General features: G+C 50.4%; 1 protein-coding gene across 1 annotated transcript; it reads right to left on the bottom strand.

Moving 5' to 3' along the window:
- Nucleotides 1-3,679: 3,679 nt before the first annotated feature.
- Nucleotides 3,680-52,713, bottom strand: arvcfb (ARVCF delta catenin family member b; the record flags this gene model as incomplete). The annotated part of the gene is given in 16 exon segments (XM_067227737.1): nucleotides 3,680-5,222; nucleotides 6,622-6,728; nucleotides 7,662-7,753; nucleotides 8,324-8,377; nucleotides 8,940-9,027; nucleotides 9,407-9,518; nucleotides 10,756-10,948; nucleotides 11,112-11,262; nucleotides 12,784-12,911; nucleotides 27,077-27,148; nucleotides 28,902-29,079; nucleotides 29,422-29,539; nucleotides 34,081-34,264; nucleotides 40,578-41,080; nucleotides 46,985-47,610; nucleotides 52,555-52,713. Coding segments are annotated over 15 exon segments (2,754 nt in total), but the record flags the coding sequence as incomplete, so codon positions are not given.
- Between the last annotated feature and the right edge of the window lie 2,076 nt (nucleotides 52,714-54,789).

The following is a 54,789-nucleotide window of genomic DNA, read 5'->3' as shown; positions in this document are numbered from 1 at the left end:
GACAGCGACACATTTGATAAATTGCTCAATATTACGGTTTGACGTAGGGGTGGGCGGATCGATCTAACGTATTGATAGTATCGATACCAACGTTGGTTTCAGTAGGCTATCGATCGATACTCGCGTGATGAGATCGATACTTAAGTTTCAATTTCTCTTCTCTACATTCAGTACAACTCCCTTAATGGTTGTACAAACACCGCTGCTCTCACTTCGCTTAAGCTCACTTTGCTCCTACCCCAACTCCCCTGCTATGATGTGAGTTGTTGCTGATGTCGTGACAAGGCACTGTCCCCGCCAGGATTTGCATCCCCTGGCCGCGGGAGCGCGCGTGCACTCAGAGAAGCACTTCGAATTCACCTCTTAAATGGAACAAATAGCGACGTGGAAGATTCAACAGGGTTTTCCATAGTAACAAGGGACTCATTTATCTACATTATACGTTTATTTGTGGAGATGTCGGCTCTTTTCTAGCAAAAGTTACAGAGGGGAATCAGGGAATATACATTATATCAGTCCGTTTTTTCACCTGATATAATGTGTACCCCCTCCCCTAACATGCAACGGGTCTGTCCTGCCATCATTTTCTGTTCTCTTTTGGTCACAATGAACAACCTGAGATAATATGGAGATGTCTGCTCTTTCCTAGCAAAGGTTACAGAGGGGATACACATTATATCAGGTGAAAAAACGGACTGATATAATGTATATTCCCTGATTCCCCTCTGTAACCTTTGCTAGAAAAGAGCCGACATCTCCACAAATAAACGTATAATGTAGATAAATGAGTCCCTTGTTTACCCCTGTTGAGTCTTCCACGTCGCTATTTGTTCCATTTAAGAGGTGAATTCGAAGTGCAGCAGTTAAACTCTGCTTCTCTGAGTGCACGCGTGCTCCCGGCCAGGGGATGCAAATCCTGGTGGGGATAAGTGTCTTGGCACAACACCCGTGTGCACGTGCAGTAACATGACCCAGCAGCACACTATACTAACGGTATTTATGACACAATTCTTTGTCCTGTGTTTTATTATGATCATAATCATGATCAACTAATCACAAAATCATGCAATGATCATGAACATTCAAATTAGCATATTGATGATGCATTCACTTCATAAATTATGAGGCATTGCTTTCCCCGACATGAAAGTAGATAAGCTGCTTTTCTAATTAAATAGTATCGGTGTTGGTATTGGTAATACTGGCCCTGTATTAACTTGGTATCGGATCTATACCAAATGTTGCAGTATAGCACATCCCTAGTCTGACGCCCTGTTTAATGACACGGATTGATATAGATCGATCATCAATTGGAGTTTTGGAGTCTTCTCTATTCGATTGCCAGTCTAAGCCATAATACAACACAATTTTAGAAACAGAATTGATTTGCAGAAATGTGTACTGCAAATGCTCTAACACTGAGCTCTTCTCACAAGTCACAACATTCATTACAAAATCTTTCTTTTGAAAGCTTTCCCAACTATTGAAATTGTGTGAGTGTATCTACCACATCAGTGTCTTGGGATCCTTTGATCTAGCCCATTATGTTATGAGGTGGATAATTTCCTGATCCCTTATTACAGTCAGTGTTGAAATTTGTGGACTACTAATCTAGTCTTATTCCTAACATAAACAAAAAGACAGACAATAACATATTTCCAGGCATGATTTATTGAAAACACACCAAATGTACACTCTACAAATCAGTATTTTTCTGTTATTTTCACACGCGTAATACTTGCCTCTGGGCATTAGTAAAATTAACATAATACATTCTGTCACTGTGGCATCGCTTCTGCGCTACGAAAGCATTAACAACTTACTTTGCTAGGAATTCAAACCATTTTGAGTGTCTCTATCTTTTAAAGTTTATAATACAATGTAATACAAGGCATAACCCCACCAACAGTCTAGACTACACTGAGGACAGAGTGAGTGGATGTTTGACGGTGGGTCATGAGAGGAAAAGGAAGGACACCGTAAAGGGAAGGGTAGGAACCTTTTCGTGGAGGACAATGTCAAGAATGGTAAAATGGACTGCATTTATATAGCACTTTTCTACCTTAGCGGCACTCAAAGCGCTTTACAATGTTTGCCTCTCATTCACCCATTCATACTCGCACACCGACGGCAGCGAGCTACCATGCAAGGCGCCGGCCTGCTCATCGGGAGCAACTTGGGGTTCATAGTTTTGCTCAAGGATACTTCAGCACATGACCTAGGAGGAGTCGGGGATCGAACCGCCAACCTTGCGATTAACAGACAACCCTCTCTACCCCCTGAGCCACAGCCGCCCCAAAAGAAAGAAGGGATGTAGAGGAGATAGGATGGAGAGGAGACGAGAGACAACAGGAGGGATACCGTTATATAAAACACACTTTGTTATTTATTCTACCATGGAAAAGGTTAAGGCACATGATAGTTACAAACACATTTGCTACTGAGTATTACAGTTACTTTATTTTGAAGGTCTTGAACCAGTGATATCTACACGGGTACGTCTTGCTTCCGTTTTCCGTCCATCTTTTCATGTGGCTTTTCACAGAACAATTAGACATGTTGTTTTGTAAATGTACAAGAAGGAGTACATCCATAAAACAAGCCCCCTTCACTCAGCTCTTGCTCTTTTACAAAGATTCAACACCAGGTCCTTTGGTTGTGATACTGCAAATTGCAGCCAGGAACAGACAGTCTTATGCACATGTATGGTTCTTTGTTGCAAGGGTTAAATTGGCCAATGAAAGCACACACTTCAGAGGACAATTACAGGACGGAATGCTGGGGCCTATAACAATATTATTCTCTGAAAATCAAAGTTCATACATGTAGGTTTATTCTTTATTTCAAATCACAATTTGTAAACACTGTGTAAAATATGCAAGCTTTATAAAGTCACGTCACGAAGAAAATCAGACTTTAACGCAGGCACATGCCATTTCGCCTACTGGAGCTGATGTATGAGTGAAGCTGTCAGGGAGGCCCCCTTCCTTTCCCCCGTCAGACCCTTATAGGGGTGGAGGAAATGGGTGGGGTGGGAGTATTGGGTGGGGGTTGGGGGTTGGGGGGGAGAGCATAGGGGGTCGGGGGGGGGGGCTGTCCACTTGGACCTAGACCTTTAAAACTACAAACACATCTTTTAAACTTGGGTGAAGTTAAGTTTCCCTCTCCTAGTCCCTTTTCAGACAGTGGCAACTACACAGTGTCAGTTTACTGCCTCTCAACTGTCACTATATGAGCATTTGAATTCAAGAATCAAACTTATATTGTATTGTTTGAACTGTACAAATTTAGCCTTGAACCGTAAATAAGTAAACTGTCTCTTTGCTCTCTCTGTAAATGTGAATGAACTCAATATCCAATTACACCACAAAAATAAACTGGCACTTCGAAAGAACAAGGATATAAACATCTGTACATCTTTTTCATGCTCGCTTCAAATATTTCTGAAAGATGCATTAGCAAAAGCAAAGCACATTTTAGGCTGTCAGCAACAGCACGCATCTGCGGTGGAAAGGAAGGGAATCGTAACACTGCCTTCAATCTGCTGTTGATCCCTGTCGTTTGCATCCCTCCTTCCGTTCATTTGTGACCTTTTGTTGATTTGAACCCATCCTGTGTTCTCTCTCTCTCTCTCTCTCTCTCTCTCTCTCTCTCTCTCTCTCTCTCTCTCTCTCTCTCTCTCTCTCTCTCTCTATCTGTCTCTCTGTCTCTCTCCCTCTCTAATCTCATATAACACCAGATCATCGGTTCAATGTGTATTTATCATCTTTAGAAAGAAAGCTGAAGATATTTTTTTAACTCTTGACAGTACAAAATATAAATAGGTGATCATCAGCATGACTCTACAGATTTGATACACACTTCAGTTATGTGGTTATTTCTGTTTACAAAGACCGCAATTTTTTTTTATCAAACGAATGTGCTTTGCAAACAACCCGTTATGAATACACAACTAGTTTGTACATTGTATTTCTTTTTTTCTTATTTTTTTCCTCTTTATGAACCTAATATACATTTGTATAAAACCAACAAAAATATAAAATGCTTTTTATCTAGCCTTTACCACGTAACCCATTGACTTTCTCTAAGAGCATCATTTATAAACAACATGTCTTATATCCTTTTGACCTTTAATACATATCCATGAAAAACAGCAACCAACAGGAACACTCACATATCTTCATCAAACAGGATCCACCTTGGAATATCTACTCGGTTAATATCTCTTCTTAATGGTTTTCTTTTCTTTGTTCAACCTTGCTTGGAAATGTGTTGTGACCAACCACACTGTAACCACATGACCAGTACTCTCTGTACCTCTCCTGACCTCAGACACAACTTGCACGTGTCATGCTTCAGTCGCTTGGCGTATTGAAGTGGATAGCACCCAACGAGAAACCGATACTTTGAACAAACACAACTTCAGTGCACTTTATGAAACACAGTGAAACATTGTATTCAAAATAGGTTCATGAGAGCAACCGTGTGTTAACAGATTTGCCCACTCTGACGGTTCAAATCTCTCTTTTTTTCCTGTCTTTCTCGCTCCAGTCTCCTTGTTCTTTCCCATTTCCTACACTCAAACCAAACCAACCTTCAGAAACCTTTCACCACACCAGTCCACACTCCTTCAACCCCGGTAGAAAAGAAAAAAACGATGAAAAATGATGTCGTCAACCGAAACAGAATCTCAACACGCCCAATAACAACCCAACAAACAAAAAAGAACATTGAAAAACCATCTAAGCGCATTTGGGAAAAATAAAGTTAAAATGAAATTAATTTAGTCTGTTACCCTCCCCCCATCTTCTTTCCAAAGACACATCCTTTCCCTCTCTCCATCACCTTCTGTTCTCCAGCTTAACGCACACACAGTTTCTTCCGGAACTATCTCCATTGCTTCACACCCCAGAGCTCTACGAGAGTCCATGTTGTCAGGTTACACATTATGTCCTGTGGGAATGTAGATATGATAAGTAGTACTTGAAGTAGTCCCCTTTTGTTTGTTTTTTGTTGTTTTTTGTTGTGCGAATGTCACTTTTCTTTTCATCATTTTCTTTTAGCTGAAAAGCAAGAAACGTCGGCCTGCTGGATGGTTGTGTATTTCGTTTAGCTTGTTTTTCTCTCTGCTCTTTACAAAGTCTGCTGACGAGCCGACATGTGTGATGGCAGTGGTGAGATCCTGGTCTGGGTGAGATGTCGGGACGCTGTTGGGATTAATCCTGGAACACAGTTGGGACCTTCGTTAGTAGAACTGGGACAAACGGCACACTTGCGCGATGGCGTCGCACATGGAGCTTAACATAAAGCTTTAGGATTTACGCTCCGTGACCACACAGGAACAATGCGATGATTGTACAAATACACAAACAAATGATGTATTGTCACGTGCGGTACAGTTGATTTGTCAGATGTGAGATGGAAGGTTATGAGGCTTTGATGAGCTAGTTTGTATGATAGTGGGAATGACGGCTGCAGATCGCCAGCTTGGTTAGCACAGTCAAATGAGTTACATTTCAATACCTTGATCAATAATTATTCTATAGTACTCACCTTATGTGCCACCTGATCAGGTTAAGATAAGTCAAAAATGACAGATGCACCATTTTAATGTACAGCCGCCCCCTTTTCGTTAAGCACCAAATGATCACAGTTTTGTGAGTGCAGGGCGAGGCCCCGCACGTCCCAAAGCCTACTGAGGGACCACGACTCGTGCGACTCGATCAGAGATGTCACGAGGATGAGGCGAAGATGATCACGTGACACAGATGGGAGCCGGTGGCCCCGGGCAGACCTGACAGAGCTGGAGGTGGACGATCACAGTGTGTGCTGACAGACTCGCGAGCCACGGGAGGGGATGAGTGGAGAGAAAAGGGGGAAGGAGAGATGGAAAGCTAAAGAGAAACGAGAGCGCGGGGAGGCTAACCCAGAGTAGCTAGCTTAGAGGTGTGCGTGCGTGCGTGCGTGTGCGGCCTGGCGTGTGCGTGTGTGCGGCCTGGCGTGTGCGTGTGTGCGGCCTGGCGTGTGCGTGTGTTCTCCCAGACATACATTATTTATCGGGTTGAGATTTGCTCTGCTTCGTCCCAGGGAACAGAGTGTGTGGTGAATACAGAGCAGACCAAGATAGGGAACACACTGTGATCTCTATTCCTTTTCATTAAGCCTGCATCTGTGTGTGTGTGTGTGCGGGGTCCGGACGTGCGTGTGTTTGAATATGAACCCCCCGTTCCCCCATCTCAAGTGCTTTGACGTCCACTCCCCTTTCATCATTTACAACAATTTGGCGTAAAGAGCGCCGGGGGAGTCTGGGCAGACTGCCGGCGCATTCCTATTAAACGAGAGCTTGCGGAGAAGCAGCCCTGCTATGTCCTGATGTCCTCTCGTTCTGTCGCAAGTTAAGTACTCCGGGGCGGCGGGAGGAGCCAGGGGTACGCACAGGAGCAACACGGGTGAGGAATAAACAAGACATGAGTGCGGAACAGTACAAACAAACGGAGGACTGTGATGGGGAGGGGTGGGGGGGAGGAGTGGGGGGGGGGGGAGGAGTGGGGGGGAGGGGGAGGGGAGGAGTGGGGGGGAGGGGGGACAACAGAAACACAAACCAAAACATTCCAGACCTACCATGCATGCATTTAGACCCAGGAGTCAACAGGCTGGGGTTTAACATCGTCCACCAGACTGACCGTAGGTCTGTTACTCCTTATATAGTGTGTCCTATTTGTGTCATTCTGCAGCAACGGGAGGAGGGAAGGGGTTAAAGGGCAAAACAACGAGGTCAATATAGTTGTCACACAGAGCCGAGGCAATAAAAGATTAAAAGAAGAGTGTTAGTTGTTCGTAGGTCATAAAAGAGTCATGTCGAGTAGAATAAAAACAGCAAACAATACATGCAAAGAAAAGGGGAGGGGGACAAAAGCAGTTTTCAACAGCCAGTTGCACTCTGGGTAGAAGGTCCTGTTTCAGGGGTCTTTTCGGAAATGGGGAAGCTGGTTGCTTACTGAGGATTACATCGAAACAGACAGAGGAGAGATGTGTGACCTCCTGGGAAATTGACTGTCACTTGTCCGAGCTGGATTGTGCGAGTTCTGAGTTAAGGGACTGTGTCCAAGCCGTGACTTCAGGCACCGATTACATCTGAGCTCTAATGAACACCATTCATGAGTCATAAAAGGATAGAAGCATAGAATAAGGGAGCTTCGTCAGAGGACGTCCTCTTGAAACACACGTTAGATTTTCTCCTCGAGCTAAAATGTAAGAGAGACTCTCTGCTCTGGGAGCTGAACATATAGCCGGCAGCCCAGCCCTCCCCCCCTCAGCCAGACAGAACCACCTCCTGGAGGGGACTACACGGAGATGTGTTCATTACTTTACAATCTTCAAAGCTTCAATGTAATTATCTAGCAGGGTGTCATCTTCGGACAGCTCAGTGGGGCTGCCCGTGATGAGCGGCAACAATTAGATAGAATGAAAACATCTCCTCGAGGAATCGATTAGAGCTGTTTCTCAAATGGGAAATTGGGTTTTGAGAGAGAGAAGGAGAGAAAGAGAGAGGTATTATAGAGATAAACTGTTTCTAGAATCCATAATTGCCCTTAGGACAGTTGCAGGTGAGTGTGTGTGTGTGTGTTTGTGCGTGCGTGTGTGTGACAGGTCAAGTCTACCTTTAATGGCTCCCGTTCTGTCAGGTCCACTGAACCATCTCCAGGCTTATACTTGCAGTCCTTGTCTCTCTGGTCAATGGTGGAGTAACCATCTAAAGGGGGTGGGTTGGGGGGAGGGGGGGGTCAAAGGTCAGACTGAGCCCTCACACACGGGGCTATCAGCACCCCAATTAGTCCCAGGTATCAGATGCGGTTGGCTGAAGAACGGGCGAAAGAGACAGGAAGTGCTCCGCACACCACGCCATGTGACAGGATGCTACAATCACAACCGAACACACCCTGGTGCAGAATCTCCTCAGCTAGCAGGACGGATATCAGCAAACTTGTCTCACCAAAACCTTTCATAGTTCTGTTCTGATAAATGGCCATTAATACAAAAACATCTTATGAAGAGAGGGGTCTTACAGCATCAATAAAGCAGCACCAAAACATCTGTCATGTACAGTATTCACTTTTTTTTTTGAGTGTCAAAAATCCAATTAGTGATTTCGTTTTTCCCCGCCACTAAATTCATGACAGGGGATTACCACAGTTCTACGAACTGGATTTTTTTATATTTTTGGTTAAGAATGTTCATGTAGAAATGTGGCATTCTGTTTGACAGAAGACAGCAGACAGCTTTGCTCTGTCTTAGTTTAGAGGACATGGAAACTCAGTCTTACCTGGACCAAGTTCGTCCATAGGTACCACATCACCACTGCCACATTTCTGCGTGCCTGAAAAGCATTTATCATATCGTGTTTGTACGAGGAACAGCACACACACTGTTCTGTGGTTCTCCGCCACTGCATCCCAGCCAGGAAAGCTGACAATACAAGGAAAACGCCGAGCGCACTTGATGTGGATATGGTACACATGGCTGGAGAAAATAAAGTCGAGAAAATGCTGTTGGGACTCCTGACTCCTCTGTCAATGAGATGTTTGGTCTTTGTGGGCCACCGTAGCACTTCTGTCTTTGAAAGAATCTTACTCAACAAGCGATTACAACAAACCTTTTAAAGCACACCGCGCATTTCGAAAATATCGAACATCAACTTTGGTAGAAATGGGTGGTTTTCCAAAGCACACCAGGCCAATGTCAGGAGCATGAATCACATGACCAGACACGGCAGCGTTTGGCGTGGGGAGGGAGCTGTCGTGATCGAGAGCGAGTGAGAGCGCACACCGAGCACAGAAGGAGGAGCACCTCGAGAACCAGAACACTAAACAGGAAGCACAGTGATCCTTCCTGGGTAGGCCCCTGGGGACCCCCAGCCTTGCCTGCCGTGCGGCACTGACCTTGGTTCTTCTCCATCAGGGGCAGGGTGGTGTCGTCGTAGCCCGGCTTGCCGTTCTTGGCTGCTTTGGGGACCGCAGCAGCTGTGGGCTAATGTGGGGAGGAAAGTAGGGAGTCAGATGGCTGAGCGGTGAGGGAGTCGGGCTAGTAATCTGAAGGTTGCCAGTTCGATTCCTGGCTGTGTCAATTGATGTTGTGTCCTTGGGCAAGGCACTTCACCCTACTTGCTTCGGGGGGGTGTCCCTGTACTTACTGTAAGTCTCTCTGGATAAGAGCGTCTGCTAAATGACTAAATGTAAATGTAAAGTAGGAGTACACCATAAAAGGTTTGAGTGAGAAGGATCAACGACACGACACGGTTTATGAAGTACAAGCTGACGCCTGACTAAGGAAAGATTGTAAATGAAGGTTAGGGGAATTTAGAGAGACATGTTTGAGGGTTTAGGTTGATGATAGGCACTGGCCCTACCTGGAAGTGACTCTTGTTCCAGCCGTCCTTGGTCAGGGCGTTCCGGAGGTCCTTGTAACTCCACACTGTCTGGAGCACGTGCGATGCTGCCTTCGTCTCCCGTGGTGATTGGCTGAAGGAAAGAAGGAAGGAAGGAAGGGAGGTGGAAAATAACCAAGGAAGAATGACGTAAGGGTAAAAGGTAGAAAGGAGGAAAGGGGGAAGAAAGGAATAAAAGAAGCAAGGAGGGGAGGCAGGGAGGAAGAAGGTGAGGAAAGGAGCAAAATAAGAACCACAAGTAATGGAGACTGGGGAACGAGAGCCACCAGCATAGCTAGTGGGGTCCTAACACAATTAATCTGACATACTAAGCCATCTATTCCCAGGCGGAGCTCAAAGGGATAGCCTTTAACACGTACTTTGAGAGCTGCACACTTCCTTTCATTAGCTTCTCCCGAGTTGCAGTGTTAATTAATTTATGGGGGGTTTAGCACTTCAAAGTCAATCTCAGTCTGCATCTGAAGGGTCGAGGAACACACATCTACTTGGTATTAAATAAAGCAGGCTTGTTCAGACCCACGGGAAGCCAGTCTTATAGGACCAGTGGTTTTGGGCCAGCTTTCAAAACAGATCCTGTATCATTTCCCTGGGTGGTTTTGAACCTCCTCTGCACCGATGTTTTGAATGTCAATAAATAATTCCACAAAATCGTTGACTGAACTTCTGCCTGTGCAATACAGTGTAACCGTGAGCAACAGCCGTGCGCTTGGCCTCAAAGAGTCAAGACAGCCTTCGGTTGACAGCCCCATGACACTACAGAGAGGCTGAGATTGACATATATTACTGCAGTGTAGTCAGGCACTAGCTGGCTGGTAATCATAGTCTTTCAGTGACACATCTGAACCTCCACCATGAAATATAATTTCATGCTAATAGACATTCAAGGTCAAGCTAATAAAATGGCTTTGTGATGAGTAGAGGCTTTAGGCTGGCACACATGCAGGTAAGCATCCACACACTGCTAATGGCATCCCTTTCCATCAATGAACTCGGTTAAGGAACAACTATAAGACTTGAAAATGTATTTGAATCAATTGAATAAATGTATGGCTTTAATATGAAACAACTGAACTCAATGGTCTGTATGTGACAAGATGACACATTTCAGTGGTGCACCACAATAGTCAAAGCTACAGTAAAGCAATTTTATGGGTACAATTTGTACGTCGCTCTGGATGAAAAGCTGCTAAATAATTCAAGTTTAAAGGCAAACGCATGCAGAACTCTGACAAGTTACGCTGCGTCCCCCCCACCCTCCCCCTCCCCCTCCCCTCCCTCTGCCCCCCCCCCCCCTCCCTTTCATCCTCTACCTGGTCCTGTTGATGGCCACCAGCTTCTCGATGGCCTGGGCCTGGATGAGCGAGCGGGCGTTCTCCGAGCTGTCGGTCACGATCTCGTGGATGGTGTTGAGGATGGCCACCACGGTGTCCTCCTCCAGGTTCTTGGCAGGTCTCTGCTGCCCGCTGGGCAGGTTGCTGACCAGGTCCCTCATGGCATAGCTTCCTGCCAGGGCAGAGCAGGGCATCGGGAACAGGTTAGAAGGGACAACCATCTCATCACCAGTCACAACTGTGTGTCTGTCCGTGTAGCAGTGATTTTGTGAGTGTGTGTGAGTTGGAGTGAGCGTGCGTGTCTGTGTGTAGGTGCGTGCGTGTCTGTGTCGTACCGATTAGGTCTTTGTTGCGTCGGTCGATGGAGAGGTTGCGCAGAGCGATGGCAACGGCGCGGACCACCTTGTCGGAGTCAGAGCGCAGCAGCTCCACCAGGATGGGCAGGCCCTTCTCCTTACGCACCGTAGCACGGATGTAGTTGGACCACTGTGGGGAGAGAAACCCCAGACATCTCAGTAAACAAATGAACAATAACAATAAACATAGCTGCAAGCCGCAAAGGCGGATTGCTCCTAAAAATGGCTAAATATTGTAAAATTCACACGTTTGAGGGTTAGACCTAACTGCCGACAAACGAACCATAAAAGCACATTTCACAAATAAATGGCTAGTGTCCAGAAGGCTGACATTTTGTCCAGGTATAATATCAATATCATACAGGCAGGATTTCAACTTCCAATCTCTTGATCGGCAGTTAAATGCTGTTCAACTGGGATATATCCATCCCCTAAAATAAACACACTTTCTCCAAAAAGGCTGGTCCTCATCTCCCTTCTGAGGTACTACATTTACATTTACATTTACATTTAGTCATTTAGCAGACGCTCTTATCCAGAGCGACTTACAGTAAGTACAGGGACATTCCCCCGAGGCAAGTAGGGTGAAGTGCCTTGCCCAAGGACACAACGTCAGTTGGCATGACCGGGAATCGAACTGGCAACCTTCGGATTACTAGTCCGACTCCCTCACCGCTCAGCCACCTGACTCCCTACTACGTGGATGAATATTCATTAGATATTAATACAGTATGTGCTGCTCACATGCCATAGTATAGTAAATAAACTGTTGACAAGAGATGGCACAGCAGGGTTTTGAACCGTCATGTGATGCAATTTGCTACGACTTAAAACATCAGTGAGTTATCCCTCTCGTTCTGCCGTTGCAGAAATCTTGAAACATGAAAGAGTTTTGTTGCCGAGCAGTTTCAATACCCCCTGAGATGTCATTAAAGAGATGAGGAGATACCATAACCACGCCACATGGGGGCGGTAGCAAGTCTTAAATAAAACGACTCTGCCTAAAAATTAAAAAAAGAACTAGGGGAAGACAGGATAAAGAGGACTGAAGGTAAAAAGGGCAGAAATATTCTCATAGGGAGCAGGGACCAGTTATGTTCGTCTTGCAGAGGCGGCGGTCTGATGTGTGTTAGCAGCTCCACCCACCCAAGCCCCCCAAGCCCCCCAAGCCCTAGTGTGCGTCCTAGAATTCCGATCAAGGTGGGCTCAAACCACCATGGCAGAAAAAGAGGGTTTCTCTCAAACATGGCAACCACCACAAAGATATTCCACTGAAAAATAGTAGGCATTGGAGATAAGAGTGAGTGATAGGATTCTCAGGGTTCTGTGTATACACTTAGAAAGGGAAAAGGTTTCAAAGAATATAAGCCTGTGATGGGGGTGTTTTTATTTGTGAATGTCCCATCTGCTGAACAGGAAGGTGGGAAAGAGGGTGGTGGCAGTAGTGGTGATGACGACAACTATGTTTTCACTCTGATACTTGAGTGATAAAACTGAACCAAAACACCAGACACCAGGAGCATGAATTAGAGCTCTGCATGTCTGGACAACAGAGGAATATGATTGGCACTTCCTTCTGGGGACTCAAATGGATCATTTCCTCACATGTAAGTATATGTGTGTGTGTTTGTGTGTGTGTGTGTGTCCTCACGGTCCATTGTCCAGCGCTGAGGTTCTGCAAGGCCCCTGCTGCAGCTTCCAGAGTGTTGTAGTTCTGACTCTCCGTCAGCAGAGACAAGTACAGCCTCACCACCTCAGGCTGGTACAACAGCTCAAAGCCTGCAGAGGAGACAGGGAGGGGAGATAGGGGGGGGGGGGGGAGGGGAGGGATAGAGAGAGAGGGAGAGAGAAAGGACGGAGAGAGGGAGGGAGGGGGAGAGGCGGTGGAGTTAGACACACACAGCGTAGAAAAACTGCCGATCGACCACCAGAGCCGATTAGGTAATTTTACTCAAAGGGAAGTGTAATTCCTCCCATCATTCAATCTCTCATACACTGAAAAATACCTACATTCTCCCTGTGACTATCCTAATGTCACACATTCTGCGGCTACTAAGGTGCTGTCAGGCCTGCCTACATAGTCTGTCTCCTCAGACTAACCCTAACCCACATCCAGCCTGGTACTGCTATACTCAGACCGACCACCTGAAAATAGCAGAAACTTCTAGAAGTTTTCAGTCACATACCACATGTATGTAGGTGTATTTTAGTGGCAGAGCATCTGGCAGCAGATTAAGAGGTTGTCGGTTCAACCCCCATGTTACCTTGGATAAAAGTGTCTGCTAATAATGTTTGTTATGTAGCAGAGACAACAAGATTCTGAAGAAACATTTAACCTCTCCACATCTTAATGAGATTTATTGTATTTATTTTGGGTCCCGTGTTAGATTCCTCACTGTTTTCATTGGGAGGGTCAGGGAAACACAGAGATCTCCCCCCCCCCCCCCCCCCCTACAGGAAGTAGGGGGAGGTTTTATCTCCCTGTCCGTTTAACACATTGCAGCAGTCAATTACATTATCAGCTATCAGATAACAGAGAGAGGAAGAGGGGAGGGGGGGGGCAGAAAGAGGATGGGGAGAAAGAACAAGAGGGAGAAAGAGAGAGAAAATGTGCGAGAGACTGACAGAGAGAGCGTGAGAGAGAGGGAGAAACGGATAAAAGGAGAATGACACAAAGACAGAGAGAAAGAGAGAGAGAGAGAGAGAGAGAGAGAGAGAGAGAGAGAGAGAGAGAGAGAGAGAGAGAGAGAGAGAGAGAGATGGACAGAGTATTGAATCATCTTCACCCTCCAAGGTCGTCACAGACTGTGTTCTACATCTCTGGGGAGTATGGCTTCTCTCTCACTCACAGTTCAGTGCAAACCCCACTCAGAAGAACCTTACTGTCCAGCGCTCCCATCCCTCTGACAGGAAACCTAATGATGCACAATGTTCTATAAAGTTTTATAAAACTGGCTGCAGACAAAGTTTGAAAAGACAGCTTCCTAGGTCTGGAAAGAGCACATTTGAAGCTTAAAATATTTCTTCATATCCACTGGGGTCAAAGTATAGAAAATATCCCACAGTCCTTTCCATGTTATCTGAGGCATTCAATTCCAGAGTTTTATTTGAAAGCCCTGTATTATGCAGAAAATAACATTTACTCTGTGACTTGTGTGATTGATGGTTGGTTGGTGGGCCCTGAAATGAAAACTGATGGCATTCTTTAGCAATAAAATACTTTTTTTCTTGTTTGTACCACCTAGTGTGTGATTATGATACTCTATATAACTAGCTGAATGTCTGAAATGGTTTCTTAAGGGTCCTATTATTCCACAGTAATAAGAGAGTTCAGGGGGAAATAATTAAATGCTAGTTCTGGGCTGAAAGGGTAACAGGCACTAACAGTCAATGTTGGGTTAGTGGTTAGGAAATTAGTATGTCTAATGCCTGGTCATGTTCAAGGTTTTCCTTGATAACGGGAATTAGGCCAAGGTATGTGTATGTGTGTGTGCGTGTGTGTACATGTATATTGTATGAGAGAGGAGACATTATGAGTCACTGCAAGAGCAGTCTGAAGTGCTGGTGCAGCTTGGTATAGAGACGGTAAACATACAAGGTTGCTCTGAGAGAGCAGCAGGTCTGTACAAAGTCATCCAGCTAAAGACCAGGTACACAGTCAGCACGCTGTATTAGAAAACATCCATCTTTGAAATCCATTGACACTGACTTCCTCGCAGAATTAAATAAACAATTTCGTATTATCAGCCATGTTCAAATCTTGGTGGGCGAGTCTACATCCAATCCAAGGATTAGCGGCCAGAAATCCAACATTTCCCTCCCCTTCTTGCAATTCCTGGGGCTTGGACTCACTTCCAGTGCGACAGAGTTAAGAAATCACCATTCCTAAGCCAAGGACTTAGATAAAAGAATAGTGTGGCTGAGTGGACCTCCTAGGAGAGGGATGAAGAGAGGGATGAAGAGAGGGATGAAGAGAGAGAGAGATTCACTGGGACCTGCAACTCATTCCTCGAGGCCTCGATGGCTCCCCTCGTTCTCAGTCACTGTGAAACTCTCCTTCCAGTCACCTCACTCTTTCTCTCACTTCCTCACTCTTTCTCTCACTTCCTCACTCTTTCTCTCACTCTCCGCCCCCTTTCCTCAATGTCTAGCGTGAGGGTTTATAGCAGGCGTGGGCCTCACACGCACATACCGTAGACACACACGTGCTCATGCACACACACACACATACTGTATAATCATGCTCATGCACACACATTTACAGTCCCACACACACTAGTGAGAGGAGGAGTGTTAAGTCGAGAATGCCTCTGTCGTCTGTCTACTGTGTCAACAGTGTTGTGGTAATCAGTGCTAGCATGGGGTTAGCGTGCTAGCCGCCAGGTAGACAGGAGGGAATTGGGATTCACGAGGAGTTCCCTCCAATCCATGTCATGTGACCTCTCTGAGGCGAGGGGGTTGCGAGCTGCACGGCTACTGCCACTCTCTGCAGACATCTGCTGCATGCATAGATGACAAACCGCCTCGGACGCTAACATGCACAGCCACGCACACACGCTAACGCAGCTCTACACGAAACCTCAGCCATACGAACACAGAGCCTGACAGACATACACAAGCTAACAGAGCGTCACATGATACGTCACATCCACAAAAACACACTGACAACACATCCTATTCAGGTACACACAAACACACGCATGCACAGTCAAACATACACCCCTGCCACTGCACACATACCCCGCATACAAAAGCACAATTCCAGAGATCATCGAACATTATAACAAGTCCCAGAGGTACAAGCTAGCATGCATGTTTTCTTTTCGTGAGTGATGGACGAGCAGATATCAGCTGGGGCCTCGCCTCACACACACACACACACACACACACAAACACTCATACCTTTGAACACATGCGTGAACACACGCACACACCCACCGCAGTCCCGCACTGAGGGACACACTTAATCAGCATACTGGAAACCCTGAGATGCCTTCTTCTTCTCTCCTCTAAACGAGGTGATAGGGGAGGAGCTTGGGAGTTATTTATCAAAGCAATGTTCGCCGGCGACAAAATCCAGCCTTGGCAGCTCAATTAGTGAGCCGGAGAGAACAGAAGGCTTACTCGCGGCCCTGGGAAGTAGGCTAGAACAAAGTAAAGTTGCGGTGATTGAGTGATGCGCCGTGCAGAGCGAGTGGCTCATCAATCCACTATTAGATTAATTGGGTTCAAGTGGCTTCGCTATTGGCTGCAATTAAAGAGAAGGTGTGCCGGCCTCGACAAGTGACGAGACCGTAATAGATGCAGTGACGCCGGCTGTGAGTGCATCAACGCGCACGCACGGTCCCAGAGTGTCCACGCGCTCCCTGCAGTCCCTCACACACACACAAATACACACACACGCACGCATACACACACCCTTCACGCCATCCCTCTTCAGGCAGAGAGTGGTGGTCGTCATCATAACCATGTACAGTAGGAGGCCTAGCTTCAGTTTCCCCCTCCTCTCAACCCACTCCTGCTCCCCACACACGAGTGAAGGTGCCACTTAAAACGCCATCATCAAGCACGAGGGGAGAGCGACGGGAGAGCATAGCACTCCATGCAATCGATATGCACATACAGATTGCACTGGGAGAGGTGGAGAGAGAGAGGGAGAGAATGGAGGGAGGGAGCGAAAGAGAGAGATTGGAAGATGGAAAGAAACAGAGAGAGAGAGAGAGACAGAGAATCACCACCTCAGGCTGATACAACAGCTTGAGGCCTGAAGGGAGGGAGAGCGGGGGGGGGAGGGAAGGGGGGAGAGCGGGGGGGGGGGGGGGGTGAGAGCGGGGGGGGGGGAGCGGGAGGGCAGGGAGCATATTTCCCTGTCCAACACAAACTCGATAAACCGAAAAAGGAGCCTCACAAGTCCACCCGTAAATATTTCCCGATCTAAAACATAACCACGGTGTTGAACTCGGCGAGACCCAAAGCTCTGTTTACATCTTTGACTTTCCCCTGTGCTCGTCGCGTCTAATGAATACTCATGCAGCAAGCGGACACGCTCAGACATAACATCGTTAACGGCTGCCTTTGTGGAACACAGACCCCCTCCGTGCGACAGAAACACTGGGAAAGCACAGTTGGGTGCTCAGCTCGGTGGAAAAGCGCGAAAAAAAAAAAAAAAAGAAGAAAAAAAAAAAGAGAAAGCTCTCTGAGGAGAAACCGGTCTTCCTCAGTTCAGTCCGTTCAAGCTTGACACGGGCCTCTAAAGAAGATGAGAGGAAGTCTGAATGAAGCCTCCCACCCCCCCTTCCCTCCCTCTTTTCCGCTCCCTTAGCCCTGTCACCTAGCCACAGCATGTCCAGCCCGAGCTTTGGAACCTTCCAACCACGGCCCCTCCATTCAGAGAAGTTCAGAGAGAGTGCAGCAGTTGACCTCTTAAAATCAGTCCCATTTTCATCCTGTCTCGACAAAGTGTTTTGTTTGGAGATGGGAGGGTGGAGAGACAGGTCTTCATGGTCTGGCACCTCGTCAGAAAGCCGAGGCCGGCATGTGTCATCATGGCCAAATGACAGTTGGTGGCCCTGTGTTGGAAGGTGACACCAACTGACAGAAGGTTAATTTGCTTTTGGGGTGCGCAACTCCTCGGACAGCTAACCATTGAGGACAGAAAAAAAGATGGCGGATGGAGTGGGAGAAGCAGTTGGGCTTGGCACCGTTTCTGTGTTGACCTTGCCTCTCCATCACGACACAGGCACTTCCTTCACCTGCTGAGATGTTGGGCCTGCGATCAACAGGAAGGCCCTGTCAAAGAAAAGCAGACAGATACATGAAACGGTTCCTCCGGCCTCCCTATTCCACCAGTATGCCAGACTCCCGACACCCTACTTCCTGTGTAGCCCGGCCAATTAGGCCCTTCCGTGGCGCCGCGTGGCGGTGAGGCTTTCAGAAGGGGCGCTCGCGAGGGGGGAGGACTGTCACCGGTTACCCCGGGATACCTGCCTCGTCTCTATAGCACCCAGCTGCGAGAGTGGCGCACACACACTTCCACACCTTGTCTTTTCCGAGTCCACAGGAGGTTTCTGTGTGTGTCACCTCGGCCCCCCCTCTCCCTGGTTGAAATAGACAGCAGCTCTGGAGGGAGGACAGTTATGGCCGCTGGCTACAGTCATAGAGAGCTGGGCTTCCACTTCTGCCGTCAGGTTTAGTCAGTCATCCAACTCACTGCAAAACTCACCACAACAGACCCAACCAGACCAGGCCTAGCCAGACTATGCCAGGCCAGGCCAGGCCAGAGTAGACCAGACCACAGCTGACCTAGCAGGATCAGACCAGGCCAGACAGTGAGATATCTGTGCCTGCAGGAAACAGACATGTGATTATGGAGGAAATAGATAAAGACCAAATACACAGACCTGCTTAGGGGCTTCATTTTCCTCATCTCCCTCCAACGACCTCTCTCTGTCCTCTCCATCCATCTAGCCCTCCCTGTAACCTCTCTGTCTCTCTGTCTCTCTGTCTCTCTGTCTCTCTGTCTCTCTGTCTCTCTCTCTCTCTCTCTCTCTCTCTCTCTCTCTCTCTCTCTCTCTCAGCAGTAGGAGCGGGCTCTGTCGGTCAGAGCGATGCGACAGCGTGGAGGTCTGCAGCGCCCCCACCGAAGGTTACACTAAGCGGCTCAAATCCTGAAGATTCAGAGGATGGAGGGATGGGGGGGGGGGGAGGGGAGAAGGATAAGGAGAGGGAGGTAGGGGGTGAGCTGAGCTGCTCATAAACCTGCACCTGCAGACAGAAAAGAGGAGGGGGGGGGGGTGGAGAGGAGATTGGGAGGCTGAGAAGAGAGATGTACAGGAGGCTTGAGTAGGACGGCTGCAATGGAGAGAAAAAGAGGAGGGAGAGAGGAATAAGTGGGAATAGGCAAGGCAGAAATAGACAAGTAGCGAGAGTGAGAGAGATAGAGAGAGAGAGCGAGAGAGAAAGAGCAGAACGTCCACTGCATTGGAGATATTAATTATGATGGCGTTGCCACGGCAACCCTGTCCATCGCCCGGAGACGGATCGGTTTGTCGGAGGTCCGTCAGCGCGTCTGCGACCCGTTCAAAGCAGGACCACAGACACAGCATTGACGAGCGGAAACTGAAGACGAGGAGATTCAACCCCCAAAACTCACAATTCAGCCAAACCGGCACCTCAGGAGAACGTCTGAAATGAGGTTCAGCATGAAGCCTGCTGCTCATCATGGAGACAGGCAGTTGTGGCCCTCTCTCCCTCAGACAGCAAGGCCAGTGTGCACACTGCTGCACCTTGACGGATGCTTGGGTTAGGGTTAGCTAACAGCTAGCTACCCGGTGTCTGGCTGGTGTCTGGCTGGTGTCTGGCTGGTCTCTGGCTGGTCTCTGGCTGGTCTCTGGCTGGTTTCTGCCTGGTTTCTGCCTGCTACAGTACCTGGCTGGTGTCTGGATGGTGTCTGGCTGGTGTCTGGCTGGTGTCTGGCTGGTGTCTGGCTGGTTTCTGCCTGGTTTCTGCCTGCTACAGTACCTGGCTGGTGTCTGGATGGTGTCTGGCTGCTACCTGGCTAGCCGAAGGCGTTTACAGGCTCATCACATACCCACGCACAGACCCTGGGAACTCCAGCATGCACAAACACACGTACAAGCCAGCGAGGGAAAAGCTCTTATTGAGTTTGTGGAGTGTAGAGGGGTTGACGTGAGGGGAAGAGGGGGAGTGGGAGCTGGGGCTGGGGAAGGGATCAAACTTCATATTAGCTGTCTGCATGGCCACCACAGCAAGTCACCTCGCTCCGGCAAATGAATAAAAACATTGAAGACAGCTGGGAAGCGATGCAGGGGCTTCTGGGAAACACGACAAGGAGGAAATTGCCATTCGGGACACACGAGGAGGCAGAATCTGACAGGGATTCAAGAGGGAAGCTAAAGGCGTTTTACCTTGTAGAGTGAGGGAGGGGGAGGCAGAGAGGGAGAGAGAGGGTGGGAAAGGATGGGGGTTCGATACGAAGGAGAAACAAAAAGAGAAATCGTCACAGCGAAGTAGGTTGGAGACGGAAAGGACACCGGTCAGGGTGCCATTACGACCGATGATGCGTGTATCGCGTGTGTCGTGCATGCGTGTCGCGTGCTTGTCATGTGCGTGTAGTGTGTGTGTGTTGGGGAGGGTGCGTCAGTTGAGTCTGGAAGGCAATCTTACCAGTTGGGACCAGACCAGATAATCCTGAAGACTGCTGGCCTGGCCCATTCTGGTTGGGGGGGGACACACACATAGATGTGAGGCTGGGGCAGGAGGCATGGGGCAGGGGGCTGGGACTGGGGCCAAGGCTGGGGGAGGGGCCGAGGTTGGGGATGGAAGTGAGGGACCAGGGAGAGGGGAAGGAGAGGGAGAGGGGAAGGGAAGGGAGAGATGAATCTAATCTGTGTCTGATTCTGGGAGCCTGGAGTGCACAGCTCTGTCTGGGATTGAGTTTGATGGTGGAGGGATGTCCTCTGTGCTTGTCTGGGACCATCTCTCACTCAGCACTCCTCCCTCGATCCCTCAATTACCCCCCTCCCTCACCTCCCCCCCCCCCCATGACACCCCCACACGCTTCAGCATGATAGATCTTACTCAGCTCTCACCTTCTGAGTCCTCTTTGTCTTTCTCTCTCTCCTTTTTTCCTCTCTTTCTCTCTCTCTCTCTCTCTCTTTCTTTGTCTGTGTGTTTGTGTCATTTGAGGGGCCACCCCATCTAGTCATATGCCCTTATGAAAGATGTGCGTGTGTGCTTGTCTACATCGACTACACCAGATGTGTGAAGCACCGTCTTTGCATCAGGCTACAAAACGGCCAAACGGACAAGCGGAGGAACAGAGAACACAGCCTGCCAGACAGACTAGCCACTATGGCTGACTGTATTGACCGTAGAGTAGACAGTTGGCTGGCAGCCACAGCTAAAGACTGTGTCCAGAAGTGGCTGTGCTTGAGGACACCGACCCTTCCTTATGTTCAAAAGGTCCCGTTCACAAGCACCCAGAGATCACAACCACAAATACATCTTCTCCATTCTTTTGTTTACTAAAAACATAAAACAGATAAATCCATGGGGGCTTTATAATTTTTTTTTCAAAACCTCTGTTGTTGATCTTCCAGACAGAATGCGCCATTAATCTGATTTTAATTATATTAAAACGCCTCTTGCAGAAAGAGAAACTTCCTCTCCTGGCAGAGACGAGGGGCCAAACAAAAGGCACCAACGGGAGGATAAATCTGCTCAGTGTTCTACCTCCCTGGGTAGAATTCTCCCTTTGTAATTATCACTTCAACCACTCCGCTTTGAGGATGCTGAGAGGGGTGGGGGGGGGAGGGGGGAGGGGAACTCGCTAAATCATCCATGGAGTGTTAATACTGTATGCTACTGTGTTTCTCTCTCCGGAGTCGCTAGGTGGAAAATCTCCTGCTTCACATTAGGGCCGCTGCTACAGAGAAACAGGAAGTGCTCGCGCGGGTGTGAAAACCACAGAGGAAGTCCGCGGGACAGTGAGCTGGCCGGCCGTCAGGCTCTTCCCGCTGCCGACGCCCCGTTCCTACCCTACGACCACAGCAGCGGGACAGCAGCGCTCGCCGTGGACGCGGGGTGTTTCCCCCGCAGAGACGAGGAGGAGGACGAGACGCAGCTGCCGGCTGGAGCCTCCAGACCTCAGAGACCTCGGTTACCAGCAACACGCACGGTGGTCCCTCGTTAATGAACAGCTTTTGTTTTTTTAACGCTCCCTTCCTTTCCCGCGTCCTTAACGGCACCGTCCGGATTGGTCAAAACGGGTGGCGGGGGACATTTCTCAGGGTTTCAAATGTCAGCAATTTGTCGAATTTTTCATTTTCCGTTTTTTTACGGCAGGCATGGTGGGATTGTGACTGGCGTGTGACCGCTGGCTGGCTGGCTGGTGCGGAGCTTCGGGCGCACGGGCATCTCGATGGGTGGCTTCCCCAACAGCTGGCCTCACACAGCAGAATTAATTTATAATCTGGTCCCTGTCTGGGCCGGGGAGTCGCCAGTCACACACACACACAGACAGGCCCACATACACACATACAGGCCCACACACACCAATACACAGGCTCACAAACACACAGAGACAGACATACAGGCAAGCACACATACAGATAGACATACAGGCACACGCACACACACACACACAAACACTAATTCTAGTCTCACACATGCAGCTGACTCAAACGAATGGTTCGTTATCAAGCTCAGCGGAAGTCTGGTAACGACCCATTCGTTCGGTGTGTTGGAAGAGGGAAACATCTCCGACATGCAGGACAGGGGGCTGAGAAAGGCTGTCGCAGAGCATCGCTTCAGTTCCAACAAGATAAGAGTCTCCGAACGAGGCTGCAGAGGGCCAGGAAGTTCTTCCAGTGTACAAGAAGGAGCCCAAGCTAGGGAGAGACTCGTTTCCTCCAGTGCTGGCCGGCGTGTCGATGCAGTCTGGCGAACATGGCTCCCTCTGCCCCCTCGGCCCTGTTCACTAGACTGCATCGGCACGCTGGCCATCACTGTGGGAAAACGCGAGTCTCTCCCCAGCTCCGGCTAGCCGATTGTGGCCGCTTGTGGCGTAGTGCCGGTGGCGTGTGAGACATGAGTCGGACATACGTGTGGAGTCTGCCGGGCGAGAGAGCCAGAGAGGAGGGGTTGAGGAAAGGCGCCCTGCAAGTCGGTGTCGTCGGGCAGAACGGGGAAACATCACGGGCGTGTCAAATTTGACAGGAAGACGAGGAGGAGGGGAAGGAGGGCCAGAGGGATGTGTGTGTGCGTGATGGTCATGAGCAACTCAGTCCCTCTGGGAGCGCTGGGGCAGGGATTTCGTGAGAGTCCAGCTTCTGCAGCCAGGAGGTAGCAGTTCGCTATCAGAGTGTCACATTCCTCAGTCGAGCAACAGTTCTGAACAGAGAAGCCTCAGGACGCGTTAGGTCTAGACCGGGATGGAGAGTCCTGCTTGCTGACAATCGTGTCATACATTATTCACCGAGTTCTATTTTCACAGGGGTTGGATCAGTCCAGAACGTTCTCTCCCATCTGAATAATAACGCCACTCCACTTCACTCGATTGCCAGCATGAACCCTGAGAGTGAGGCGGTGAGTTAAGACGAGGACGACGGAATCCGTTGGCTACCGTGCAAGGAAAGTAGGCAGAGCACTTTGGAGTCGCCAGGTTTGGTTCTCTCTTTCTCTCTACCTCTCCCTCTCACTCTACCACTTTCTGTCTCTCTCTCTACCCCTCCCTCTCTCTCTCTACCCCTCTCTCTCCCCTCTCGCTCTCTCACACTCTTTCTCTCTCTCTACCCCTCCCTTTCTCTCTCTACCCCTCTCTCTCTCTCTAACCCTCCCTTTCTCTCTCTACCCCTCTCTTTCTCTCTCTACCCCTCTCACTCTCTCTACCCCTCCCTTTCTCTCTATACCCCTCCCTCTCTCTCTCTACCACTCTCTCTACCACTCTCTCTCACACACACACAGAAACCCCACAGAGACTTTCCGAAGCAAAAGGCTCAGTCGCACGGAGAGCCTGATAAATGTGGCCCAGATGAGCTGTGACACCTTGGAGGCCAATGATCCCCAAACTTCATTTCACCATTCATCTCTTCCTGCCTGGCCCCCTGTACAGCAACACTGAGGAATCCTGTCTGGGTGTAGAAGACGACTACGAGATAACTCTGGTCGGATGCCATCATCGGGGAAGAGCCAGTACACACAAGAAACATTCTTTGCTGTTTGATGATGTTAATGATGTTAGACCTCCTTCGAATTTCAATTTAAACAAAACCTAAAAGGCTTAAGGCGTCATGGAGTTTTGTGTTGGCTTGGAGGGAGATACCCGAACTATAGTAGTCCTGGAAGGGAACACCAGAGAGAAACTAGCAAGCGGACTGACAAGGACGATGCACTGCTTAAGACATGAGAGGTTGAGATGTCTCCTTTCTGGCCTCTACGATAACCAACCGTGCCAATCAACTGTGGAACACATTACACAAGTGGAGCTGACTAAGGCATTCATCAACGTCTTCGCTCGAATGTCAAGTCGCTGGCACGAGAGCTGACGCATGGGAAACAAGGTCCTGTACAGTAGACCGGTAGAGAGTTTCCATCAATCCCTGAATTGTAACTCATATATATACATATACTGTCACACACACACACTGTATAAGGGAGTCAGTTGGCTGAGCGGTGAGGGAGTCGGGCTAGTAATCCGAAGGTTGCCAGTTCGATTCCCGGTCATGCCAACTGACACTTCACCCTACTTGCCTCGGGGGAATGTCCCTGTACTTACTGTAAGTCGCTCTGGATAAGAGCGTCTGTTAAATTACTAAATGTAAATGTATAACCATAGTCACCGTCAAGGACAGAACCTCCTTGAGAGCACTGAGAAGCAGCGTGTGTTTTTCCTTCCCTTTGTTGGCGTTTGATAAAGAATGTGTGCGCTAAAGGAAGAAGAGGGGATGCAGAGAGGATTAATGAGAGACAGCATCTCTCCACCCATGCCCCCCCCCCCCTCCTCTGCCCTCCTCTCCACACACGCACACCCACGCAGCGAAGAAAGAGCCGAAAAAGTGCGCGCCTGTTGTACGCTCGCACGCACGCAAAATCACTCTTTCTGACCTCTCCTCAAAGCAAAGGTTTAGGCTTTGTTTCAATTAACTGGGGAAGTGTGTTCCATCGTCTCAGTGGCTGACACATACACACACACGCACACACACTCCCTAATGCAGTCCCTCTTTCACACTTCTTAATTACTTTCTTCCCAGTCCTCAGTGCTCCTGTTCTAGAGGGTCTACGCGAACAATGCAGGCAGCGTAACTGTGGAGTTCGTTAATGATCCGCCATCAGGCCTTCTCCATAGCGCTTTCAAGCAGACATTAAAGAGCCACATAATCAACAACTCAATATTCATTGAGGCGATGTCTTTGCGAGAGCACTGGGGCAAGCCACATTGCCCTGTACTAACCCAACAGCTTCCACCTCCCTCCGTGACATCAGAGAGACTATGGACTCTGTGACCCTGTCTATGGCCTAATGAGTTGTTCTTGTACAGCGTGCGTGCGCGTGCGCAGGGGACCTGTGCGGACGACGGTAATCCCAAACAGGAAGTGGATTTCAGTACGAGGCCGGAGTGATCACGGTGAGGCTGGAGGCATGCCATGTCCTTGCCACGACCCCGGGTGCTACGATGACGGATAAAGACACACACATGTAACAAAGCACGTAATCCCCCTGATCTCCCCCCCCCCCCCCGGGCATGTAGGGAAACGAGTGAACCGGGCTTTACGCGAGACCAGTGCCGCCGCCCAAACAACAACATTGTTTACACGGGTACGTATTTCCTAAGACGCCTTGTTTGGGTGGCGCTGACTAGACTCCGGGGTGTCTTCCGTTCTAGATGAAACGTGTTTTGATGTACTCAAGGGTGAAGGGGGTGATGGGGATCTTTGGGCGATACAGCTTATCCATCTACTTTAATTCATATTTATATGGACTTAATACTTTAAATAAAGTGCATATATGTGTAAGCATGGAATCAAGGTGCTTCAGCAAGCACGTAGTGCCACACACAAACACACATACACACATGCACACACACAGACCCTCAGCTGTGCATACATAGCATTCATATCACACCATAATCCAATGCCCTCCAAAATTGTGGGGGGGGGGGATTATGTACACAATTATGTCTTGTTACAACCTTCGCACAATCCTCATCATCACAACCGCTGAAGATAAAGCAACAGTGCGACGGGCAAAAAAACGCGCTAATTATCTTCCTTCGAGCTCATCTGCTTTGCTGACTTCACCGCGATAAAAAGGAAAAAAGAAAAACCGGCTTACCTCCGTAAACCACAGCAATTAATTGTAATCTGGTTTAATAAGAGATCACTTTGCCGTGCTAATGTGGCTAATTACAGCCAAACAGGAAGTGCTATTGACTTTGACTTCCTGCCATTAGGACTTGATGAGTGTGCTGATGTGTAAATGCTGCAAGTCCCCCTCTGTGGTGCCACCCCCATGGTCCCATACCCCGTTTGGCACACACACTCACACACACACACACGCACACACTCACACGTTCCCAGCAGCACGTCAACAGACGAGCTGTGTGGAAATATGGCTGCATATTAATTTTGTTTGAGGCTAGCTGACATGTTTCGGGAGAGAACCCACTGTGAACCGGAGATTCTTAACCATTATTGACACACGGAACAGGCCTCACAAAAGTGAACTGGGAGTTGTATATGATCTGGCAGCAGGCACAACATCTGTGGCATACATAGTGGTTCATTGGTCCTTTGGGTGCTAGTTCAGTGCTAAGGCATTTCACTGTGGATCAAGAGGTTTCAATCTCCCCTGTATGACGCTTTGGATCAAAATGTCTGTCAAGCTAATACACTACGTCCTCACATATAGATAGACAGTACCTGAGTCACATCAAGGGACGCCGATCAGTACTGTTAGCTCTAGGTGAGGTGTTCATTAAAAAACAACAAATTCAAGGTGGACAAATTCCCAATGTTTGCCATCGCTCGCTAGCAAGGGATTCATAAAAGCCAGGAGCTCAAGCGAACAATGTCCGATTCATGATACAAATCCACCACCAAAGAGGACAGGAGTCAACGGTCCAGGTGGGGGATTTGTGAGAGACCAATCAGAGGGTTGAATCCCAACCTCCCGCATGCTTCTCTGCTGTGTTGAAGTGACTGCACATCCTAGACACCCCCGCTAGCGGAACAAACCATGCTCTCCTTCTTTGCTCGTGGCTTTCTTTGTCAAAATAAGACTCATTTCCGCGGAGCGGAACACCCGCTGTACTCCTCGTAACGTGAGAGTAGGCGAGACCGTGCCGTGCAGTGCTGTGACGGGGCGAGGGTTTCTAACAAGGCCTGTCTCTCGACGGATGGGGTGGGGGTGGGGGTGGGGCGTACCTTTTGTGGGTTCTGTGCGCTTGGGTAGGTCCAGGGTGTCGTAGTTCTTGTCGTTCTCTCCGTTTTTTCTGCCTGGATGGTGAAAAGGAGAGCACATTTGTAAACGTCACCGAGCTCACTGACAATGTCGGAGAAACCACTGTGGCGGGCTGCAAGCGCACACACACGCACGCACGAGCGCACACACACACACACACACACAGCAATTCTACTGGGGCTGGGAAGCCCTTTTAATAATGCAGGGCTGGGACTACAGAGAGACCAGCTAAGGGTAAGTCTCTCCTCCATCCCTTCTGAAGAGATGTGGGAGAAGAAGGAGGGGGAGAGAGAAGTCTATGAAAGAGGGATGCAAACGGTATCAACCCAATGCACTACGAGACTAGCTACAGGTAGAACGGAGGGAGACAGAGAGACAGAGAGAGAGAGAGAGAGAGAGAGAGAGAGAGACAGAGAGAGAGACAGAGAGAGAGAGAGAGACAGAGACAGAGAGAGAGAGAGAGAGAGAGAGAGAGAGAGAGAGAGAGAGAGAGAGAGAGAGAGAGAGAGAGAGAGAGAGAGAGAGAGAGAGAGGGGCAGGGAAGATACTCACCTTGATTAAACCATTCCTCTATTGTTAGCCAAGGAAGCAGCAGCATTACCAAAAAAAAGCAGGGAGAAGAGAACAGGCATGGTAAAAAAAAGAAAAAAAAAGCGTGTGGATTAGCCTTGACAGAATTATACATGTGAACAGTTGCAAGTCATATCTGAGGAGCGGGGCACAGGGGAGGAGGGGAGCAGGGTGAGAGTCAAAAGGAGAAAGAGAGTGAGAAACAAAGAGAGACAGAGAGAGAAAGAAAGAAAGACACCGGCACTCTTGCACCGATGTGACAGCTTATCGCACTGAGCAGTGCCCCACACGAGGGCAGGCTCCAGGCTTAGCCATGTCACGGCGCCACCTTCCTACGACAAAGAATAAACCAGAAAGGGAACAGAAGAGCAATAAAAACCATTCACAGGTAAGAAGTTGCTAGTTGGAGCTACATGACGCTGGACGTTCCTTGGGCATAACATGGGGATCTTACTAGCCATGAGTGGTGAGAATATTGGGATTCTAGGAGCTTACTGGAGGGGTTACTGGAGCTCACGTGTCTAAACAACGCTGAAGGGTCACAGGACTTTGCTTTCTGTCATATGGGGTTGTTTAACGTGTGAAATGTGATCAACTCTGATTTAAAGTACACCTTCGGGGTCTGTAACGCCTAAACACACCTCATTAACTCCTGTGCACAATAGCAGCTGTTTGGCTAATTGCTGTCGGTGTAAATCGCCATAGCGACACCCGCCTGGTGTTTTCTTGACCTCGACACAGACGGAATCCCTCACGGGACCATTGGGGTCAAGGGTATTGACTGAGAGATTAATGACAGCCATTCTTTATTTAAGGGAGGACACACAGTGACAAAGCTGTGCAGCTGTAATTCAGCAGAGTTTGAGAGCCTGTCGATAAAGGCCACTGGATCTGTCTGGGGACCAATAAGATGGCAGCATGCCATGACTTCACGACCTGAGGACAAACCAACAGGACCGATCCACACAAAGCACTGCTGTACACAAACCACCAGTTTGGATTGGAGGACATTTTGCTATCGCGAGCTAACACTGTGACACACATCTTTGTTCAAACATTTGTTTTCTGTCTCCATTAAATCAGAGGCGAATATATTAGTCTTGTCTGTGTAAATACAAGAGGCTGAAGGTAGCTAACTCTCAAGGTGTGGATAGAAACTGGGGGAGGAGCGCCTAGGAGCAGTACCGGCCTCCACCTCTAGGTGTCGCTCTGTGGGACCTCTCACCTTTGGCCTTCTTCCCCCGAAGCAGCCTGCGTCATCCTTCTTCTTCCTCTGGGGCCCTGCCGAGCCTGGGGCCTGGGGGGCGGACGGGTCCTGGAACTTATCGGCCCCCGGCACCTCTTTGTGGACGTGGTAGGACAGGTTCCTCATGATGCACACGCAGTTCTCCACCGACTGGGGAGAGAGAGAGACGGCGACAAACACAGACTGCTTAGCCCCAACCAATCACAGAAGGAAACACTATCAATGTCGAGAAAAACACTATAAATGTAGACAGAAACATTATAAATGTAGACAGAAACACTATGAATGTAGACAGAAACACTATAAATGTAGACAGAAACACTATATTCGTGGACAGAAACACTATAAATGTAGACAGAAACTATACATGTAGACAGAAACACTATACATGTAGACAGAAACACCATAAATGCTGACAAAAACACTATAAATGTAAACAGAAACACTCCTGCAGCTGCCGAACGTTGTCACAGTAACAGGTCGTGCGGATACCTTGTTGTCCATGTCTTTCTTCCCGACAGCTGACTGGAGGGCGTGGAGAAGGGCATCCACCAATCCCTCGCACTCCCTCAGTCTGCGTCGCGCCTCCGCACCGTCTGAACTCACGTTTCTGAGGGAGCGACACACACAAACACACAGGTTCTCACGTTTCTGAGGGAGCGACACACACAAACACACAGGTTCAGATCGACAGTTGCATTGACAGTTTGTGAGGCAGGTCTAAGTGTGTGGCTGGGCGGGAGGCAGAGTGGAGGAAGGGTAGGGGGCAGCCACAATCCAAACCTTCACTAGGGACTACGTTTAAGAGGGCTTCCAGCCATACAATCCCATTACCTAGTGCTCAGCTAGGACTTGTGGAAGCCGGCACGGCAAAGAGGCTGAGGGGCATTGAAAACCAGAGTGCATACTCAAACGCACACACTCTCTCACATACAAACACACACACTTACGAATGTACACACACACACACTTAAAAATGTACACACTCACATAAGGCTAGACCACAATGATTCATATTGAGAGACTTGTTGCTCTTGTTGGTTAGTTGTGACGGTTTTAAATTATTGTACTCGCTGTGAAATATTCTACTGTTGATTATTATATGACTTATTTGGTTTTTCACAATGTATGCTTCATGTTTTGGCTGCTCGTAATGTCTCGTTGTTATGATCAGTGACCTATGCTCTTTTGTAAAGCTCTCTCTTGGAAGTCGCTTTGGATAAAAGCGTCTGCTAAATGCATAAATGTAAATGTAGACCAGATACAAGACTACAACAAACGCCACACATTCACAGTGGCAAAATGACTTTCTGTAAGTGTTTACGCGTGGGTATATGTGATATTGTGCGTGTTTGTGAGTGTGCAAATGTGAGATTGTGAGCCTGAGTGAGTGTGTGTGCGGCCCGTGCCACTCTGCCGTGCCGACTCCATTCATCTCAGGGCGGAAGCGGGGCCGTTCAGACACCGAGGATAATTCCAATGAATCCGGAGCAGCGAGACAGAAGACACCAGAGGCCATCTGGGCCAACGCCATCTCCCATGAACCCTCACATCCGTGTCCCTCCGGGCCAGGGGAAAACAGCTCGCTCCGCTAACGTGCTAGCGGGGAGCCTCCACCTGGGACTGATGTGACAGCTGTGCGTTTTTAGGCAGACAGACCGATAGGGGTTCGAGGTGTTTACTGGCGGGCGTTTCATTTCACCTGGTCTTTCCTCAGGCTGTCTCCCTGAAGGGAGGCTAGTTTATAGAGCCCTGACCTGCTTGGGGGGGAGGGGGAAATATAACCTTTGACCTCCCGATAGACCTACAGACCCATGGACCTGCAGCCTCAGGCTGGTCCCTCTAGCCTCACTAAACCTCTAGTCTCACTAGACCTCCAGCCTCACTAGACCTCCAGCCTCACTAGACCTCCAGCCTCACTAGACCTCCAACCTCACTAGACCTCCAGCCTCACTAGACCTCCAGCCTCACTAGACCTCCAACCTCACTAGACCTCCAGCCTCACTAGACCTCCAGCCTCACTAGACCTCCAGCCTCACTAGACCTCCAGCCTCACTAGACCTCCAACCTCACTAGACCTCCAGCCTCACTAGACCTCCAGCCTCACTAGACCTCCCTCTACAGTGTGTGTGTGTGTGTGTGTGTGTGTGCGCTGTGTGCACCGTGTGCATTGTGCGCAGGGGTTTCAATGAACTGGCTAGGTCCAGAGGTCAGGTGACATTTGTCCAGAAAAGACAATAACCTGTCATGTGGGGAGTGTGTGAAGGGAGACAGCCTCACTAATGGAGAGCGATCATGGGCCTCCCCCTGAGCTCTCATGACTTCCACACGTCATCACAAGGTCCAAGTTACTGGGAAACACACACGCAGACACAACACACACACACTTACACACAACGGACAAAACCACACTGAATGTGTAGTTTACTATACATTTACTAAGAAACAGATATACACACGCACACACACGGCAAAGCTGAGGCGAGACATACGTGGCCCTGTTCCTGTGAGTCACTGTCATGATGCTCATAAATGGCCATTGGTTATGATGTGTTCACGGGAACGAACCTGCAGCTCTATCCAGACATGAGCAAACAGAATCTCTCATACATCAGAAGATCTCCCTCCAGATCACCCCGCGTCTCTGCTCCTAGGCAGCTTACTAGGCAACCGATACGCTGCTGTCGTTGGCTACAGTTACCATGGAGACGTGATCTCGGCAGCAGGTTGGACAAAGAGAGGGGGAGAGAAAGAGAGAGGGGGAGAGAGAGGGGGGAGAGAGAGGGGGAGAAAGAGAGAGAGATAAAGAGTGGGGGGGTAAAGAAAGGGAGAGAGGGGAGAGCTAGAGAATGAGGGGGGGAGAGAGCAGGAGGGACATATAAGAATGGAGCTACAGGGAGGGAGGGAGGGAGGGAGGGAGGGAGGGAGGGAGGGAGGGAGGGAGGGAGGGAGGGAGGGGAGGGAGGGAGGGAGGGAGGAATAGAGAGAGAGAGAGAGAGAGAGAGAGAGAGAGAGGGAGGGAGGGAGGGAGGGAGAGAGAGAGAGAGAGAGAGAGAGAGAGAGAGACAGAGAGAGAGAGAGAGAGAGAGAGAGAGAGAGAGAGAGAGAGAGAGAGAGAGAGAGAGAGAGAGAGAGGCAGGGGAGTTATAGAGAGAGAGGGTGGAGATAAAGGTCTGGAGTGATGGCAACAGAAATAACAAACCCTAGTGCCTGAGGATACATTGTCTGACCTGTGGGATGGATCAGGGCGCAGGTCAGACCAGATAAGTGTTTATGCCCCATTCCCCCCCTCAAACACACACACTGTAGACACACACAGACACACACACACACACACACGCTAAGCTTCATAGTGGAGCCCTGCGACTGGGGTTCAGAGGACAAGCGAGGCCTGATTAGAACGGTCTCTGAGGGGAGTGGCCTAAACTGATGGGTGGTGAGGAAGAGAAAGAGAGAGAGAGACACACAGAAACAGACACAGAGAGAGACAGAGAGAGAGAGAGAGAGAGATGAGAGAGAGAGAGAGAGAACCCACACAGAAGAATTTTAATCTGGAACAGCAGGGATTGGTATTGGTGTGTGTATGTGTGCATGCGCTTGGAAGGAGAAGGAAAGCGTCAAGTTGAATGCCGACCAACAGCCTTCTGTTGCGATGAGCTGCAGTAGATTATAGAACAGGGCAAGCTGCAGCAGATTATAAAACAGGCATGCTGGAGCTGGGACCATGATAGCACAAACACACACCACGCACACACCCCTTGTGTCCAGCTCCAAAATACTAATGACTCCAAATCAGCAGAGGTTGGTAGATAAGGAAGTGTAGATTATCCTCACAAGTCAGCTCAGGGAAAAAGCCACTTTATGAGACCCTCTTATCACCCCCAGGTGTGCTTTAACCAGCCCAGCTGGCTGGTATCTCCTGGTGGAGTCACAGTGGGAGACGAGGAGAGAACCACTGGGGTCATTATCTCTGCCTCAAACCCCCAGGCCCCAGCACACACTCCCTCCTTAACGCTGAAACTGCCGAGGTTCCTCAAGGTCAAGAGGCCAGGAGAGACAGGTTCCTCAAGGTCAAGAGGCCAGGAGAGACAGGTTCCTCAAGGTCAAGAGGCCAGGAGAGACAGGTTCCTCAAGGTCAAGAGGCCAGGAGAGACAGTTAACACTGTACAGTCGGGATTAACCCTTCACTCTCACCCCCGGATTAAGCGTCTCTCTGAGAGATGCTTCCATAATGAGATGTTGTTGGAATACTGAGGAATCCGAAAGGCAAAAACACAAGATAATACACCAAGGAGGCAGTTTTGAGACTGGACTGCTTTGGTCTGGAATGCTACAGGTCATGTGACCTTGCTACGGCTGAGCAATACAAACAAAGCCTGATTTTTTTTTTTCTGGGGGGGGGGGGGGGGGGGCGCACACACACACACACACAAAAAATGGTTCTAGTCAGCCAGAGAAATGAACAGACTAACCTACTCCACTGTAAGTCAATCTTGTCTCGTAACCTCTTCAACTTTCCAGCTCACGGAGGGAGGTAGGGGGGTGGTGTGTGTGCGGGGAGGGGGGGCACGCGGAGCACGGGTAACGCTGGGTTTTCACTTTTACAGAGAGGACGAGGAGACTGGATCTCAGGTAACCATGGCGATAAGCCTCCTGGGTCTGGGGAGGGTCTTAATCAAGGGGGTCTGGCGGCCAGCTCGCACGGCCGCAGGTCTGAGGCTCCCTCTGTGCGGCTGCTGCTAATAGGCCCGCTAATGGTCCAAGTGCTGTGGCTGGACGAACACTGCATTGATTTCCGTCTGAGTGTTCGCCATTACACAGGTGGATAAAACAAAACACAGGTGGAGTCCCAGTGCTCCTCTACAGAGAGTACAGCGGAAAGCAGCATAACAGGTCCACAGTGTGTGTGTGTGTGTGTGGACAGCAGTTGGTCGTTGACTACTGTGCCAAACTCGACACATTCAGCACGTGCATATTCATTTGCACCATACACAATACATGGGTGGATAGGCACGTGCAAGTACCACACCCAACCCCCCCACCCCCTCCCCTCGCCATCCCATCACCTCTGGCTCCACCACCCACTCTCCCACCCTCCCACCCTCACCTCCCCGTCCCCCCGTGCCCCGGCTGGGGTGGCGGGCGTGGTACCTGAGGCAGCCGGAGGTGTTCTTGAAGACGGTGGTCCACTCTGCGTCGCGGGGTTTGGAGTCCTCGTTGGGCTCGTGCTCCCAGCCCGAGTGGGGGATGATGACCTCGTTGGTCATGGTCTGCAGCCCGTGGTTGATGATGACCATCTTCAGAGGCTCGAAGGACGACAGGTTCCACAGAGTTCCTGCTCAGAGAGAGAGAGGGAGAGAGAGATACAGATAGAGGGAGAGAACACGAGCGGGAGAGATGGAGAGAGGTTAGTTGCGTGGTGCTTCTGAAGTGCTTGAGGTCAGTGGTAAAAGAGTGGACAGCATCAACCGTTACAATGCTTCCTATGCCAGCAGAGAACAACTGTATCCCTGCTCCACATGGTGAGGGAGGAGAGGGAGGGAGGGAGGGAGGGAGGGAGAAAGAGGGAGGGAGGGAAGGGAGGAGAGGGAGGAGAGGGAGGGAGGGAAGGGAGGAGAGGGAGGGAGGGAAGGGAGGAGAGGGAGGGAAGGGAGGAGAGGGAGGCGAGGGAGGGAGGGAGGGAGGGAGGAGAGGGAGGAGAGGGAGGGAGGGGAGGGGAGGGGAGGGGAGGGGAGGGGAGGGGAGGGGAGGGGAGGGGAGGGGAGGGGAGGGGAGGGGAGGGGAGGGGAGGGGAGGGGAGGGGAGGGGAGGGAGGGAGGGAGGGAGGGAGGGAGGGAGGAGAGGGAGGGAAGGGAGGAGAGGGAGGCGAGGGAGGGAGGGAGGGAGGAGAGGGAGGGAAGGGAGGAGAGGGAGGCGAGGGAGGGAGGGAGGGAGGAGAGGGAGGGAGGGAAGGGAGGAGAGGGAGGGAAGGGAGGAGAGGGAGGCGAGGGAGGGAGGGAGGGAGGAGAGGGAGGGAGGGAAGGGAGGAGAGGGAGGCGAGGGAGGGAGGGAGGGAGGGAGGGAGGAGAGGGAGGGAAGGGAGGAGAGGGAGGGAAGGGAGGAGAGGGAGGCGAGGGAGGGAGGGAGGGAGGAGAGGGAGGAGAGGGAGGGAGGGGAGGGGAGGGAGGGGAGGGAGGGGAGGGAGGAGAGGGAGGAGAGGGAGAGGAGGGAGGAAGTGGAGAAGCCCCAAGCCCCATGACTGTTGCAATAAAGAGAGAGTCAAGAGGGATTTCTCAATAACAAATGGATGTTCTGCAGCAAGCAACGGGTTTGTGAAAAGAAAAATATTACAAATTGACTTCAAAGTCCACCTACGGCACACACATAGGGCCTGGCCTTTAGTTTTATTAACAAAACCCCCCAACCCCCTCCCCAGCAGCTCCGCCCGCCGACCCACCCCCCCACTCTCTCCATCCCTTGTCCTCACCCCAGTCAGAGATGGAGCAAAATAGTAGGAAGATAAACGATTTCATCTGGGGTCAGAAAGTATTCCCCCCCCCCCCCCCCCCCCGGCACCAAGGAAGATTTCTTACTCAGACAGAACAATAATAGCCAGGAGCAGCAGTGTTTCACTAAATCTTATGCACACACTCCCTCGCATAAACACACAGACACAAAGATGGCCATATGCAGCACACTTAAACTGTCGTAACTCCCCAGCTCTGAGGAACTGTATCCCTAAAGTTTCCACATGGTCAATATTTTCCCTGTCAAATCATGCTGACTGCACAAGCACACACAAAAAAACGGAACTAAAAATACTTCTCCAGTAAAAATATTCTTGGGTGTGTTCGTGCCTGGAGAAAACTACTGCCCAGATCCAATAATAGCACAACCAGGCCTCCATCTACTATACATGGCTTCCATCCGACATAAAAATAAATAAAAATAAACTAAGAAAGAAAGTAATCCACTTATTGTGGGCATGAATCGATGTCGAACAAGCTGCACTAAACAAAGATGTTGCTGTCTGGTGTTTTTAATTCAAATCAATTCACTATTAATCCCAGTTCCTTCTTTCCTTCATTTTCAAGATGCAAGTTTACTCAGGTTCATTCACTGGTGCACTGGGATTCATGGTCCTGTTCCTCTCAACAGTTTCCTAGTAGTGTAACCTAAGTCGTATGTGGTGCTCCTATTAGCACCGTCTGAAAGTTCTAAATAAATGAATTGTAATCCTGTGTAAACCCGTTCTCTTTGGCAGCATATATTTGTTTACCTATGTAACAGCAGCGGCTGTGTTCGTGGGCTGGGTGGAGAGAGCAGAGATGGATGGCTAGTAACACGAGAGGCTGACGGCTTGATTAGCTCCAGCGCTAGGACATTAGCGTCACTCCATTAACTCTCACAACGAGCAGCCAGCATGCCGCGACAAGCTAGCTGGGCTGTCCTCCATGCTAATGTTAGCTATAGCATTAAGCAATCATTCTGGCAAACTTTTCACTGTTTGTGAACACTGCAGCCCAAGACTAGGTTTCTTGTCAGATTTAGGTCTTAAGCTGGACCTGTAGGAACATTCATTTATTTTCTGTAAATGGGAAACAAAGGGAAAAGCTGTTGGAAACACATTTGGCTTTGGACAAGGTGAATGTTTCATCGAGCAGAATACAGAGAAGGCGCCTCAAATCCGTCTTGTGAAGAATGGAGATTTGCCCGAAAGGAGATTCATCCTCTATCGTTAGAGATAGATATCCTCCAATTCCTCAGGAAACTCCTCCAAACTTCAGATGTGTACGCACATGCTGACAGAGAGAGAGCAAGCCTCCACACCTATCTTAACATGCCCTTCACTGTCAAACATTAGGGCTGACATATCGGTCAGGATAGCGCCTGTCCTTCAGCCCGCGTAGTTAAAGCTGTGTCTGGAGGACAAAGGCATGTCTTTGTACCGACGCCTCCATACATCACACACAGTCGGCCATAGCTCGCAGCCCCACTGTTGTTTGGTGACCTTTTTTTTTTTTTACATTTAGTCATTTAGCAGACGCTCTTATCCAGAGCGACTTACAGTAAGTACAGGGACATTCCCCCGAGGCAAGTAGGGTGAAGTGCCTTGCCCAAGGACACGTCATTTTGCACAGCCTGGAATCGAACCGGCAACCTCTAACAGCCCGATTCCCTAACCCCTCAGCCATCTGACCCCCTGACCTTCCTGCCCCTGACTAGGATCTCATGTTTCCGAGCAGTGTGTCCAAACTACCATAACTCCATCATATCTGTATATGATACATCTGATATGTATCGTTTACACGGCCTGTTTATGTATACAGTACATGTTTCCTATTTCCATGACTGTCAGCATATACAATGCATACTCGCTGTTCCAACGAGGCCCTTCTGATCCTCAAAAATCAAATCAAAATGTATTTGGATAGCCCTTTTTACATGCAAGCATGTCACAAAGGGTTTCACATACGCCCATAGAACTGCCCCTCAACCAACCTAAACCCTCAAGGAAGACAAGGAAAAACTCTATCCGTAGCTTGCTCCACCTGGAAACATTGTACAGCTTTGGTGTTTGGGCTGGGTTCCTGTTATGTACGTTCCATCGTCACATCTACAGGTGCCCCACAAGCCGAGGAGCTGCGTTGCGTTTCCCGAAGGAGTCATACCAGACCCCCCCCTCCTCTCTTTTGAATCCCTCTCTTCCTCCCCAACTCATGCTCTGGCTCTATGCCCGCGCTGTGTGTCTGCGTGTGTGTGCGTGTGTGTGTGTGCGTGTGTGTGTGTGCGTGTGAGCGTGTGGCTCTGGGCTCCTAATTCAATTTCCTGAGCTCTGCGGCTACAGATGTGGACGCTCCATCAAGGGCCGCTCACTTAGGCCGGCCCATTACCGCTGGCCCCCGCCCCCCTGCACCCCCCCCCACACCGCTCCCCCCCTCCCCAGCCCCAACCCTGCCACCTCAACCCATCCATCATGTGCAGGCAGACAAACAAGGGAGGGAGAGAGAGGGAGGGAGGGAGAGACGAAGGGAGAGAGTGATGGAGGAAGGGAGAGGAACAGGGAGAGAGGGAGAGAGAGGGATGGCATGCAGGGAGAGAGAGAAGGATAAGAGGGAGAGAGATGGAAGGAGGGAGAGAGATGGAGGGTAAGGGAGAGAGATGAAGGGAGGGAGAGAGAGATGGAGGGTAAGGAAGAGAGATGAAGGGAGGGAGAGAGAGATGGAGGGTAAGGGAGAGAAATGAAGGGAGGGAGAGAGACGGATGGTAAAGGAGAGAGATGAAGGGAGGGAGAGAGAGATGGAGGGTAAGGGAGAGAAATGAAGGGAGGGAGAGAGACGGATGGTAAAGGAGAGAGATGAAGGGAGGGAGAGAGATGGAGGGTAAGGGAGAGAAATGAAGGGAGGGAGAGAGAGATGGATGGTAAAGGAGAGAGATAAAGGGAGGGGGAGGGAGAGAGATGAAGGGAGGGAGAGAGAGATGGGGGGTAAGGGAGAGAGATGGAGGGAAAGAGAAAAAGGTGGAGAGAGAGAGAAGGAGGGAGAAAGAGAGTGTACGCTATTAGCTATGCAGCCGTAACTCTCTCTGCAGATGTATTAGAGGCAGACATCTGGGCTGAGATGAGGATGAAGGGAGGGGGTGGGGTGTGGGGAGGGGGTGGTGGTCTTAGCAGGAAGGCAGGTGTAGCTAGCCTATACTGACCGGTCTTACAGAGACTGAGTGTGTGTGTGTTCTAGGGGGTTTTAGGGAGTGTAGACAGCTCCTGTTTAATTGCCTTTCCTCCAACCGACCCAGCTTCTGCAGGGTACATCCAAACGTTAAGCTTGAACATTTCCCCCACCAACACCACCACCCCCCCACCACCACTCACCACCTTGACTATCTCCCCAGCCCTGTGCTTGCTGGAGAACCCCCCGGCCCCGGGTCTGATAGGAAGGAAAGCGAAACGGGGAGAGAGACGGGGAGAGAGAACAAGCTCCAGAACTAATAACCGCTTCTTGCATGTGGGACGGCGAAACCATCTGGCTCCTTTCACGTCAAGCTTTTCCTTGCAGAAAGCGAGACTCGCTGCGGTTTTAGGAACAGCACAACACAAGTCCTTTAAAACGCACGCGGCCAACTCGAAACAGTCTATTTTTAAAAGCCAGCAATTATATTTAATTGTAGAAAAACACAGGCAGTTTAGAGGCTGCAGACCTTCCCTGGAAGCACAGGCCATTGTGATGGGGTTGTTATCCTAGACCCAGCAGCACTGGCCGCTCCAGGCAGGAGGGAGGGTACATTTTATTTTCTCTCTACGGTATATCTTATTTCTATTTCTCTCCTATACAATTGACTGTATATGCAGTCAATTCAAACAAATGAAAGTATAAAAAGATGTGTCTAAATATACCCATAATGCAGTGTACTGCACTATATATTTGTGTGTATTTATTTTATATTATATATATATAATGTGTGAGAGAGAGAGAAACAGAGAGAGAAACTGTATACGAGGGTATCTATAAAAGAAGTCAGAGAGAGAAGTTGTCTCTCCTCCCCAGGGCTGTGCTAGGAGGTTATTTTTAGTGGCGATTGAGAGTGAAGTTGTGCTGTATGGGCCATCAGTTGTTTACTGGCACACATATCCCTCACTGCGACATCTCTCTCAGAGGCAGCCTCCTTGTACGCACACACACACACACACACAATCCAGCTCTGCTTCTCAGCGTATTCAACGGGAGAGCTGCGGAAGGGAGGCCTGACTGAAAGCAAACACAACGTTGCGGCGGCGAGGTGAAAGGTCCCGTCTCTCCAGCCTACTGGGGGGATCTGTGGAGAGAAGAGTCTGGCCTGTCCAAAAAGGGACCCCTAACCCACTCCCAGCTTACCAGCATGTTGACCGAATATCTGTCGGGTCAGACCAGTTGTGTGAGGATTAGTGAGGCGGGAGAGAGACGAGCCATTGTGATCCCTCGCTGACATTTAGCAGGTCGGGACCACGCCCCAGACCGAAGGTATTATAACGCTGGCCTGGTTTGGACCCTAACCCTAACCCTTGCCCTGCGCCAAGCTCAGACGGAAGAGTACAGATTACAGCCCGCCAGATTACACTGACAGCACACCCTCACAGACAACACAGAGGATAGAATGTACACTGTTTGTGTGTCGCTTAGCTAAAAGCGTCTGCTAAATGAAGGAAATGTAAAAATGCAACCGTCCCGTGTCAAAGTAAAAAGGTTTTCGTTTACCTTTTACATTTTGAAGTCCAACCAAAATGTTCAATAAATAAACACCCACTAATGTATTAAAACATATTTAGAATAAAACATGGTCATTATAAAAGTCAACCGATGTACAAACACAGTGTTTTGTGATGTATCCACAAGTACAGTAGACCAGTAGAAACTAAACTCTGGGTGAAGCCACAAGCGGCCCTAGCTCTATCCCTAGACTTGGCCCTAGCTCTATCCCTAGACTTGGCCCTAGCTCTATCCCTAGACTTGGCCCTAGCTCTATCCCTAGACTTGGCCCTAGCTCTATCCCTAGACTTGGCCCTAGCTCTATCCTTAGACTTGGCCCTAGCTCTATCCCTAGACTTGGCCCTAGCCCTCGGCCACACTGTGGGTGGAGCCTCCAGCCTCGCTTCCTGTCATTAAACCCCAGCAGGCCTCCAGACTCCCCCTCACCTGTGATGAGTTCTCGGACCTCCATGTCGTTGGTCTTCCTCAGCAGACGGATCAGGGCGGGGATGCCGTCGCAGTTCTTGATGGCCACCTTGTTGTCGTGGTCCTTCCCGTAGGAGATGTTCCTCAGGGCCCCGCAGGCCTTGCGGTGGACCTCGGCCTTGGGGTGGTCCAGCAGGCCGGCTAGGGCGGGGATGCCCTTCAGCTGGCGCACGTCCTTCTTGATCTTGTCGTTCTCGTAGCACAGGTGCTGCAGATAGGCGGCGGCGTTGGACTTGACCGGGTCGATGGGGTGGCCCAGCATGGCGATGACCTCGGGCAGGTCGGGGTCGCGCCAGCGCGGGTCCTTGCGGATGCTGTCGATGGAGGGCGAGCGCCGGCCACCCATGCGGTCCAGGCTGGCCATGCTGCCGCGCTCGGGCTGGGCCAGGGGCGCCGGGTACATGCCGTGGATGTAGGGGTGGCGCTCGTCGATCAGCTCCGCCTCGATGGGGTCCTCGTACCCTCTGGGTGGGGAGAGAGGAGGGAGTGAGTGAGGGAGAGAGAGGGAGAGGAGGGAGAGTGTGTGAGGGAGCAGGAGAGGGAGAGAGAGGGGAAAGAAAGAAAGAGAAAGAGGGAGAGGGAGTAAGATATGGAGAGAGTCTAGCGGGATTTGTCGAGTTGAGGGATTACGGAGGGAGTCGGGGGCGAAATTCAAGGAAGGTGAGAAAGTGAGTGATGCAGGGAAACGGAGAGAGCTCGGCGAAGGGGTGAAGGAGAGGTGAAACCACGGGGGCGTGAGAGTAAACAGAGGAGAGGACAGACACGGGAGCTGGTCTGTCATTAGGCGCTCTGTCAGAGGAATAGTGCTTGTAAACAAACCCGCGCGCGCGCAGGCAAGCCCGCTCCTAATTACGAACAGGGCCTGTCGGTTTACAGATGTATACATTTGTCTTGTCACCTCGTGTTATTAACGATGTTGTTGGAGTTTACAGGGAAGGAAGAAGGGGAAAGGGAGGAGGAGGGGAGTCGGGAGAGAAGGAGAGAGAGACGGGGGGGGAAGGAGAGGGAGGGAGGGAAAGGGAGGAGATAGAACGAGAGAGAGAGGGCGAGGGCCAACGGCAACCGGGGCTGACTACAAAGCCAAAGTCATCGGGGGAAAGGAAACACTTCTGAGGTTTTCAAGACAGCACCAGGGGTTTGTGGAAGAGGGGGGGGGGGGGGAGGGGATGGCGTCACCCCCCCCTCCCCCAGGAGAAAGGAGAACTGAGAGAGTTCCGGAGAACCCAAGAGGAAGGTTCTTCTGAGCCTCACCTGCCCCCCAAGACCCGCTCTGGTCCCGGCACCAAAGACTATGCTAATGCTGCCTGTCTCTCTGGGACCAGGGCTGGCTCGGTTAGCAGCGGCTTCATCTCTCACACACAGATGTAGCACAACTTCCACATTCTGGAGTATGTGTGTGTGTGTCACAAGCACCCTGGCATAGTAGCCATTTACGTACACAAACGTACGCACACGTACTACACACAAACACACACACACGAGTACACACCCACGCACTGTGAACGCACGTGCTCACAAACAAGTACACACACGTCCCTCACGTGTACGACAAGTCTCTCTGCTCTGCAGAGGGGCTTCCTCTATCCTCACGTGGACCATAGAAGAAGAACCAGCTCCTCCTTGTCCTCCAATGGGGGATATGACACGCACGAGCGATCCCGTTAGCGAGATCCTGTTGTCGCACTGTCTCGTAACAGACTGCACCCGCACACCGTTGTTTTTTTTCTCCGTACGATGTTGCACTTGAAAGGTGATGATGCTGTTATTGTGGCCACCCCGTCCTATCATCAGAATGATCTACTCTCGTGCTGCATCAGAACAATGTAGTCTTGTACCGGGTCACCAAGGTAACCATGGCGTTGTAGGACGGGCGATATTGAGCCGGAAAGGCTTCTCTGCTTCCCCTACTCCTTGCTCTTGGCCCTTCCTTCCACTCAAGTGACAGGCAAGAGGACAGACAGGAAGTGGGAGATGGGGAAACCAATTATGCTAGTGCACCCTGTAGCATTCCCCCTCCTCCCCCCCCCCCCACACACACACCAACTCAGAGAAGCTTGTTTACCACGGTTACATAAGGCCTGTTTCCCACCATTTATTTGATGCATGTATGGGTGCGACAAAATGGGTGCTAGCGCTGGTGATTTAAGGAGAACTGCTCGCTATGAAGCTTGAACTTTAATGAGTTTTATGGTAATTACGTGTTGGAAAGGTCTTCCTGTGAATGTTGAATCTGGGCGCTATCTGGAAGGGCTGGGGAACATTACTGTGTGGGTTTGTGGTTGTTTTGGAAACGAGAGCCCCACCAACAGCTTTTACAGCACTGCTTTGCTACATTTAAGTGCAGAGTGGAATCAATACAAGATGAACAGGGAGAAATGCCTCCTGGCCCGGCATTGCAACATGACACTAACTCAGAAGATGGCTCTGTATTAATAATGATGGAGTACACAGGCTAAACCGTCAGCAGAGAATCTAAGAGGCGTTCAAACAGCAATGGCAAAAGCTTGTTCGCCGAAGTTAATGCAAAGAGAAACAAAACGTAGCGAAAGACCCTGCGAGGCTAACTGTACCGACATATCCGACCAACGCTGACACAAAGTGCTGACGTAGAATGACTTAGCGTTAGCCTAGCGGTGTGTGGGTGGAAGGTTGGCTATCTCAGCCCCGGCGGTCGTCACCGTGACCGTCCTTGTCCTTCTTAAACAGGTGTCTGCCATCCCAAAATAAGACCTCGACACGGCCTACTGGAGGAGGTCGCGTTGCGAACCCAAACATGCATTCCTCACAGCGGGTGGGAGGGTCCAACACCCCCCCCCTCTGGGTCTGAGTGGCGTCGGAGGATCGCGGAGGGGAACGCCACAAGCCCCGGGCTCTGCTCCTGGTCAGAGGAGGGAGGGTCACCACCAGCCAGTCATTACAGCCAGACATCAAGACTGAGACTGCTGCTCTGTGGTCAGGAGGGAATTCTCCTCATCTGGCCTGGTGACGTGGAAAAAGACACGGTGTGTGTGTGTGTTGAAACACCCTGGCTTCCAACAACACTTTCTCAACAATCTCAAACTCCTAGTGAAATTGGACCTGACACGTAAGAGGGGAAAGCAATGACCCTCTGAAAGTAACGAGCGCCACACTATTACGCGACATCCCTATGAGGTGTATGCACCTACGCTGCATCCTCTCTCTCTCTGCAACACGCAACACACACACACACACACGGTACAGTGAAGAGATAGGACTCATTTAGATACAATTGATTCTGAGGGCTCGGCAACCCGCCGCTGACTGAGTGATGGGAATGTCAGGATTTGCATTTAAATTGGCGCCATTGTGTGCGTAGGGGGATGTATTCACAGGATGTGAAAGGCCTCGCCAGACCTGCGGACATGACGCTCCAGCGATCATCACGGCGGCTCGCACTCGTGTTAATGGAGCCGCTAAAAGTCCTGCCAAGCTGTCCCTCCTCGCTGTGTGTGCGTGTCTGTGTGTTTGTGCATGTCTGTGTGTGTCTGTGTGTTTGTGCATGTCTGTGTGTGTATGTGTGTTTGTGCATGTCTGTGTGTGTCCGTGTGTCCACGTCTCAGTGTGTGTTACTGTCTCTGTGTTTCTGCGCGCGCGCGCGCGTAGGCATAGCCGGGATGCTCGACGCATATCTAATATGGCTTCTGAGAGATGTCCACCTAGCTATTTTCCCCTCTCGTCTTCTGTCAATGATCTTGATCACATTTCCTTCCATGTGGTCGTTAACCGTCTGCTACAGCAGTCTCTTGGAAGGACAGAAGCTGAAAGGATTAGCAAGCTCGCGGAAGACATGTCCCCGTGTCTCATTTCAGAAAGGTTCCCACACGCCTACAGTGTCTCACTGACTAGCCACACAACAGACTGCTTATTTGGAATCGTAAAGCAATTATTATATCATTGATTTTCGATTCACTTGAGGCCTGTCTCTGGGAAGAAAAATTCAAAGCAGGCAAAACATGTTTTTTTTTCTTCCTCTCTCTCTTTTTACTTTTAATTGCTTTGGTTGTTTTGATGTCATTATCTGTTTTTCACAAGTTGTGTTTATTTTTTGTTGTTGCTACATTGACAATGTTGTGAAGTTTCTCTTGCTGCCAAATGATAAGAAAACACAGGACTAGGAGATGATAGAAGGAGAGAACAGGAGAAGAGAGGAGAGAACGGGAGAGGGGAAGATAATAGAGGAAAGGAGAGGAGGGGAGAAGAGAAGAGGGGAAATCTACATGGCATGTGTGTTCCTTGGGCGCATCACTGTGGACCAGACTTCATTAGAACGCCCTCTCTATATTCCCCACTGAGAGGATGGAGGAGGAGGGGTGTGGGTGGGTGGTCTCTGGGGGTGCGGTGACCCGTGATGCCCTGTGTGTGCCACGGGCAGGTGGGCGGGTGGGCAGGTGCAGGGCGGGTCATCCGGGGAGCTAGCGGTCATTAGAAGATGGTCTCAGGACACCTCCATTGTCTAGTAGAGTTCAAAAACCGCTATTAATCATGCTGCCAAAGGCTGCATGTGCGCACAAACACACACGCACGCACACACTCACACACACACACACGTAAGGCAAAGCAAGGGACAGAGTGAAAATAACAGGCAGGAGAGAACAGGTGGGAACACACACAAGGGCAGCCAGCAACCCTACGCAGACACACACACACACACACACGGAGCGTATTTAAAGCAGAGAGCTGTCATTTTCCCAGTAACGGTAGAACAATCACTACAGCGACCTCACACGGGCCCGGCAACGGCGCAGGAAGCCATTTTGCGCTAAACATCTTAATTTTTCTCCGGCGCATAATTGAGGGTTTCCAAAGAGGCCAGACGATAAGCTGTAATTAAACCGCTTTAATTCGAACATTCATCACGGCAAACGCGGGTCCCGGTTCCGTGGGAGGTGCTAATGTGCGACGGAGAGAGGCAGGAGCCAAGGGGCCCGGGAGAGAGATGATCCTCCACATCTAAACAGAGAGAGAGGGTCCGGTCCCCATCCAGATAACGTCCTCCGAAAGAGAGAGCACGAACTGCGCTCGAGCCGTTCGATGTGTCTGCCTGACAGTGCCTGAGTGCGTGTGTGCGCGCGCGCGCGCGTGTTTGTGTTGACACATGTTCAAACGGCGCGAGTACAAATTGCCTGTCTCTCAGTCTCCCTCTCTCTAAACTCATCTTAGGCCTTTTGGAAAGTGATGTGTTTATGCGTGTGTGTGTGCGTTTGCGTGTGCGAAGGGGGAGCGTTCGAGAGCGTGTCTGTGCAGACGGAAGCTCTGATTAAACAGCACCTCCCTCCTCCAGACTAACCACAACATGTAAACACAGCTGCCTTTGAAATCAGCAAGAGGGTGGACGGGTGTGTGCGTGCGACCGTGAGTGAGGTTTGTGTGGGTGTCGTGTCGTGTGAGTGTACATGTGTGATTAAGGCTCCCGAAATGGAACCCCTGCACTGTCAACACTCTGCCACTTCTGTGCTTCAACATCACCTTTGAACTTCTTACATGACAGCAAAAACGAACATAAACCCATTTTCCTCTTGCCTCCCCTCCACCTCCCTTCCTCCGAATCCAACTCAGGGTCTTGGAGAGGTTCTCTCTGCCGTCTGTGTGCAGGAGAGGGTAGGGAGAGGGCCCCGCTGGACTGTCAAGGGGAAAGTGATTGGGAGCCATTAGGAGGTGAGAGTCCATTTTGGGGTATTTATTGCCGTCTAACAGGGTGGTTTCCTCGGCCAGAAGAAGCCCAGGGTTAGAGTTCCCTTGATAAAATGTTTCTTACTGACTAAGGACACTCTGGCCGAAACGTTTGAAATCAAACGTTTTCCATCGCTCTGTCTCCTTCCTTCCCCACATCACACTCCTCTTTTGAAATGATAATAATCTCCCTCCCTTTCTCTCCGTGGCCCTCTCTCAGCCGTCCTCATGTCTTCTATCTCACCCGTCAAGCCTTCTCTCTCTTTTCTCTCTGACACAAACACATGTTCCGCCATTTGCATGAAAATGCTCATCAAAGCTCCTCGTTTCCGGCCCGCCTGTAGAAATGACTCACTCAGAAAATGCATCTGTTTACACATGTAGGCTAACGGACCACTGCCAGACCCATATCTGGCGGGAAAACAAGAATATGTCTTATTCACGCGACCGTCTCTCAAGCAAGCTACATCCATTGAGCTTGTTCCTGTCGACCGGGCCATCTAGACGCGAAACCAACCCCAGACAGAGTCACATCGAGTCCCATACATCCTAACCCCCGTATCCCACTGTCGTGTCAAATCTTGTTCTCCTGTCGTGCAAAATATTCTACGTATTGAAGGGGTGATATTATTCTAAGTCTGGAAGTGTGGTATAACCCCTCCTCCTGGCCCCCTCACCTGCCGCGCGGCCCGTCGCGGAGCGGTTCCCGCAGTGTGCGCCCGCGGTTGGCGCCCAGCGTGCGGCGGTTGGCCGTGGAGTAGTCGGGCTCCAGCTCGTACGGCTCCTCCTCCTCGGGGCCCAGGCTGCGCCGGTCGTCCTCCAGGCCGTAGGGCTCCGCCTGGAAGCGCTCGGGCTGCGAGCGGTTCAGGTCCACGCTGCTGGTGCCCATGGGCACCTGGGGCTGCGCCACGTGGCCGTAGTCGTCCTTCCGGATGGGGAGGGTGTAGCTGTTCTCCGGGCGGTAGCTGTTGGGCAGGTAGGGGTAGCGGGGCGGGCGGAAGTTGACGCCGCGCGACAGGCTCCCGTAGTTCTCCGTCACGTCGCCGTAGCCGTCGTGCAGGCCGTAGTGGCGGCCGTACTCGGCCTCGCTGTACGAGTCGTTGTAGTTGTTGTAGGAGCGCGTCAGCGTGGACGTGGCCTGCGGGGTGATGTAGCGCTCGCCGCCGTTCTTGGCGTAGCGCCGGTCGATGGAGTCGGTGTAGCTGCCCAGCGGGGACGAGCCCTCGGGGAGGGGGAGGCCGTCCGGGCCCAGCGGAACCTGCCGGACCGTCCGGGTGGTCACCGTCTTCACCATCTTGGTCACCTGGAGAGAGAGGGAGATGAACACGACGCCAGTCAGACAGGCACAGTGGAGGCTATCTTGACTCGTCTCCTGACGACAGCTTCCTCTCCTTATTTGTAGGCTGCTATGGATAGTAGGAACTGACAAGTACGTATTTGAAACGATTGGCGTTCGAAAGCTGCATGGGGACAAGGCGGGAGCCAGCCTAACGTGAGGAGAATGACACATGATACCGCGATGTTCAGGTGTCACACACACACACACACACTCGCACTCGCACACATTTACACTCACACACACTGTCACGGACAGAGTGAGATGTGGTCGTGGCTGACACCAGTCCAGGGATGCATCTGAGTGGACCGGGCAGGCCAATGGGACAGAGTAAAATCTATATTGCGGCTAGGCCACTGGAGTCATAAAAGTTCCTATTCATTTGTTATTTATCTCCATCCATTGAAAAGCCATGCATTCTGAAACCCAGTTGACCTGACAGTGTGTTTGGTTCTGTTCATATCTGTGGTGAGTTGGAGTCTCATGTGAGGAGAAAAGAAGCAGCTGTGGTATTAGTTTCTGGGGAGCAGATAGAAGGGGGGTCAGCAGGATTTGGAGGCCATGTTTTTCAGATCTGGGACCGGGCGCTCAGAGGAACAAGGCAGAACCTGGAAAGGACTTTCATGGAAGATCAGTACCCCATCATCTGGCTCTTTCATTTCTGTTTCTTTCTTGCTTTCTTTCTTTCTTTCTCTTTCTCACTTTCTGTCTGTCTGTCTGTCTGTCTGTCTGCTCTCTATCTGCTCTCTGTCTGCTCTCTGTCTGCTCTCTGTCTGTCTGTCTGTCTTACAGGCTGGTTATAGTGTTCAGACTGCATCTCTTCTCCTCAGGTCTACTAACCGCGGCTGCCGAAACCAATTTGCTGCCCAGTGGCTCATGCCGGGGCCATCATTTTGCACGCAGCCATAACTTCATCTTCACGACTAATGAGGTTGATGAAAATGTACCGTCGCTGTGGAGGGTGTGTGTGTGTGTGTGTGAGTCCGAGGGGATTCGACCGTGGCCGGCGAGGCGAACGCAGCTTGCTCCTGCCGACGAGGGGCAGACACGCCCCGAAAAAATCTTCTCAACTCTCCTCACCCTGTTTGACCATTTCACCACTTAACTGCGTTAATACATTGAATGTGGCATCCTCACTTCCTCGTCAGAAAGACAATTCAGATAAGGAAAGGCATGAAATCATTTTCCGTAATCACAATGAAGCATGAGCCGTCGCTATAAGGGTGTGAGATATTAAAAAGCACACAGAGGTAGTTAAGGCGTTGTCCTCATTAAATTACCCAGATTAATGTGAGAGGAATCTCAGACTTGATTACCACAAAGACCCCATTAAAGTTTGTTGTGATTAAACTTTTGTTGTGAGCCTATTTAAAGGAAATAAACTATTTCCAGAACACACATTTTCATTTCCGCTTTGCTGATAATTACAGTGAGAGTGTGTGTGGAGCTCACTTCTCCATTACTAGAAGCTCTGTGGGTCACACACCACACCAGCAAGAAGCCCCCCCACTGCCTGGAACTCGCATGATAATCAAGACTTTCATGTTGAAAATAAACCACCACGTTTGTCTGATTCTCAAGCCTAATAAAAACAGCTGGAGGTCCAGCCACCAGAGCTAGAAATAACAGACTTCAATGAGTGTCACTGCTGCTTGGTTAGGGGGCTGGGGTTAGAGTTGGGAGGGGTGGGGTGGGGGGGTTCTTTTTTTGTTGGGGGGGTGGGGGTAGTTGGGCTAGGGTTGGAAGACAGAGTCAGGCAAGGCGACCACCACACCCCAGGAAGACCTGCCAGGACTTGGGGGGGTGGCAGGTGGCGGGGGGCTGGGGGCGTGGGGCTGGGAAGTGGAGGGGGAGCAGGGGCTGTGAGGGGTAGGAGGGAGCAGGGGCTGGGGCTGGGGGCTGGGGAAAGGGAGGAGTAAACTCAGGGACTGAGGAGGGAGGGAGAGCAGGGCGTATCAACCATCCCCGTCCATATCCTCCTCTTTTGACCAGCACAGGTTCCACGCAGGTTGAAAAATCTGATCTCCTCCACAACCCACCAGTGTGTCTTACATGTGGCAGTCCACCAGACCCTAGGAGAGAGTGGATTAGACAGCTGTGAACCAGTCTCCCACCCCTGACATCCAGATCGGGCTTGTTCCAGCATCTTCCTCAGGGGGTTGGCTGGCTGTGATGGGAGGCACCATCAGACAGGTTGCAAACACACTTTGATCGCCAGGGAAGATCACAGCATGACAAACAAGCTGTAGAAGGGAGCTGGGGACATAAGCTTCAGAGGGATTCCTAAACTGGCCTGACTAGAACTAACTGATAGTAAATTGAAAGGGAATCTCTAAACACGGGTGTGTGTGTGCCTTTGAGACGATGTGTATGTGTGTGTGCCCATGTAACTGAGCTTTCTTGTGTGTCTGCATACATTTGTGTGTATGTGTTTCTCTGTGTGTGTGTGTGTGTGTGTGTGTGTGTGTGTTAGTGTATGTGTGTGTGACAAGTGGGTGGCTAGGAGAACACACACACTAACAGGCCAGTGTTTACTAACCCTCAGTTAGACTTTTTAAAGGGGTGGACAGGCGTCACCCTCAGACTTTATGGAGCTAGTAAGAGTTTCACAATCTGTGACATTCCCTTCCACAGTGAACTGAAGCTGATACACCAGCTGGGGTTAGAGGGGAGGGCTAGGGAAGAGGAGGAGAAGGGAGAGGATGAGGAGGAGGACGAGGAGGAGGAGGAGGAAGGGGAGAGAGGAGGATGAGGACGAGGAGGAGGAGGAGGAAGAGGAGGAGGAAGGGGGGAGAGGAGGAGGACGAGGACGAGGACGAGGAGGAGGGAGAGGAGGAGGAGGGGAAAGGAGGGAGAGGAGGAGGGGAGGGAGGGAGGGAGGGAAAGGGGTTCAAGCCCAACAACAAGCCAGAAATGTGGATCCTTTACTGGTTCTGTCTGGAGGCTGGCGGGATTGGACCCCAACCAGGTCTCCTTCACCACCAGTGAGTGGAAGGTGTGGTGGGTGACCTTCGCCCCCTGAAGTCAAGGGGTCACGGATGGAGATTAAACCCACTGAAAATCCCTGAGAAGTGGAACTGGTGCGGTAGTATTGCTTAACACACCCATCCGTGGACTAGAAAGCAACCAGCAGGATCATTCATGTTGTCTAATAGCAGGACAAAGAGAGATGAATAACCTATATCAAAGATAGGATGTAGTCCCAGTATGGTGTCAAGCTTGGCTTCAGAACACTGAAGAAGGCCCATCAAAGTCTTGCGTTCTGGGGCTTGTTTATCTGGGGATTTCAATGTGTGTGTGTGGTCTACCTTAGTTCTTTTTTACCTTCCACCCAGACTGTTTATATTGTTTTAATTGTGCTTCTGTAAAGAGCAGAGTGTCGTGCCAGAGTGGAGATGGAGGGTGTCCAAGGGACATTTGTGTGTTGGGACTGTGTTAACTGACACACACACAAACACACACACACTCGCCTCACAAACGTGCGTACACTCGCCACATACACACACACACTCACCACATAGACACGTGTACACACACACACACACTCATGGCCTTCTTAGCCATTCCCGTCATGGAGAGCTGGACCACTCAGATAGCCTCGAGGGCCAATCCGTATTAATTCACAGACCCGCTTTCTGGTTTGTTTCAGTGTGTTGGCTCCTGATACTGCTGCAACCAACTGCCGGAGCTCCAGATGAATGTGTTTAGCATTAAACAAAATATGGTGCCCCCCCCCATCCAACCACCACCACCCCACCCCACTCCCCTCCTCCGCTCTTTAGATCAAGGAGAGAGAGACGGAGAGAGAGAGAGAGAGAGACGGAGAGAGAGAGAGAGACGGAGAGAGAGAGAGAGAGAGAGAGAGAGAGACGGGTGTGGACAGACGTAGATAAAGGTAGGAGGGGGGGGGGGTCGGTGGAGAGGGAGGAGAGCGAGAGGTAAGGTGAGGCATCTGAGCGGAGAGGACGTCTGCTTTGTTTACTTCTGTGTTTGCCGTCAGACTGCAGAAGTGAAGCAGCCATGAGGTCTCTGAAGCCCCTTTTTACCCAGTTTAATCCTCGTTTCCCTTCAAAATGACTTCCAGAGTGCGTCCCATCTCTGTGGAGTCAAGTGTCCTTAACGCCAACAGTCACTCTACCCTAAGTAGCCCAGATTAGGGTTTTATACTGCTTTACTTGTTATTTGTGTGTGTGTGTGTGGGTGTGTGTGTGTGTGTCCGATCCCCTTTAGTAAATCGGCTGCAGGGCTCCCGAAGGAGAAGCACGCAAGGACACACGCACACACACACACACACACACAGTTCGACAGAAGGATTAACTGGGCTTTTTTTAATTACAGACTCAGGGTCTTCAGTGTGCCAGCTCTACCCTGGGCGCTGCCTGGGAGAAGCCAGCCCGTCAGAGAGAGGATCTCTGCTTCCCCTGTAACACATTGCGAACCGAGAAACCGGAAGACCAGCGAAGGGGGGGAAAATTGCGGCCGACCGAAAGGGGTGAATCAAAGCAGGGAGGCCTGGATGTGGCGTACGTACAGGAGCTCAGGCCTGGAGGGGGTGAGCTTGTGATGCCGAGAGGAGCACAGATAATGGGGCTGAGAGGTGCGCACGCGCAGAATGTGGGCACACACACACACGAGATGGCGGCGTGAGTGGAAGGGGGGGAAAAAAGGAGAGGGGAATTGGTTCAACTCACCTTTATGTTAGCTGACATGTCCTTTCATAGAAACGACAAAACAAAAATAGAACCCGATAAGGACAAAGGGCTCCCCCAAGAGTGGCAACATAAAACACAACCCCCCTCCCCCACCCCCTTCCCCCCCGCTCCACCGGGGAGAACCCCAGGACAAGACGTCAACAAGCAACAACAACAACAACAAAAACTCAAAACCTCCTTCGCCCTCTGGCTAGGCTACCTTGGTTTCCGTGCGTCGGGTGGTGCCGTCGTCGGAGGTTACCACGGAGACGTGGGAGGTGGGGGTGCCGGGGTCCTCCTCGATGGTGACCGTCTCCTCCACCACCTCTTGGGGCTCCTGCATCATGGCCAGAGACGTCTGGTTACTGGGGCTCTGCTCCTGGAGAGAGGGAGGGAGGGAGGGAGGGAGGAGAGAGTTAGCACATTAGACAAAGCGTAAACATTGATTGGAAAACAGTAAATACATATCATACACTCATATCATACACACACACTTGATCTCTCAAACGCTCCAGACTCAGCATGTCCAGTATGTACGGTATCGTACCCTTGAGCCACTGTTCAAATGCTGCACAAGCTCTGCACCTGAGATAGACAGAACACGGTCCTGTATGCACAGTCCTGAATGTGGGCTCTCTTGCAGGACGGAGCGTGAGTGAGGATGCTCGCTGACGGCTGAAGGAGCCAGATGGAAAATGAGATAGAGCCGCTTTTAAAAGATAACAAAACCTGAAGGGCCAGGAACATCGAATGGGATTTCGATTTCATGGCGTCCATTGATTTGAGCGTGTGAGTTGAAGATGAAGGCGACCATCCTATTAGGGCCCCATCACATATTTGGCGTATTTGTGTGCGGCTGCGAACTGTATGAGGCTGTGGTGTGTGTGTGTAGTGTGTCTGTGTGTGTCTATACTGTACACAGTGTACAGTATGCGTGAGAGAACTGCAGTTCCTGTTGGGCGAGGCTCCACCCATGTAATGAAGGGGGAGGAAGGAAGGCGTTTAGGAAGGGATTTAGGGCAATCATTGGTAACCAAAACAATATTCTAGAAACGAGTAGGGGGTGGATCTTCAGCTCTGTGAAGTGGGCCATGGGGGGGGGGGGGGGGGGGGCACACCAGTTGCAAACCACGCTGTTGTTGCATGGCTTCCTGTTGGCAAACTAGACCTTGCGCAGAGAAAGAGAGCGAAAGAGAGGGATAAACAAACAGAGGAAAATGAGAAAGAGATACAGCGTGAGAACGAGAGAGAGAGAGAGATGAGAGAGAGAGAGATAAAGGGAGCGAGAGCGAGCGAGCGAGAGAGAGATAAAGGGAGCGAGAGAGAGAGAGAGAGAGAGAGAGAGAGAGAGAGAGAGAGAGAGAGAGAGAGAGAGAGAGAGAGAGAAGAGAGAGAGAGAGAGAGAGAGAGAGAGATAAAGGGAGGGGAGCGAGGAGCGAGAGAAGATGCCAGTGGGTACTGTTTGTTTTCGTTCAGTCTTTGAAGGTGCTAACAAGCGGGCGGCTCTTCATTGATTAGCTTGGCTTCAAAGTCTGCCCGCGGTCTGGACTGATCTGATGCCCGTCTTGCTGATCAGTCAGAAGACTCCCCAGTAATCCCCACAATCCTTTGGGCTCAGTGCCGGGGGCACCTGGTAACTGACCCTGGCCTTCTGGATGGGCGCAGCGACGCCATCTTTCAGGGTCCAAGTCAAAGAAAAGTTTCACTTCACCCTCCCTCCCTCCATCTCTCTCTCTCTCCTCTTTATAATGTCAAATTAGCCATTTTTAATTGGATGTCATTTTAAAAAGTAAGAAGTATTTATGGCGGGAAAGTGTGTCCAGCCTTTCATTATCGGAACTAATGACTGGAGGCGACACTTGCTGTGGAGAGATGCTCTTCTCCGTTATGACATCGACCAAACAACTTTGCACTCGCAATTGACCTTTGGATAATCTCCTCAGCACTGTCAGAAAGCCTACGGCGACAAGCCCCTTGCAGAATAGAGTTTGATATAGCACCACCCAGAGACAGTGGCCCCTCCCACCATACCAGACATATCTGTGTGTTTGTATGTGTGTGTGTGCCTGTTGTGTGTGCATGTACAAGCGGGCCACTGGAGCATGTCATGTCTGTGTGTGTGTGTGTGTGTGTGTGTGTGTGTGTTAGTGTGTATGTGCATGAGAATTATGTACGGGTGCGGACACTGCCGCCAGTCCTGTGAGTATGGACATCACCACCACAACCACACCAGCCAGCCCCTGTAGTGCGTCCAGAGGAAAGCAGCAGGATTCTGGGAAGGGCTCCACAAGGTGTGGCTCTGAACCCAGAGCAGACGCCATCAAAACTGTGAATGCATCAGGAAGTAAATCTGTGATTAATCTCTCTGGGCCCGAAACAGCGCTTTTTAAACGCGGCGGGTGATGGGTCTGTAGCCCCGCCCTCTCTGAGGCCTGCGGGCACACCACTTCCTTGA

Source organism: Osmerus mordax, chromosome 24 (assembly GCF_038355195.1).
Source record: "Osmerus mordax isolate fOsmMor3 chromosome 24, fOsmMor3.pri, whole genome shotgun sequence".
Taxonomy (NCBI): domain Eukaryota; kingdom Metazoa; phylum Chordata; class Actinopteri; order Osmeriformes; family Osmeridae; genus Osmerus; species Osmerus mordax.
The sequence above is the reverse complement of the archived record's forward strand: the minus strand, read 5'-3'. Positions and strand labels throughout refer to the sequence as shown.